Source organism: Pelmatolapia mariae, linkage group LG6, assembly GCF_036321145.2.
Source record: "Pelmatolapia mariae isolate MD_Pm_ZW linkage group LG6, Pm_UMD_F_2, whole genome shotgun sequence".
Taxonomy (NCBI): Eukaryota; Metazoa; Chordata; class Actinopteri; order Cichliformes; family Cichlidae; genus Pelmatolapia; species Pelmatolapia mariae.
The window spans coordinates 8160000-8232088 of NC_086232.1; the positions used below are offsets into that span (position 1 = coordinate 8160000).

General features: G+C 39.7%; 2 protein-coding genes and 1 long non-coding RNA gene across 3 annotated transcripts; all 3 read left to right on the forward strand.

Moving 5' to 3' along the window:
• Positions 1 to 9297: 9297 nt before the first annotated feature.
• On the forward strand, positions 9298 to 15055 carry LOC134628851 (B-cell receptor CD22-like). The gene is made up of 10 exons (XM_063475630.1): positions 9298 to 9529; positions 9666 to 9884; positions 10897 to 11157; positions 11363 to 11623; positions 12036 to 12290; positions 13452 to 13709; positions 13985 to 14066; positions 14167 to 14230; positions 14707 to 14876; positions 14962 to 15055. Exons 1-10 carry the CDS (start codon positions 9298 to 9300, stop codon positions 15053 to 15055), a joined length of 1896 nt encoding a protein of 631 aa, XP_063331700.1.
• Positions 15056 to 32281: 17226 nt separating this feature from the next.
• Positions 32282 to 34141, forward strand: LOC135933113 (uncharacterized). The gene is made up of 3 exons (XR_010573683.1): positions 32282 to 32376; positions 33449 to 33706; positions 33999 to 34141. It is a non-coding gene; the product is annotated as an uncharacterized LOC135933113 (long non-coding RNA).
• Positions 34142 to 41229: 7088 nt separating this feature from the next.
• On the forward strand, positions 41230 to 49733 carry LOC134628430 (B-cell receptor CD22-like). Its single transcript, XM_063475105.1, has 13 exons — positions 41230 to 41425; positions 41537 to 41616; positions 42551 to 42895; positions 42980 to 43192; positions 43314 to 43574; positions 44191 to 44448; positions 44563 to 44823; positions 44970 to 45230; positions 46560 to 46823; positions 47684 to 47944; positions 48103 to 48184; positions 48293 to 48356; positions 48691 to 49733. Exons 2-13 carry the CDS (start codon positions 41556 to 41558, stop codon positions 48787 to 48789), a joined length of 2430 nt encoding a protein of 809 aa, XP_063331175.1. The 5' UTR covers positions 41230 to 41425; positions 41537 to 41555; the 3' UTR covers positions 48790 to 49733.
• Positions 49734 to 72089: the final 22356 nt, after the last annotated feature.

Here is a 72089-nt window from a genome sequence, read left to right on the forward strand (position 1 = left end):
TAAAAATATTCCAAATGCCCTTACTATTATTCTTGTTTTCCTGAAAAAGTTTATTATCTTTCTTGGCTTTCCTCAATATTAATACCAACTTATTTTTATAAACTTTATATTTCATTTCCGCATTCTTAGTTCTCTGTGTTATATAATCTCTATATAAATTATTTTTCTTTTTACATGCATTTGCAAGACCCTTAGTTATCCAAGGTTTCATATTCTTATTCTTTTTCTTATACTTAAATGATACCAATGGACAATGTTTATCATACAAGGCCAAGTAAGTATTTAAAAATGCTCCATATGCAACGTTGACCTCATTAACATAAACCTCCTTCCAGTCCACTTCCATGAGATCTTCTCTAAACTTTTTATTTGCCTCGTTATTTCTTAACCTTCTATGACTCACGAAACCAACTTCTTCCTTTCTTTTCATATTTAAATCAAAAGTAAAAAAGACTGGTAGATGATCACTTATATCATTTATGATGAGGCCACTCATAATATTACTCTCCAAGCTATTAATGAAAATATGATCAATTAATGTTTCTGATTTATCCGTTATTCTACTCGGCTTCATAATTAAAGGATAAAATCCTTTACCATGTAATAATTCAAAAAAATCTGACGCAGCCTTATCATTTGCCTCTTTACAAAGATCAATATTGTAATCACCACACAAACATAAAGTCTTATTTCCCTTAGCCTTACTCAATAAGTCTTCTACTGCCTCTGTAAATAACTCAATTTGTGACCCCGGTTTCCTATATATACACGTTACAATTATATTCCTTCTTCTTTCTATGTCCAATTCCACTGTCACAGACTCCATTAAATCGTCTATAACCACAGACATACATTCAACTTTTTTACATTTCAAATCACAATTAACAAAAAGTGCCACCCCTCCTGCCTTTTTCTTAATTCTATTTACAAAGTATAAATCGTACCCTTCGATACAAAAATGACAACCCCTCTTCTCATCTAACCATGTTTCAGACAGAGCAATTATTTGAAACCTGCCTCTCAAACTATACAGAAAATCTTTAATTGAAGCAAAACTTCTATAAAGACTTCTGCAATTAATATGAATTAATGAAAATGTATTAACTATTTCAACCGTATCCCTGAATTGATCCTCTGTATAATATTCACATGTGACATTAATTGTATTAAGCACATTCCTTTCAGGGTCAATACCTACTTCAAAATCATATAATTTATGATCTGAGTCGTCGAGCATTATACATAATTATTCTAAAACCATCTATTAACCTCAAAAAAAGAAAGGAATCCTTAGCAATTGCAGATTCATTTATCGACATATTTTAAAGTCCGTTGATCTCTTTTTTCTTCCATGTCCAATTTACAATTTCCTTTTGTCCTTTTCCACCCGAAGTAGCATCTGTTCTTGTAAAGGATGAACTAATTGTTTTTAGGCTCATAGCCATGATTGGTCGTAACCGATAATGTTATCTCGAATAAATGTCCAATTCCTCAAGATCCTTAATTGTTATAACCTTGGCTTCTTCTGGCGTTCCATTCAGTTTAATCATCACTTTACAGTTCCTGGTCCAGGTTGCTTGAATCTTTTTCTCCTTCCGTAAAATACGAGCTTGTCTAGCAATATCTGCATTTCTTTTTGTAAGATGTTCATTCAAATATACTCCACTTCCTTTCAAAAGGCTAGACCGCCTCAGCAAATCAACTTTGTGTTTACGGTTTACAAATCTCACTACAATTGCTGGAGGAGCCTTAGTGTGCCTTCTAGGAAGGGTATAGCATGCAGATATATTATTACTATGCAGGGGAAGTTTTTTATTCGAAAAGAATTCCACAACCTGCCGTTCCAACGTCTGTAGCTCCTCCATCGGGGGCTCGTCTTCTCCTCTTTTTGCACCGGTCCCAGACTCGGCGACTCTCGCATAACTCCTGTGTTTAGTTTCCAGACCCGTAATAATCACTTCCTCAAGTCGAGCCTGCTGTTCTAGATCGTCCACCTTCCTTTCCAAAAACTGGATTGTCTTATCTTTCTCCTTAATCAGGTTTTTTAGTTCTTTGATTTGGTCCATCATCGACATTAATATTCCTTGTTGCTTATTTACTTTTTCAATTTCCGACGTCAGCGAGTTAAGTGAATGTTTAATCTCCTCCAGATCTTCTTCGACTTTCTTCATCTTTGCCATTTTGTCTCTTATAAATGTCAATCTTAGTTTATTTATTTGCCCAAACAAGGTCTATAACTGAAATTGTTTTGGAGTTTTAACACCAAACATCACAACACCACCGCGAGGACGCCAATCCGGCTGTGATCACGCCCGCCATCTTTCTCCTTCCCAACATCATAATTTTAAAGACAATTTTAAAATCTGACTGACACTTTTTTTTCTTGTGTCTCTTCTACCCGTCTGCCTGCAGATATCACAACAGATTAATTTGGAGTTGAGCAACATCCATCACCAACTTCCTGGATAATCATACCGATCATTGTTTCTGCTTGAGTCCGAAGTAACCAGAAACTTAAAACCCACATCTCTGTGATGTGCTGACCACCTCCACAATTTCCATACATTATAGATATTGCTGGTATATTATGCTGCATTTGTGTTTTGGAGTACACAAAAATGACAATAATAATAATATTTTATTTTGCATAGAATCAGAGAACATTGGTGAAGCAGCCAAAGCCACCTCATGGTTCATGGGGTACAAATTGTATTTCTGCAAAACTATCTTTACCTTATCCTGTCAACTCTAAATGCAGAATACAATGATATAGCCTGTCTGCAACTTACAGATTGTACACGTTCGTCATTAATCAGTGATGAACATTATATTATCATGAACAATAAGTGATTATGTTTCAATATATTTGAGGATCATTTTGTATGTATCACAAGCCATGTTTACATGGACACAAGTAAATCAATTAAAAATGTGACCGAAATAAAAATGCTTCATGCCAATTGGATGATTCTAACCCAGTCACGCTCGTTCACATCACAATTTCTTTCTGATCAAGACAGGTGGCTTATACTGTTTATTAATGTGATTGGTGTGCATGGAAACACCTTTCCTGATGTTTGGGGTAAAATTATCCTTACTCTGCATGTATGTGTTACTTCAGCCATATGGTGACGCACTGTATTACTGCCTTTACAGCAGCTAATGGTATACATTGTGTTAGTTAAACAAAACTGGTCTGTATCCAACACAAAAATCCACTGGTTCCTTGTCTTTGGTGGAGGATTTAATGTCACTGGGGGTGAAATTAATGTCCTGCAGTCTACTGTTCACTGGGAGACAGGGAAGACAGAGCAGAGAGAAGTATGTACTGCTGGGCTTGTAGCTTCATTAAAGACACCAGTAAAATTAATATGGGAAAAGAAAACTGATACAAAAGTCCTAAAAGAGAGAGGAGACAAACCAAAATCTGTGGCATGTAGAAAGGCGGTGATAAAGGATGTTTGTTTCCATCCAAAATCACGACTTTTTCTTTTACTATTTCTGGACGAATCTGCCTTTGATTTAGTCTGTTCAAATGCTTGATGCATTTAGAAAAATCTTTCTACGACATGCAAAAGCACACATGACATACCAGAGGATATATGGACTATTAATTTCACTAGTGTTATTTATCTGGTTACCTATCAATGATAAATCCTCCATTTCAGCAAAGCAAAGTTTTAAATATGTTTTGAAATATTACATGATAATAACTGTAACGCCTGCAAACTGTAACTTCATGGCAGGCTAAAATACCTCTAAACTGTACACCAAATCCACTCCTAGCATTATTTAAAAATGAAGGCTATAAAGGCAATTCTCTCTCTCATACACACACAGTTTGTGCACTGACACCTAACTCTGTAGATTAATACTATTATGCAGGTTTTAAGTCTGACTGAATAAAATTAGTCTTGTAATCATTTCTAACTTTTTTTTTCTTTTCTTTTTTTTTTTTTTTTTTACGTTTTCCGCTTTAATTACTATTATTATTATTAGTAGTAGAAGTAGTATACACTGACTGTGTGCAAGCTTACGTGTATGCAAGCCCCCCCCCCCCCCCCCCCCCCCCCCACACACACACACACATACACACATGCGGTCTCTCTCACACATACACTCGCACAACTACACTCACTTACACACTCCAGCCCTTTGCACTCCCTACATGAAATGTCCCTGTTCCTTAACATTTCGGCTACTTTTACCGGGCTGACAGTAGCTAATCCGATCTCTTCCTCAAGCTTTCCCTGTGCCACGTCTCTCTCCTCATCCTCCTCCCTGAATCGCTAATTCTGCCTCCTCCTCCGGCCCTGCAGTATAACTTGTGGGGGCAAACATATCGGTAAATTCTGCGCATTTTGCTGAGTCGACTTGAAGGCTTTTTTGCCTTTTTTCTCTGAGATTTTCTGCTTCCCACTTGCGCTCTTTTGGGTTGTTCATAGCTGCTCCTCTCCAACTCCGGTCAGCTCAAATGACAAAACTTGAGGGACAGGCGGGCCGAGGAAGGCTGAGAGATTTCATTGGATTAGCCCAATGTCCTTCAAATAAATAAATAAATAAATAAATCAACAAATCGCGTTTGATAAGCATGATTCATGATCTACTTTTAATATAATATACTAAAAATTATGACAGCCCTGGGTCGGCCAAAAGATGTGCGTCGGGCCACCGGCCATTGCCCGGTATACCTGTCAGCCCTGACAGTGACATATTGGTTGAACACTTTATTCTGCTCTGGGTTATGTTGTTTTTTTGTTTTGTTTTTTTGCTTTACTTGTACAATAACAAATACTTATTTAGTGAAGTCACCACACAGGCAAAATCAGTACACCTTCTTTCAGTTCTAAGGTTTTATATATCAGGACTTGTAACATTGTGGCATTATTTAGCAAAGATTAAAGCCCCCTTTCCATTAACCTACTCGTTATTACCTAAATGGTGCGAAAAACTAAAAATATCACATGATTCAGTACATTTTAGAACCTCATTTAGCCCCTGTTTGAATGAATCCTTTTCTGTCTTTGTTTTCTCTCTTTCCTCTGACTCTCAGCTTCTTACTTCAGTGGATTTTGACCTGTTCTGTCATGGCCCTCTGTCCTTCAGGTGCACGCCTGCCTTTGGTCTTTCTCTTCCTCCCTTACTTGCTATATATGTATTTATGTACTGTTATGGGTTCAACATATTGGGGATGGACACAAGAGGAAAACCAAAATAACAACACTGGTCCGGCCGGGTCAAGTCAAAACGATGATTTTAATGCACACGTGTGGGAGACAACGACTGCACGCAGACAGCAAAAAATTTCTCTCCGAAAACCACACAACAATAGTTTTTATGAACATCAGGGTATTAGAACGCCCCCCTCATGCGTAAAGTAGGTACAATACAATCAATGTTGACAACTTTTAACATATTGAAAGAACATCTTCTTCTTCCTGAGGCCAGATCCTTCCCGGTAATCTTCTAACTCTGCTTATCCCCTGGAACAAACCGTCTCTCCTGCAAGCACAATCAAACAGCTACAAGCTGTTTTCTAAATATTTTGAACTCTCACCTACACATGAGTTCAACTACTGTGTGTGTGTGCCTAGGCCTCAGCATTCACTCTGTCTATAAGGACAGAGGCCAACTCTTCATGTGTGCAATAACCTAACTGAAACCATACATGTACTACGTTGAATAAATGTTCTAATCAAATGTCGCTGTTCAAAACTTAATAAAAAAATATAAATGAATAAAGGATAATGATGAATAACATGGTATATGTGTTTTGTAAGCATGTTCTTTCTATAGCTCAAGATCCATAACACAATAGATTGTTCGGTCCTCGCGCCGAACAAAGTTTCCAACCCTCCACTAGTTGATCGAGCGCCCCTCATTGGCAAGCACAAAAATACAATGCATGTATATAAAAATAATTATCACGGCACCTGTAATAGAAAATGTTAATATGGGACTATGACGATACCTGTAATAGAAGTTGCAACATAAGGCCGACAGCCTAAAGAAATTCTCTACTGCAATAACAATTAGTGATGATAAGTAAATGAAGTAATGAGTAATTATTGCCAATACACACTACTTAAAGGTTAACAAAAGATATAACTAAATAAAAGATCATAAAACAACATGATATAAGTGTCTTGTAAGCATGTGCGGCCTTCTACGCTCTGCGTCGCTTCCCTCAATAGATCAGCCAGACATCCCGCTGACTGTAGCTTTTAACCCTTACTGACGTGAGCACAACTCCATAATAAGCACCAGGCGGCAATATGTATAAAATGGTCATGGTTACACCTGTAATGAACGAATATATGATTATACTGACACCTGTAAATAGAAGATTAACATGAGGTTATAACAATCACTGTAATACAAACGTTAATGTAATATCAATAGCTTCAATAAATGCTTTAATGCAATGCTTATTATATGATTCTGATGCAATGATAAAATAACAGTAAAATATCCCCTCTCAGTACGTATATGTAGAAAAAAATAAAAAAATAAAAATCCAACTTGTATTGTATTGTAAGTTGTCTTGTATTCATTCTGAAGGGAAATACGTTTTGTACAAAGTATCAGTATTGGATCAGTAACAGCCTGAATTTTACTTGGTATCAAGTCAGAAAGAAAATCAGTGCTATTTCACTCATCACCATCACCTGAGTGCATCCACCTGGACCAAACCAAATCATGAATAAGGAGGGGGGGGGCAGGATCAGAGGCCAATTGGATTTTATTCTTCATTGCCAAAAACAAAACAAAACTAATGCTAAGAAATATACACAATTATAAGTACTTTGTGAAGCAAATATAATGTTATTGTAACTAGTTAGAAATATTCGTAAAACAACAAAACAAAGTATTGACTGTTCTGTTTTCTAGGGCCCCTGTCAGTCATGGGCCCTTAGAATCGTCAGCACTTTTCTCCACCTTTTGGGGCCCCTGGTTTTGGCTGTAAAGTCAGTCAGAGAGCCTGCAGTGTTTTCTTCACACTGGCTGATAACAGCTCATTGAACTGTTTTCTTACAAAATTGCCAGGCTTGAGCAGCTGGGTGTGGGACTTTACTAAGAGCTGTGCTGGGGTCTCTGGCTGCTGTAAGAAGTGCAAAGAATGCATTGGTGCTATTTTTTTTGAACCTGTGTAGTCTTTAGTTTAACTGGCTGCATTGCAACATTTAGGTAACACTCTCATGACCGCACTGCCACTTCCACAAGAACTGCTTCTCGATTTCCATCCTTAACCCCTCTGTTGGAGCTGATCTGACCCACTCAGATCAATACTTTGATTCCATTCAATCGATAAGCGATAGCTCTGACTCCACCTAGTTTAAAAAAATATATTCAAAAGTTGCACAGAAAGGTAAGCAGGGGAGGAAGTGACGCACAGGAGTGGCACAGACCGTTTTCCAAATAAAGCACTCAGTGCTGAGTGCTACTACAGACAGTTTTGGTTTGAAGAAACAAAACTACAGCATAGATTTGACATCACAGGGTATTTCAGGGCTCAGGCTGACCTCCGCTGACTGAATGAGCATCTTTCTTTCATCCTCTTTCGATCACTTATGCAGGGTTTCTTTATATGTTGTTGTACAGTTAGGTTTCCCAATATGAATTAGCTTAACCTCCTAAGACCCAAACTCTTTCATGGCATGCATTTTTAATTTTTCTTTGCTATTTGGGCTGACTGGGGTGAATGTAAAAACAAAAGAAATGTAAAAACAAAGAATTACCAGATTTTTTAATTTTTTTTTTTACCTAATTTTTGTTTTTGAGAAAAATGAGATCCACATATGAGGACATTTGTTTCAAATTTTGATAGAACAGTGGCAGTATAATGTCCTCGTAAGTGGATATCAGGCCCTTGTAGAGAAAAGTATTTTGGTCTAGACGTCCCAAAATGTGATGTCCACATATGTGGACGCCAGGTCCTAGGAGGTTAAAAGTGAATTTGTTGAGATCTCGTGTTACATAAATAAAAGTTGTAAAACTAGTTCTTGTTCTCTCTATAAATGTTTTTGGTCATGTTGAGCTGAGGTTTGGAATTAGAACGCTTTAAGACTTAATAGAAAATATTAAGGGGCTACATGTGCACGGAAACCAGAGCGTCCCGGGTTTACTGGCATCATACTGATTATTAATGGGAAGAGGAAGGAAGTGTGATTAGTTTAACAGCTTGACTTCTGTCTTCTACTTACTGAACTGATCACTGAAAAACATTATCGTTAAAAGACGGCATCTTTCTCTATGGTAAGTCGAGGTTCATGTTTTTATATAGTTATTTGATAGATTTTTTACAGTAAAATATAAAAACTCAATTTTTTACTGATGTAATTTTCTTTGAAGTAGCAGAGAAAGATGAGAGGAGCAGCCATGAGTGTAACTGCAGCAGCAGTGAGTGGATTTGTTGGACTGCTTCTGACTGTGTCAGGTACTGAATACCTAACTTTTACAACAAAGGCTAAGCGAGTTACATTTACTTTAAAAGTTTACAAATATGATGTTTAAAATTATTGTGTTCATTAAAGAGTGATATTATTGTGCCAATAAACTGGTCTTCACAGATCTGGTAAAGATTTTCACATATTCAGCATCTCTCATTACCTTTATAAATACATAGACATGGGTAGGACTGTTTGATATAACGTTTTAAGTGGGTCTGATAGTAGTTTATCTGAAGGATTCAGTGATGAGTCTCTGTACGAAAAAAGGGAACCAAACCTCATAAATTAATTTTCATAACTTTCCATTCTGTATTTAGTTACTTGTAAATGAGCCCTTAGAGACCTACAAATACAGCAACATGAGCATGAAGCACTTCTGTTTTATGTAAAACTCATCATCAGACTCATTAGAGAGAAGAGAAGTAAAAGATGAACATCTGGGACTCACAAAAACAGCATTTAGGCTACAAAATCCTATTTATCTCCTAGTAAACATCCTCAGGCTTGCAGTCTCTTTGTTCACTATAGCTTAATACATGAACGCTTGAAGAAATCCCAACTCAAAGTGTGACAGTGTGATGAAAAAAAGAGAGAGCTCTACTTTCATAGTATCACATCTTTTTCTTTTTCATGTTTTCTTAGAATATAGAAACCTTATACAAATGTTTCCATTATTAATGTCACTGTGATTGTGTCTGTAGTGTCTGATGTGCTCTGTGTTACAGCAGTACTGGGTCAGACTGGTTGGTCAGTGACTTACACTTCCACTCACATCTGTGCCTTAAAAGGATCAACAGTGGACATAGGCTGCAGCTACAGTTACCCAAATGATAGGAACCTTGGAATCATGGTTCAGGAAAGATTTTGGTTTGTTCAAAATTATTATTATGGTCATGTGGATTTGAGAAGACACCCAGACTACACAGGTCGGGTTGAGCACCGCTTTCATGAGAACGACTGCACTCTGAGGATCACAGACCTGAGAGAGAGAGACTCAGCTGAGTACAAGTTCAGATTCATTACAAATCAGTCTGATGGAAGTTATACTGGCTCACCTGGAGTCACTTTGAGTGTCACAGGTAAAATTTTCATTGATAGTATTGTGTTTTAAAATCTTTTAGTCATGCTGACTATTTTCTGTGCTGCTCTGAATGGCTGTTTTCATTCACTTTGATGGTTTAGTTAAACTGAGGATGATTTGTTCTTTCCTCATAGATCCTAACCTGAAGGTGAAGCTGAGAAAATCATCAGCCCACACAGAGCTGCAGTGTCACAGCAGCTGTGACATAACTGGTCCCCCCTTGTATGTTTGGTACAAAAATGGACAGAAAATAGAGGAAGAAACATCTTCTCTGAGAGTCTCTGTTGGAGGTGATGACAGCAGCTATTCCTGTGCTGTTAAAGGGCATGAGGATTATCGCTCTGCTGCAGTGTGTGAGTTTACTCCACAGTGTCACCATGAAATGTCATGTAACATGTGAAATACAATTTTCAATTTTAGGAAAAAAAGCCAACTCACAATTTAAAGGTCCCTTTTCATCTCCTCCAGATGCTCCAAAGCCTCCCTCTGTGTCAGTGAGTCCCTCTGCTGCGATAGTTGAGGGCAGTTCAGTGACTCTGACCTGTAGCAGTGATGCTAACCCAGCAGCTAATTACAAGTGGTACAAGGCAGATGGTCAAAAACCTCTGAGTAAGAAATGGCTCTCCTTCAACCCCATCCAGCCCTCTGACTCTGGACAGTATTACTGTACAGCTGAGAATGACCTCGGGAAGAGGAACTCTGAATCCATCTTTATTGATGTGAAATGTGAGTAAATCTGCTTCAGTAATAGGTTTTCTTAAATGCATTCACTACCTTTCAAATGTCTTTAGTGCTTTTGTTTCTCCTGTATTTTCCATTCACTCACTCTGTGTCTAATAATCTGGCACTATTTAATCTGTCGAGGGATCTTATCAACAAATGTCTGTGTTGTTCTAACTTTTCCTGACAGACAACAAAACATTCACCAAGAACACAAAAAAGAAGCATTTTTTCTACTTACTGACATCATAGTGATGTTTCTGTGTTTTGAAATCTGTCATCAGTGATCTACACATAACACAGGAACAACAACTCTAACTACATCACTGGGTGTGGATAACAGAAAAAATAGAATTTAACTGCAATAGATTCTTAAAAACCCCACAAAAAATCAAGACTCCATATTCTAAAATGGTGCTGCACTCAGGTATGCACCCCAAGTCATAAAAAATATCTTTTCTTTTATAGAAACGGAAATATATAGAGAGACTGTTAAAAGGATATGGATTTTTGGCTGGAGAGTAGAATTTAAATTTGAAGGAGTCTTCACACAGTATTACATATCCCTACAACTCACATCGATAAACACACACACTGATATTTGGTTATCTTGTTAATTTTAATAAATCTTGATATCTCTTTTAGATGCTCCAAAGCCTCCCTCTGTCTCAGTGCGTCCCTCTGGTGAAATCAAGAAGGGCACTTCAGTGACTCTGACCTGTAGCAGTGAAGCTAACCCAGCAGCTACCTATGTCTGGTACAAGATAAATGGAGGAACACCTCTCAGTAAAGAACCACAGCTTGTCTTCAGATCCATCCAGCCCTCTGACTCTGGACAGTATTACTGTATACCTGCTAATACAATGGGAAGTAGGACATCTGAATATATTTCTATTAATGTGAAATGTGAGTGGGAATAATTTCATATATTTCACCCATCAATAACTTCTGTCTTTCATAGTGAGATGTTTTTTTCTCTCCTTTTAAATGTTTTTTAACATGAAGATGAATTTGATATTGAAATACTAGACTTTCAGATGTTACATCATGTCAATATTTTATCATTTTCCCAAAATACTAAACGATTGTATAAATATATTTTCTTTTCCAGATGCTCCAACATTTGTGTCAGTGATGGTGAGCCCTTCTAATGAAATCAGAGAGGGCAGTTCAGTGACTCTGACCTGTAGCAGTGATGCTAACCCAGCAGCTCAGTACTCCTGGTACAAGAAGAATGGTCAAAAACCTCCCAGTAATGAATGGCAGCTCTCCTTCAGCTCCATCCAGTCCTCTGACTCTGGAGAGTATTACTGTACAGCTCAGAACAAAGTGGGGAGGAAGAGATCTGAATATACCTCCATTGATGTCAAATGTGGGTAAACAAGTTTACCGTTTTACTCAATTACTTGCTTGTTTTCAATGCTATCCAATATAGATTTTTGGGCCCATCTCAAGATTTCCAGAATCTTTTGATGGTATCATGTACTGCAGTTTGATCATGTATTGAAAGTCTTCACAATTTTACATTGAGAAACATTTTTCTGAAGTTGTTCCACAATTTGCAGATAAGATTTTTTGTATTTGGTATTTGGGTTATGTAAATATTAAATCGATTGGCTCATGAAGTCATGATGTGGCTGAGAACACATCTCTGCTAGCACCATCCAGATCTCCTCACTGAGAAGCTCCTGTAGCATTATATTCATTGAGTTGTTTGATTTGATTAATAATTCTACCTTTGAAGGAACTAATAACATGCTGCCGTCTGCCTGTGTTTCCTCCAGATGATCCAAAGTCTCTCTCTGTGTCAGTGAGTCCTTCTGGTGAAATCACAGAGGGCACCTCACTGACTCTGACCTGTAGCAGTGAAGCTAACCCAGCAGCTGCATATGTCTGGTACAAGAGGAACAGCCAACCACTCAGCAAAAACCCACAGCTCATCTTCAGCTCCATCCAGTCCTCTGACTCTGGACAGTATTACTGTATAGCTGTGAACAAACTGGGGTCAAAACGTAAATCCATCACTATTAATGTGAAATGTGAGTGAAACTATGTATAATCTATAATAAGTGAAAATATCTATAATATCATCTTTCTTCTTGTCTGTCTATTTCGTGATTACAGTCTGCAGTGACATTTATCACAGGTCAGACAGAGGAGAGCACAGCAGTGATTGTGCTGGTGATTTAATAATAATAACTCTTAAGGGAAATTCTAGGCAGTGTGAGGTTTTGAAAAACATGTATATTGCTCAACTTCTCTTCATTACTGAGAAACTTTACATGTAAGACTCTAAAGATACTGCAAGGACTTTTTATGCCAAGCTTGAAAAGTGGTTAAAAATGTATGGATAGATGATCTGGCCCTGCGAGAGATTTAAAACCTGTTCAGGGTGTATTGACAAGTGTGAGAAAATGGATGATAGTGACAGTGACTTAGATGAGAAGAACCACAACCAAGCATTGGCAGAAAAACACAAAGTTCCAGAAAAATTCTCAATGAAATGAACCTTTTGAGACTGGACAGAGTGTCACACCTTCAGATCACCTTCATATTCTGCTGGTGTGAATGTTAAAAACAGCAAACATGCTCATTTTACTGAAAGAACGGACAGTTCTGGAGTTAACAATAATAAACTGTCATTTGATCAGCTTATATTGTGTCTGAGGATGTTGAACTCCAGAACTTTACACTTACAGACTTGTTTGATGTGGTCAAAAATTCAAACTCTCTGTGTTTTCTCCTCCAGATGCTCCAAAGCCTCCCTCTGTGTCACTGAGTCCCTCTGGTGAAATCAAGGAGAACATTTCAGTGACTCTGACCTGTAGCAGTGATGCTAACCCAGCAGCTAATTACACCTGGTACAAGGCAAACAATCAAACACCTGTCAGTACAGATTCACAGCTCTCCTTCAACTCGGTCCAGTCCGCCGACTCTGGAGAGTATTACTGTACAGCTGAGAACAGGCTGGGAGCATCAACACCTAAAAAACTTTCTGTTGATGTGAAATGTGAGTAAAACTGGTTGTTTCTTTCAGCTGATGACTCAGCGTTTGTTAACATTAACAGTCAGCTGCTACAGATCAATGAGCAGCTGCACTGGGTGATGTAAAGGATGTTTCATTTAGTAGCTCAGACTATGCTGTTAAACTGCATTATATAAAAGTTCAAATACACAGTTACAAATATTGTTTCCTCCAGATGCTCCAAAGCTTCCCTCTGTGTCAGTGAGTCCCTCTGCTGAGATAGTGGAGGGCAGTTCAGTGACTCTGACCTGTAGCAGTGATGCTAACCCAGCAGCTAATTACACCTGGTACAAGGAGGATGAAGACTCACCAAAAGCATCAGGACACAACTTCACCATCACTGACATCACACCTGAACACAGTGGGAGTTATTCCTGTAAGGCCCAGAACAACAGAGGGCATCATTACTCCACCTTACAGCTGACTGTATCAAGTAAGTGAAACCAGAAATGTTGATTAAACACTGAAAGTTATAACTCACCATCTGGACCTTGTTCTCTGTTTGTGTTTGTGAGTCATAAGCGACTCATGGAGCTTTCTGTTTTTAATTAGACTGGGGACTTTTGGTTTGCTTAAGTTTAAGTAATTAAGTGAGATTAAGTTTTATAAATCCATTTTATTTATTAATAAAATTGACTTACAGTGTTGATGTCTGAAATTGGGGTCACACCCTTAACTCTAAATGATTTGACCACTTTTCTTTGTTAGGAGCATGGAAACCAACAGTTATATCAGGAGTCTCTGCTATTCTCCTGGCTCTCCTACTCATCTCTGTCATCCTGTGGATCATGTGAGCAGATGCTAAGTGTCATTTATTGTGTAGTTGAGTTTGTAATATCAGTGCACTTAGCACTTTGATCTAAGCATTAAAAATGAATTATCCTGACCAGAAAAAAGAGATCCCCCAAGCAACAGCAGCCTGAGCCTGGAGAGAAATCGGACACAAGTGAACAGGTGAGAGGAGGTGAACTATTTTAGTACAAAAGAAAATATCACATTCTGGCATTAAAGTGACTGCTGCACTCTGTAGGTTCCAACTTTAAAACAATAAGCGACCGTGCAGTAGCTGTATACTACTCTGAGATCCACCCTAAAATCTGTTATTCATGAGCATAAGCTTTCTTTTACCTCCAAAAGCATCTCCATTAGTTGTGTTCAAGGTTCAAGGTTCTTTATTTGTCACATGCATAGTTATACAGGTATAACACACAGAGAAATGTAGCCTGACACGTTCCTCGACATGTGCAAAAATAGGGGGGGGGGGGGGGGGGGGGGTAGAGGAAGAACATTTTATATATATATAGTATATACATTAGGTGAATGTGCAGTAGTAGCAGCAAGCAGGTGAATTCTGTATTCTGTACATTTTGTAGTCAAAGTTAAAGACTGATCTTAATCTTTTATGAATTGTATATTTCTTATGTCTACAGCTGCAATCTGCAGATGGCGAAGTCGTCTATACTACAGTCCGCTTTGTCAAACACAAGGCTGAAGCGGTCTACGCCAACATCAGACCAGCTCAGGCCAAAAAATACAAGGAAGAAGACGAGAGGGTCGTCTACTCTGCTGTCACTTTCAGGAGTGCCAGTACTGCCCCGAGGTCAGTGGCTTCTCGTGTGTTTAGAGAAATAAAACAACAACTTAATTCAGTCTGTTTTGAGCTTTTTGTGATATCTGTTCAGCAGAATCCAGACCACAACTCCAGAAGATGCAGAGGATCCAGCTGCTCTGTACAGCACAGTCAACAGACTTCCCAGACATGGAAAACCATATCTCTAGCAGACTTTTTATCCACGGTAATGTTTTAAAATCTTTATGAAGTCCTAAGTTTGCATCCAGCACTCCTGAATACAGTTACATCAAAGACAATTTTAATTTGACTGACCTTTTTGAGTTCTCTGTCCTATGTCTTCACACAGACGTCATAACTAACCTGTATGAAATTGAGCAGCATTCTGTTTAAGGTCATTTTTGTCATTTTATGGGCACTTTTCAATTGCCACAAGAATCGCTACTCTTCCTGGGGTATTGGTCAGATATTAATGAAACATACACATGTTACAGTAACTTATTAATTATGATGACTCTTGATCCAGATGTACTAATGACATAATTGATACTATTTTCTTGTTTCTTTTGTTTCCCCGTGCTCTGGATTATTTTGGTTTTTACTGTAATTATTCAACTCCAAAAATGATTGTAATTTTTTTCTTTTACCCGCATATAAAATACTTTCTGTGATGTATTAATACATCACTAACTTCACAATTATTAGCAATAAGGAGCCACTTAATCAAATATATACTTATAAGTCCCTCTAAATGTATTTGTTTCCTAACATTATTTTTGTTTTGTTTTTGGCAGCAAAGAATAAAGCCTCTGACCCTGCCTCACACCTCCTTATTTCATGATTTGGTTTGTAAGATTCTAGGATATATTGTAATTCTCTGTACATGGGCCTCCAATTCTCTCTCCTCCAGCGTTTGCAATTAGTTCAAAAATGCCGCAACACACCTCTTAACTGGCACCAGAAGGCACGATCACATCACCCCAGTTGTAGCCAATCTACACTGGCTCCCTGTTAAATACCGTATCGTTTTTAAAATCCTTTTGTATACTTTTAAAATTTTAAATAACCTGGTGCCCAGTTACCTAACAGACCTTCTTGACGTGTATAACCCCAAGAGAGCGCTCAGATCCTCTAACCAACTGCTCTTAGTGCAACAAAGGCCCTGACGAAAGACCAGAGGGGACCGAGCTTTTGCAATTGCCGCACCCAAACTCTGGAACAATCTTCCTATCGATGTTCGCATGCCAGATTCCATTCAATCGATTAAATCACACTTAAAAACTCACCTTTTGAAGCAAATTAGTTTGGACTTCCACCTGGTCTGCAGTTGTGCTATGTAACTGTAACTATAACTGTTTTTAATTGTTTTTAACTGTTTTTGTTGCCTTCGTTGTAATCTGCTGTGCTACCTTGTGTGAAGCACTTTGTCCTTTTTAAATGTGCTATACAAATAAAATATTGATTGATATCTCTGTTAAAAGTGAAGTCTGGGTTTAAAAAATAGACAGTTGGAAATTAAACTCTGAAATCCATATAAAAGAAACTTCTTGAGTTTCCTAGTATTAGTTAGATTACTTCATTTCAGACTGAAAAATAATGTGTTTGTGTTGCTTTAGCCAACATGCATCAGCTATATCCAAAAGTCTACGGAAAAGCCTGCCTCTCTCCGCTTACCTTTGAGCTGCTGTGTACAGATTTGAGCCTTTGTCAAACACTCTGAGTTTATTAATGAATTCTTAGAAAAACAGAGTCAGGTTAGAATTCAATACTGCTTCACCTCACCTTAAAATGCTTCACTGCAGCAGTTTGATCATGAAGGCAATTTTTGAGCTGTCAAAAGAATATGTCTGGCTCTCATGCCGAAACACTAGAGAGCAGCAAAATTCAGTTTCTTGAAGTGGAATGGCAGAAAGGATCATATTTTGTTAGACTCCTCTCAGGAACCATGTTTGAAATTATGCTTCAGATTTTCCTTTTTTCATAAAGCTTACATCAGTATCAGGTGAACAATCCCATAGCTACCCAGCTATGGGTCGAGTGGGGTCTGCGTCAGGCAATGCTGCTTTGTTAGTCGAGTAGTTATTTTCAGCTACACCTATTTTCAGGTTTCATCACTTATTTAATTAAGTGGATTTTAATTATGGCTTTCCTGAAACACCCAAGGAATACGTGTGTTCTTCCAGACTAAAGAATTATTTACTTATTACCAAATGTGTAAACTACTATGGATCAACTCACTGAAATAAAAAATATAAAAACAATAAAATAAAAAAAAAAAAATCATAAAATCCTATTAAAAAGGTCAGGCTGTCATAGAAAATGGAATCTGGCCTGAAAACTTTCACATCTTCTTTTGAAATATAATAATAAGATGTCTATGGCGTTTCTGTATTATAAATATGTGAATAGTCTACAGGACAGACCCACATTTATCCCACATAGGGAGTGGAGGAGTTTTGTTTTTTGGGGGATCCCTTTAGTATAATGGGTTCTCTGTGGTGGAGCCCATAAATGTTGCCCACAGGATTACCTTTTGTGGGCCCAAAAAGACAAAATTTGTATGGATCCTACATGGGCCCCACTGTCAGTCTATGCAATATAAAGTACTTTGAAATAAAAGTTGTAAAACACTGAGAATTTCTCTTTCTCTCTAAAAGTGGCCTTGGTGAGCTGTGGTATGCTGAGGTTTGGCGTTAGAACACCACAAATTAGTCCCTCAAGACTTTATAGGAAATATTAAGAGTGCTGTATATGGATTGGAAAACCACAGCAGTCCCAGATGTACTGACTTCATGCCTAATAATAACTTGAAGAGGAAGGAAGTGTGCTTGGTCTAATAGCTTGAGTTCTGCCTTCTGCTTACTGAACTGATCATATGAGAACATTATCATTAGAAGACAACATCTTTCTCTATGGTAAGAAGCCTTTGTTTATATTCTTATTTTAGTGATTTTATTGCACAGTGAAATGCACTAACTCAATTCTTTACTGGTGCAATTTTCTTTGAAATCACACAGAGAGATGAGAGGAGCAGCCATGAGTGTAACTGCAGCAGCAATGAGTGGATTTGTTGTCCTGCTTCTCACTGCGCCAGGTACTGAATACCTAACCTCTACAATGAAGGGCCTTTTCAGATGAAACTAAAAGAGTTACATTAGTTTTAAAAATTTACAAAAGCAACACTTCCCATTACCTTGTATTCTTTATTGAGTTATATTATTGTTTTGGTAAGAAGATTTGGTAAAAAATGTTGACATATTCAGCAACTTTCAGTCTTTTAAGAAGGATAGACATAGATAGGACTGTTTGAAATGTGCAGCACAACATCTGGGTCTGGGTCTAGTTTATCCAAAGGAAACTGACTCTGCACGAGAAAAAGAAAAAAAAAGGAAAAGGAAAAAAAGGAACCAAACCTCACCACTGCATTTTCATAACTTTCTATTCTGTGTTGGTTACAAGCAAATCAGCCCTTAGAGACCAAAAAATACACTATAAAAAGTTTGTATAAACAACAGCAACAACAAAAACCCCAATAACTGGCACTTGGATACCAAAAATAGTAAAATAAATAAAGGAAATTTACCATCACATAAAAATCCATAGCTAAGTTTTCTGCATGAAAATACAGACAATGGTAAATTAAAATGCAGTTGTTTTGCAGGCAACTGCTGTTGTGATTTGGCTTTGTATAAATAAAATTGAAATTAAAATTGAATTCCATTCTAGCTTTGCATTTACATTAAATCTTGCAGATTCTTATAAAAAATCAAATATTAAATTAAAAAACGAATGCTTTTACCTAATAGCATGGTCAAACTCTGTCTGATAAAACGAATGAGACTTATAATTGCAGAAAAGTACTGTTTTTAGTGGGGTTTTATAATGTAATTTGATGTGAAAAGTCTTTTTTTAATTAATGTAATAAAATGGTGCAATACAATTGGTAATAGAGATTTGGTGACAAAGTGACATAAAGCCACTGTGGTATAATCCATAAAACCCCGTAACCTGCAGTGGCCTCCCTGTGTAAAGTTCATTTTCATCCCGTGTCTCTGCTCATAAAATGAAATACTGTTGAGGTTTGCCCTACACCCCTTGTTCAGAACTAAAATACAAAATCTGATTGATTGCTGATTTAACCCTTTCACTTTTTAATATATAAAAAAAAGTAATTTCAAAAATATTTTTATGCTGTTAGTGTTAGACACTTTATTTATTTAAGTACAAACAATAATTTAAGGAATCTAAAATTTATAAAGCTCTGCTTTTATAATAACATGCAAAGTTTTTTATTATTTATGTTGCTTTTCATGTTGACGAAAATGTAAACAAATGTTTACTTTATTAATGTCACTGTGATTGTGTCTGTAGTGTCTGATGTGCTCTGTGTTACAGCGGTACTGGGTCAGACTGGTTGGTCAGTGACTTACACTTCCACTCACATCTGCGCCTTAAAAGGATCAACAGTGGACATAGGCTGCAGATACAGTTACCCAAACAATAGGAATCGTGGAATTATGTTTCAGGAAAGATTTTGGTTTATTAGAAATGAGTATTATGGGCCTGTGGATTTGAGAACAGACTCAGACTACACAGGACGGGTTGAGCACCAGTTTCATGAGAAGGACTGCACTCTGAGGATCACAGACCTGAGAGAGAGCGACTCAGCAGAGTACAAGTTCAGATTCATGACAAACCAGTATGGTGGAAGTTATACTGGCTCACCCGGAGTCACTTTGAGTATCACAGGTAAAATTTTCATTGAAAATAAATATCGTCTTTGCCTTTCAGTCACTTGCTTTTAGCCATGTTGCTTACATTCAACCTGCTCTGAAGGTTTGTTTTTCAGTTTTCATTCACTTGGATGGTTTAGTTAAAATGAAGATGATTTGTTCTTTCCTTCCACATTCAGACCTGCAGGTGAAGAGAAGAAAATCATCAACCCACACAGAGCTGCAGTGTCACAGCAGCTGTGATGTAATTGATCCTCCATCATATGTTTGGTACAAAAATGGACAGAAAATAAAGGAAGAAACATCTTCTCTGAGAGTCTCTGTTGGAGACGATGGCAGCAGCTATTCCTGTGCTGTTAAAGGGCATGAGGGTTACCGCTCTGTTGCAGTGTGTGAGTTTACTCCACAGTGACACTATGAAATGTCATGTAATATGTGAAATAAAATCTTCAATATTAGGGGAAAAAAATCACAATTTAAAGGTTCCTTTTCATCTCCTCCAGATGCTCCAAAGCCTCCCTCTGTGTCAGTGAGTCCCTCTGCTGAGATAGTGGAGGGCAGTTCAGTGACTCTGACCTGTAGCAGTGATGCTAACCCAGCAGCTAATTACACCTGGTACAAGGCGGATGGTCAAACACCTCTCAGTAAGGAGTGGTGGCTCTCCTTCAACCCCATCCAGCCCTCTGACTCTGGACAGTACTATTGTACAGCTGAGAATGACCTGGGGAAGAGGACATCTGAATCTGTTTTTATCGACGTGAAATGTCAGTAAATCAACTTTAATAACATTAATTTCTCTTGAATAGTTTCACTTCCTTCCTTATGTCATTATTCGTTGCATATTTAACATTTCCCTAGTTAAAGTGCAGTGCTGTCTAAACTAACTGTAAAATATGTTAATAATTCTTCTGAAGCATTAGGTAACTGTATTTTATGCAAACGTCTATATTGTTTGAACTTTTTTTTGACAACAACAAAAAAGCACCAAGAACACAAAAAAGGAACAATTTTACTGTTTATGACATCACTGTGATGTTCCTGTGTTTTATAATCTGTCATCAGTGATCTACACCTCACATACAGGAATGACGACTACATAACTACATCATTTTACATAATTTTGTAAGGACTCAATAACCATGATGGGGTCTGCTCATATATCCCAACAACATACAGACAGCTACAATACTTATATTTAGTGTTGTTATTAACATTAATTGGTTTGATAATATCTCCTCCAGATGCTCCAAAGCCTCCCTCTGTGTCAGTGAGTCCTTCTGGTGAAATCAAGGAGGGCAGTTCAGTCACTCTGACCTGTAGCAGTGATGCTAACCCAGCAGCTACGTATGTCTGGTACAAGATAAATGGAAGAACACCTCTTAGTGAAGAACCACAGCTTGTCTTCAGATCCATCCAGCCCTCTGACTCTGGACAGTATTACTGTATAGCTGTTAATAAATTAGGGAGGAAGACATCTGAATATATTTCTATTGATGGGAAATGTGAGTGGAACTATTTTTATACATTTTTCTCAAATCCATCAATAACATCTCTCTATGATAGTGAGATTTTTCTCTTCTTTTTGAGATTGTATTTACTTATTTTTTTTCTCTCTTAAAAAAATCTTATACTGTACCTCTGATGAAAAATTTGATAATAAAACACTAGAGTTCCACTTGTTAAAATCTTTTAATTCCACATCATTTGCACAATGGTGTTTTGTCTCACAGATGCTCCAAAGTTTCTGTCAGTGATGGTGAGCCCTTCTAATGAATTCAGGGAGGGTGGTTCAGTGACTCTGACCTGTAGCAGTGATGCTAATCCAGCAGCTCAGTACTCCTGGTACAAGAAGAATGGACAAAAACCTCTCAGTAATGAACAGCTGCTCTCCTTCAGCTCCATCCAGCCCTCTGACTCTGGACAGTATTACTGTACAGCTCAGAACAAAGTGGGGAGGAAGAGATCTGAATATACCTCCATTGATGTCAAATGTGGGTAAACAAGTTTCCAAAAAATTATTCATGTATTTAAAAAAAATATTTGTCCTCAAACATCTGCTTTGTTCTTCTCTCTCTACTTCATAATTCATTTCAGCTGCTGTCGATCACTGAGCTGCTCCATTTCTTCTATGTTTATATGCAAATATATCCTTTAAAATTAAGACATAAAACGATTTCACATGTCAGCTGATCGTGATCATTGCCTTCCATTTAGTTGTGAGAATGATAAATACTTTTCTGTGTTGTTTGATCTCGTTAATAATTCTACCTTTGAAGGAACTAATAAACATGCTGTTGTCTGCCTGTGTTTCCTCCAGATGCTCCAAAGCCTCCCTCTGTGTCAGTGAGTCCGTCTGGTGAAATCAAGGAGGGCACTTCAGTGACTCTGACCTGTAGCAGTGATGCTAACCCAGCAGCTCAGTACTCCTGGTACAAGAAGAATGGTCAAAAACCTCTCAGTAATGAACGGCAGCTCTCCTTCAGCTCCATCCAGTCCTCTGACTCTGGAGAGTATTACTGTACAGCTCAGAACAAGCTGGGGTCAAAACTTAAATCCATCACTATTGATGTGAAATGTAAGTCAAACAACTTTCAAAAAAATGTCTGTCAATATTTCTACATGTTTGTCTATAATATCATCTTTCTTCTGGTCTGTCTGCTTCATGTTTACAGTCAGCTGCTGTTACATTGATCACAGGTCAGATAGAGCAGAGCGCGGCTGTGACTGGTGATTCAGCAGCTGCTAAAAATGAAGGGAAAGTCTAGGATCTATCAAGTTTAAAAACATATATGATCATCTGTTCTCCATCTGTAGATGATCTGTGCTGAATGCCAGAAAACTGCATCTGTCAAAGATGAAACATGGTGTCCCATGGATGCTGGAACAGTTTCATACCACAGTGCTCTCTCTGTGTTTTACTCACAACACATACTTGAAGATCTGAACTTTACTACATAAAACTGATTTCAGTGTTTTTAACTACAGTAGCTGGTCTAGAAGATCTCCAGTATAAAGCTGTCTTTATTATATTTAGTTTGTGCATTTTTGTTCTTCTCATTTGTTGTTTACATAAGCAAACCAAACCCTGATGTATGCCTAGAAATGCAAACTAAAAGAGAAATATGTCACAAAGCCACACATGCTGTTAAGCATATTGGTTTTTCCAATAAGAAGTAAAAATTATTGAAGCTTCTGTAAAACACATCTGTCTGTGGTTTCTAGACGATCTGCAAATCTTTCCTTTACTGACACAGTGATGGTGGAAAGTTTGAACTGGCCTTCATGTTCCCAGAAATGAACTGTAATTTGATCCAATCATTCAGTCACAATGTGTCTGAGGATGACGACATTCCTGCTAACACAATCCAGACCCTTCAGTCCTGTTATTGTACACTTACACAGTTAGTTGATTTGGTCAGAAATTCAAACTACAGTTACCTCCCTGTGTTTTCTCCTCCAGATGATCCAAAGCCTCCCTCTGTGTCAGTGAGTCCTCCTGGTGAAATCACAGAGGGCACCTCAGTGACTCTGACCTGTAGCAGTGATGCTAACCCACCAGCTACGTATGTCTGGTACAAGATGAACAATCAAACACCTGTCAGCACAGATTCACAGCTCTCCTTCAACTCCATCCAGCCTGCTGACTCTGGAGAGTATTACTGTACAGCTGAGAACAGGCTGGGAACATCAACACCCACAAACATTTCTGTTCATGTGAAATGTGAGTAAAAGAGCTTTTTTTAGCCTTTTATTTTTGTTTAGAACATTTTGCCATTTATTCAGATCATAAAGTTATAATGTGACTGAGAACATCTCTCTGATAACACCATCCAGATCTCCTCACTGAGAAGCTCCAGTAGCATTAGATTCATTGAGTTGTTTGATCTGTTTAATAATTCAACATCTGAAGGAACTAATAACATGCTGTTGTCTCCCTGTGTTTCCTCCAGACGACCCAAAGTCTCTCTCTGTGTCAGTGAGTCCTTCTGGTGAAATCACAGAGGGCACTTCAGTGACTCTGACCTGTAGCAGTGAAGCTAACCCAGCAGCTACGTATGTCTGGTACAAGAGGAACAGCCAACCACTCAGCCAAAACCCACAGCTCATCTTCAGCTCCATCCTGTCCTCTGACTCTGAAGAGTATTACTGTAGAGCTGTGAACAAACTGGGGTCAACACTTAAATCCATCACTATTGATGTGAAATGTAAGTCAAACAATTTTCACAAAAATTTTCAACATTCGTCACAGGTCACTTAGTTCAGAGCCCAACTTTGAGCCGGTGATTCAATAACTGTTGATAAATAAAGGGTAATCTAGGCTCCCTGAAGTTTATAATCATGTATATTTTTTATTGTGTGGGGACACATTCATTTACAGGCTTGTTACACTTAAACTTCTTATCTTTTAAATTGTTCAAGGACTCTGTAATTCTGAAAGAATCCTAATATTGAACCTTTCAGTTGAATACTGATAGATATTTGCTTGCAGCACATAGAGGTTGTGTACACTGTTACGTCGCCACGAAGAGGTCTAGGGGTGTGAGTGTGGGGACCGGGAACAAGTGGGTCCGGAGTGGAATGAAAAGGAAACCAGACAGAGGTGTTCAATATATAATATAGTTTTATTACAAATAATCTTAACCAAAAGAGCCGGCAACACCGTTTTATCAATAATGCAAAGAAACAAAGGAAGCAGTCGCGGCAACAAAGGAAAAAACTACCTAACAAATAAAGGAGACACTTCTGGGGCCCACAAGCCCGTCTACTCACTCAGCTTAACTCCTCACCACAGGCATGACAAACACACAAAGGACCCTTTCCAACACCTAGAGAAATGGTGTAGAGCCACAGGGGAAAAACCACCACACATATAGTTCATCTCCAGCATATATAACCTCAGAGAGGTGATTGCTGACTGGGCCCAGGTGGTAAACGAGGCCAATGAACAGCAGCTGTGTCCTGGGGAGAGAGAAGAGTGAGAGAGAGACAGAGGGGTGGAGCAAGAGAGGAGGAGGCAGAGAGAGAGCACCACCACACCCACACAAGGGCAGTTTCAGGAGGCCCTGCTAGGGCCGTGACATACACCAAGAAAAGCAAGGTAGAAGACAGAAAGTGATACTTGCACTCGACAGTTATTGCTGACTCAAGTTTCTAAACATGAAAGCATAAAATTGCTGGATCCTGCAATATCCAGCAATTAATGCGCGGGCAGAAACACTCTGATTGCTCAACAACATCCATGTGCGTATGTATTCTGATCTAAAGAAATATGCCAGAAATATGTCTGGCTCTGTTCTAAACATTTCGGGTGATTAACAAGGTCAGTGAAATGCTGCTGTGGGAGAGGGACCCAAAGCTTTGGCACTAATAGACTTTAATTTCCATGGTTGCAAGGTCAAGACAGAGCTTGAAAAACATTCCCCTTCAGGTACTAGGACCGGACTGAAGATGATTAAAAAAAACAGCCAATGTCCAAAGAACAACGTTGAAACACCTTCATAAAGCCTGGAGAGCACTTTAGAAACATGCAGTAGGTGAAAGTCTGTCCTCTCTTATGCAAAATTCAGATAAGTGATGGGCAGCTCAAGACCTATCAGAGTTTAAAGAAATATAAAGCATAAATCTAACAGTTGTAACCTAACAGAAAAATATAAGACTTGTTCATAGTATAAACAAAAGTCTGAACAAGTAACAACCCAGCAAACAAAACTGAAAAATGTTGTTGTAAAAGTGGCAGACATAACCTCCACATCTGGTTTTGGATCTTTGAGCAAGACTGCAATTTTTTTTGCAGGCTTACTCAAAGTTATTTAATTTAATTTTTAATTTGATCTCTTTATTTGATAAGATTGAAATGCATGAATGAAGAACTATTTGCTGGAAATAGTTTGGTTGATTGCAGTTTGACCATTAATGCATTTTACACTGCAAAAGTTAAAGACCCTACAAAAGCACTAAGAAAATCACAATAATCCAAGACTCTCTTTGAGCAAGCATTTAGGTACTTCTATAGGTGATTATCTAAGTCAAATGACACTCTGAAATTGAGTGTTCATAGTGGAAAATAGATATGCCCCAAGAGAAGAAAGGGAGAGTCCTAGCAGCTGGCAGCTAGCTGACCCAGCTGAGAGCAGGAAATGCGAAGAGGCTGTATCTGCAGAAGATTCTGGGTTGAAACTTCCTGATTAGTCAAAGCCTTTCTGTGAAGTCTGCATAGTTTTGTCAGAGTCCAAAAACCTGCTTGTTAGTTGAACTGTTGATAAAGATGCAGATGTTTGAGTCTATATTTGTGCTGTGATAGGCTCTGCCTGTATTGCCTGTATCCTGCTTCTTACCCAGTTACATCTGGCCAATAAAACTTCCATTATAAGGCAATCATTATTATTTTCAGAATTGGATATTTGTTCCAATAGTTTGTTGTTTATCATTAGTAAGGCAAACTCTGATAGTATATGTTATGGGAATATCATCATGTGTTCCTGGTAACACCATCCAGAACCCTTCACTCCTCTCATTGTACACTTACACAGTTAGTTGATTTGGTCAGAAATTCAAACTACAGTTACTTCCCTGTGTTTTCACCTCCAGATGCTCCAAAGCCTCCCTCTGTGTCAGTGAGTCCTCCTGGTGAAATCACAGAGGGCACTTCAGTGACTCTGACCTGTAGCAGTGAAGCTAACCCACCAGCTACGTATGTCTGGTACAAGATGAACAATCAAACACCTGTCAGTACAGATTCACAGCTCTCCTTCAACTCCATCCAGCCTGCTGACTCTGGAGAGTATTACTGTACAGCTGAGAACAGGCTGGGAACATCAACACCTACAAACATTTCTGTTGATGTGAAATGTGAGTAAAACAGGGCGTCATGGTTGTCAGTGTTTGAGATTTTCAAATCATTACATTCATTTTGATTCACATTGTCTATAGTGTCCTATTTATGATGCTGGGGTAAATAATGTTGTTTGCTAATCAACTAAATGATGTGGCTGAGATTTCATCATTATCTGATCAATAATTCAAACTCTGAAGGAAATTATACGATGATATTGAGTCCCTTTGCTTTCTTCTGCAGATGCTCCAAAGCCTCCCTCTGTGTCAGTGCGTCCCTCTGGTGAAATCAAGGAGGGCACTTCAGTGACTCTGACCTGTAGCAGTGAAGCTAACCCAGCAGCTACCTATGTCTGGTATAAGACACATGGAAGGACACCTCTCAGTAAAGAACCACAGCTTGTCTTCAGATCCATCCAGCCCTCTGACTCTGGACAGTATTACTGTATAGCTGCTAATACAGTGGGGACGACATCTGAATATATTTCTATTAATGTGAACTGTGAGTTGAAATAATTTCATATATTTCTTTCAGATCCATCAATAACTTCTGTCTATGACAGTGAGATGTAATCTCCCTTCAGAGGATTAAATTTTTTTTTGTTTTTTATATACTGCATCAGTTGTCATAAAACTTCGGCTCATTTCTGTAGTAATTCTACAACTTTATATCTTTGCTTAGAACAAAATAAATAGGTTCAACTACTGTACAAGACTTCAAGCTGTTACAGTGTTTAAATTCCCCATCTTTTTAACAAATTACTGATCATTTGCACAACTGTTTTTCTTACAGATGCTCCAAAGTTTCTGTCAGTGATGGTGAGCCCTTCTAATGAATTCAGGGAGGGCGGATCAGTGACTCTGACCTGTAGCAGTGATGCTAATCCAGCAGCTCAGTACTCCTGGTACAAGAAGAATGGTCAAAAACCTCTCAGTAATGAACGGCAGCTCTCCTTCAGCTCCATCCAGCCCTCTGACTCTGGAGAGTATTACTGTACAGCTCAGAACAAAGTGGGGAGGAAGAGATCTGAATCTACCTCCATTGATGTCAAATGTGGGTAAACAAGTTTATTTGTTTTAAGAAAAACTTTCTAAAATCCCTTCATGTATAATTAAAATTGATTAATCTCAAACATCTGCTTTGTTCATCTCTGTCTGCTTCATAATTCATTTCAGCTGCTGTCAATCACTGAACTGCTCCATTTATTGCATTTTTATATGCCACATATTCCCTTTGAAATCAATGCACAAAACTATTTCACATATCAGGTAATCATGATCATTGACTTCCATCAAGTAGTGAAATGATAAAAACTTTGTGATTTTTCAAAATGTACCTTTCAGTATATTAACCTTTTACACCTTTTACAGATGTAACTTCCTCAAAAAGGATAAATTCAATTTTCTTTATTAGTTTTTTTCTTGCATGCCAACTTATAAACATTTCTGTGCACATCCACATCTGCTGAATAATGTAACTAGTCCAATTTCATCAAATCTTAAAGTCATAGTCTAGATGGGAACATCTCTCTGGTAACACCATCCAAATCTCCTCACTGAGAAGCTCCTGTAGCATCAGGTTCATTGAGTTGTTTGATCTGTTTAATAATTCTACCTTTGAAGCAACTAATAACATGCTGTTGTCTGCCTGTGTTTCCTCCAGATGATCCAAAGTCTCTCTCTGTGTCAGTGAGTCCTTCTGGTGAAATCACAGAGGGCACTTCAGTGACTCTGACCTGTAGCAGTGAAGCTAACCCAGCAGCTACGTATGTCTGGTACAAGAGGAACAGCCAACCACTCAGCCAAAACCCACAGCTCATCTTCAGCTCCATCCTGTCCTCTGACTCTGGAGAGTATTACTGTAGAGCTGTGAACAAGCTGGGGTCAACACTTAAATCCATCACTATTAATGTGAAATGTAAGTCAAACAATTTTCATAACAGCATTTATTTTGTTCTCATAATTTCTTGTTTACAATTAGTGAAGTAAACTTTGATATAAGTTATGGAAATGCCATAAGTTTGCTGTCAGACTCGACAACAAAGACTTTGCAACTGACCAGACACACACATCCACACATGTGCAATAACAGTAATACTAAGTGCAATACTCTTTCTCTGACAAAGTTGTATTTTACTCAGTTATAGTATTTTTATTCTATTTTATTCTACTGTATATAGTGTTATATAGTATAGTGTATAGTATAGTGTATATATAGTATTATATTCTATTGTGTACAGTTGTGTATAGTACCTTATTCTTATTCTTATCCTATTCCAGTGTTTTTCTAATTTTTGCTATGTAACTTTGGACTGTCAACTTTCTGCTGTAACAAACAAATTTCCCACGTGTGGGAGAGAAAAGGTTATCTCATCTTATCTTATCTTATCTTATCTTATCTTATCTTGTCTTATCTTATCTCATCATGTGTCTGAGGACGTTAACATTCGTGCTAACACCATCCAGAACTTTCAGTTCTGTCTATGTACACTTACACAGTTAGTTGATTTGGTCAGAAATTCAAACTACAGTTACCTCCCTGTGTTTTCTCCTCCAGATGCTCCAAAGCCTCCCTCTGTGTCAGTGAGTCCTTCTGGTGAAATCACAGAGGGCACCTCAGTGACTCTGACCTGTAGCAGTGATGCTAACCCACCAGCTACGTATGTCTGGTACAAGCTGAACAATCAAACACCTGTCAGTACAAATTCACAGCTCTCCTTCAACTCCATCGGGCCTGCTGACTCTGGAGAGTATTACTGTAAAGCTGAGAACAGGCTGGGAACATCAACACCTACAAACATCTCAGTTGATGTGAAATGTGAGTAAAACAGGGCGTCACGAGTGTCAGTGTTTGAGATTTTCAAATCATTACATTCATTTTGATTCACATTTCAGATATTGTGGTAAATAGTGTCATTTATTCATATTATCAATTCAATGATTTGGCTTAGATTTTGTCTTTGATCTAATCAATAATTTGACCTTGGATGAAAACAATACCATGCTATTATTTCCCTTTGCTTTCTTCTGCAGATGCTCCAAAGCCTCCCTCTGTGTCAGTGCGTCCCTCTGGTGAAATCAAGGAGGGCACTTCAGTGACTCTGACCTGCAGCAGTGAAGCTAACCCAGCAGCTACCTATGTCTGGTATAAGACACATGGAAGGACACCTCTCAGTAAAGAACCACAGCTTGTCTTCAGATCCATCCAGCCCTCTGACTCTGGACAGTATTACTGTATAGCTGCTAATACAGTGGGGACGACATCTGAATATATTTCTATTAATGTGAACTGTGAGTTGAAATAATTTCATATATTTCTTTCAGATCCATCAATAACTTCTCTCTGTGATAGTGAGATGTAATCTCTCTTCAGATTATATTTTTAAATTTAAATTTAAAAATATAATCTCCTTTAAATTTTATATACTGCATCAGTTGTCATAAAACTTCGACTCATTCCTTTAGTAATTCTACAGCCTTACACTCCTTCTCTGCAGAAAAAAAATATGTTTAAATGTTACACTTTTGGCTGTTACATTATGTCAGTTTCACATCATTTCCACAATGATGTTTTGCCTCCCAGATACTCCAAAGTTTCTGTCAGTGATGGTGAGCCCTCCTAATGAATTCAGGGAGGGTGGTTCAGTGACTCTGACCTGTAGCAGTGATGCTAACCCAGCAGCTCAATACTACTGGTACAAGAAGAATGGTCAAAAACCTCTCAGTAATAAACGGCAGCTCTCCTTCAGCTCCATCCAGCCCTCCGACTCTGGAGAGTATTACTGTACAGCTCAGAACAAAGTGGGGAGGAAGAGATCTGAATATACCTCCATTGATGTCAAATGTGGGTAAACAGGTTTATTTTTTTAAGAAAAACATTTGAAAATTCCCTTCCTATATGATCAAAATCGATTAACCTCGAACATCTGCTTTGTTCATCTCTGTCTGCTTCATAATTTATTTCAGCTGCTGTCCAACTGCTCCATTTATTCCATTTTATATGCCACAAACTCCCTTTGAATTTAATGCATAGCACAATTTCACATATTAGGTAATCAATAAATGTACCTTATACACATTTTACAGATGTAACTTCTTCAAAAATGATAAATTCAATTTTCTTCATTAGTTTTTTCTTGCATGCCACCATATAAGCATTTCAGTGCAAATCTACATTCGCTGAATCATGTTTATGGTCATTAGAAGATCTACCAATTTTTCCTGTACTCCCAGCACCATCAATCTATAAATAGTCCAATTTGATCAGATCTTAACATCATAATGTAGATGAGAACATCTCTCTGATAACACCATCCAAATCTCCTCACTGAGAAGCTCCAGTAGCATTAGATTCCTTGAGTGTTTTGATCTGTTTAATAATTCAACATCTGAAGGAACTAATAACATGCTGTTGTCTGCCTGTGTTTCCTCCAGATGATCCAAAGCCTCCCTCTGTGTCAGTGAGTCCTTCTGGTGAAATCACAGAGGGCACTTCAGTGACTCTGACCTGTAGCAGTGAAGCTAACCCAGCAGCTACGTATGTCTGGTACAAGAGGAACAGCCAACCACTCAGCAAAAACCCACAGCTCATCTTCAGCTCCATCCTGTCCTCTGACTCTGGAGAGTATTACTGTAGAGCTCAGAACAAGCTGGGGTCAACACTTAAATCCATCACTATTGATGTGAAATGTAAGTCAAACAATTTTCACAAAAGCAGCTTTCAACATGTCTGTTAGTATTTCTACATAAGTTTGTCTATAATATCATCTTTCTTCGGGTCTGCCTGCTTCATGATTGCAGACAGCTGCTGTCCCTCACTGAGCAGAGCAAATGAAGATAAAACGTTATTTTTATTTTTTGTGTTACATTTTTAGCACAGAGTGCTGCTGTGCTGTTCTGGTCAGTCAATTAAAAATATGGAAGCTACTTTTCATCATCATCTTCTATTTATGGTTATAAACTTGTCACAGGTCACTTAGAGGAGAGCCCGACTTTGACTCTGTGCTGGTGATTCAGTGACTGTTGATAAGTAAAGCCTCACCTTGGCTCCATGAAGTTTAAAAACATAATATGACCTATCTTATCTTCCTCACTAAGAAAACAAATTGACATTTAGGATTCTGATAGTAAGATTTCCTCTAAGGTACATTTTTCAATCAAATTTGTAAAATATTTTTTTAACATGTTCATCCTTCGAGGCTGCAGTTTTCCAGAAAGTTTTCTGTGATTCCCCTTTCTCGAGAAAAAATAAGTGTCAGTACTTATGGTGAAATCAGGTTGATACAGTGGTCATCATTGTTGACTTATTATAAGGTTCTGGGCTGAAACTTTCTGGTCAGTCAAAGCCTTTCTGTGAAGTCTGTCCAAAAACCTTCTTGTTAGTTTAACTGGTGATTCAAATGTCAATGTTTGAGTCTGTATTTGTGCCGTGATAGACTTTGCCTGTATCCTGCGTGTCACCCAGTTATGTCTGGCCAATAAAACCTCCAGTATAAGGTAATCATTATTATTTTCAGTATCTGTATTTTTGATCTTTTAATTTCTTGTTTACCATTAGTATGGAAATATCATAATGTGTCTGAGGATGTCGACGTTCCTGCTAACACCATCCAGAACTCTTAACTCGTGTCATTGTACACTTACACAGTTAGTTGATTTGGTCAGAAATTCAAACTACGGTTACCTCCCTGTGTTTTCACCTCCAGATGCTCCAAAGCCTCGCTCTGTGTCAGTGAGTCCTTCTGGTGAAATCAAGGAGGGCACCTCAGTGACTCTGACCTGTAGCAGTGATGCTAACCCAGCAGCTACGTATGTCTGGTACAAGATGAACAATCAAACACCTGTCAGTACAGATTCACAGCTCTCCTTCAACTCCATCGGGCCTGCTGACTCTGGAGAGTATTACTGTACAGCTGAGAACAGGCTGGGAACATCAACACCTACAAACATTTCTGTTCATGTGAAATGTGAGTAAAACAGGGCGTTTAGAAAACCTTCAACTCATGAGTGTCAGTGTTTGAGATTTGCAAATCATTACATTCATTTTGATTCATGTTGTCCATAGAGTCCTATTTTAGATATTGTGGTAAGTTGTTAAATTTTTTCATCAAATCATAATGTGGCTAAGCTTTTGTCTTTAATCTGATCAATAATTCAACCATCACACTCTCCAGTTCCCTTTCTTGAAGATGGGAACCACCACCCCGGTCTGCCAGTCCAACCTCCATTCAACATTGTAGAGAGGTGTCAACCTGGACAGCCCCACATCATCCAGAGCCTTTAGGAACTCAGAGAAGACCTCATTTACCCCAGGGGCTCTGCCACCAAGGAGTTGTTTAACTGCCTCAGTTACCTCGCCCATAGAGATTGGCGAGTCATCCCCCTCATCCGCAGACTCTGCTTCCTCAACAAAAGACGTGCCAGTGGGATTAAGGAGGTCCTTGAAATATTCCTTCCACCACCTAACAATTTTCTCAGTTCAAGTTAGCAGCACTCCACCCGCACTATACACAATGCAGGTAGAGCTCTGTGCGTTGAAGATCTCGTGGACTGGGGCTTCTGCCAGGCGTTCCCAGTGGATTGGTCTGCCAGGAGCTCCACTCCTGGCACAAAATGCACCTGACCCCTACGCCGTCTCCTGCAGGTGGTGGGCTGCAGGAGGATTTGCCCATGTTCCTTTTTTGGGCTGTGCCCGGCCGGGCCCCGTGGACTAAGACCCGGCCACCAAACACTCGCCTTTGGGCAGCCTCCCCGGGCCTAGCTCCAGAGTGGGGCCCCGGTAACCCTATACTGGGCAGGGTGAACTGTTCCCTTGGTGTTCTACTTATAAGGGTCTTCTAAATTGCTCTTTGTCCAGTCCTTCACCCAGGACCAATTTGCCATGGGAGACCCTACCAGGGGGCAGAAGCCCCTGGACAACATAGCCCTTGGGTTCCCTGAGACACATAAACCCCTCCACCACCATTAGGTAGTGATATGCGGAGGGGATCTTTAAAAAAAAGATACAATGCTGTCATCTTTCTTTGTTTTCTCCTGCAGATGCTCCAAAGCCTCCCTCTGTGTCAGTGCGTCCCTCTGGTGAAATCAAGGAGGGCACTTCAGTGACTCTGACCTGTAGCAGTGAAGCTAACCCAGCAGCTACGTATGTCTGGTATAAGACACATGGAAGGACACCTCTCAGTAAAGAACCACAGCTTGTCTTCAGATCCATCCAGCCCTCTGACTCTGGACAGTATTACTGTATAGCTGCTAATACAGTGGGGACGACATCTGAATATATTTCTATTAATGTGAATTGTGAGTTGAAATAATTTCATATATATTTCTCTCAGATCCATCAATAACTTCTGTCTATGACAGTGAGATTTAATCTCTCTTCAGAGGATTTATTTTTATTTAATTTTTATATACTGCACCAACTTTCATAAAACTTCGGCTCATTTCTGTAGTAATTCTACAGCCTTATACCTTTGTTTAGAACAAAATAAATAGGTTCAACTCCTGTAAAAGACTTCAAGCTGTTACAGTGTTTAAATTCTTCATCATTTTAACAAATTACTGATCATTTACACAAGTGTTTTTCTCACAGATGCTCCAAAGTTTCTGTCAGTGATGGTGAGCCCTCCTAATGAATTCAGGGAGGGTGGTTCGGTGACTCTGACCTGTAGCAGTGATGCTAACCCAGCAGCTCAATACTCCTGGTACAAGAAGAATGGTCAAAAACCTCTCAGTAATGAACGGCTGCTCTCCTTCAGCTCCATCCAGCCCTCTGACTCTGGAGAGTATTACTGTACAGCTCAGAACAAAGTGGGGAGGAAGAGATCTGAATCTACCTCCATTGATGTCAAATGTGGGTAAACAGGTTTGTTTGTTTTTTAAGAACAACTTTTGAAAATTCCGTTCATGTCTAATCAAAATTGATTAACCTCGAACATCTGCTTTGTTCATCTCTGTCTGCTTCATAATTCGTTTCAGCTGTTGTTATCATCTTTATATTCTACATATTCCATCTAAAATTAAGACATAAAACAGTTTCACATGTCAGCTAATCATGATCATTGACTTCCATTTAGTTGTGATGATAAATGATAAATGCAAACGATAAATGTTTTCTCTCATGACACTGTGGAAACATCTCAGTGCACATCCACATTTGCTGTATCATGTTAATGGTTTGTGGACGATCTGACGTTCAGCCCCAGTTCTAAAAATGTTGGGAGTAAAATGTACATAAGAACATAATGCAGAATTTGCAAGTCTCACAAAGAAGCCATATTTTATTTACAATAGAACATATAAAGAAATCTAAATCTAACTAAAATGAGAAAAACACACAATTTTAAGAGAAAAACACTCCCTCATTTTAAATTTGATGGCAGCATGTCTCAATTCCTTGGATCACGGCCCTGATTATTATTGTGTAACGTTTCTTCTTCTTTTAACAATCATAATCATCTGGGAATTGAGGAGACAAGTTGCTGGACTTTTGGAAAGAGACTGTTGTCCCATTCTTTTCTGATGTAGGATTCTAGCTGCTTATTGGTCCTGATGTTATCTTTATTGTGTTGCTTTTGTTTAATGATGTCTTACATTTCAATTCAGCACCTGAACTCTTTCACTATCAACTAATCAATTCAGTATGTGGTTTAGCATTACCCTCCAATTGGAAGGCCTTTCAACACCCACTGGTAAAAGGCCTTACATCAGTAACTGTAGGAGAATGATGTCAAAGCTGTATATACCTGTATACGCCTGTATATATCTGTATACGCCTGTATATATCTGTATACGCCTGTATATATCTGTATACGCCTGTATATACCTGTATACGCCTGTATATACCTGTATACGCCTGTATATATCTGTATACGCCTGTATATATCTGTATATACCTGTATATACCTGTATACACCTGTATATACCTGTATACACCTGTATATACCTGTATACACCTGTATATACCTGTATACACCTGTATATACCTTTCAGCACTGATGGCATCTTTTGTGCAAACTGCCAATTCCATAGATACCAATGCTCTCCTACACCATTAGATATGAAGGCTTTTGAACTGAGTGATAGTAACAAGTAACATGGTCTATGTTTTCAAAAAGATTTTAAAACAGTTTTCCATTTTTCCTCAGTCCATTTTAAATGAGATTTGGTCCAAGAATCCTTGATACCTGATCCTTGAGATGCTGGTAGCATGTCTGGATCATTTTCACAAATGGCTTCTTCATTACGTTATTGAGCTTTAATCTGCACTCGAGAATGGTGCAGTGAACTGTGTTCCTGAGCCTGTGCAGTGATCTAAATGGCAGGATGTTACCTGTTTTTGATGCAGTACTGTCTGCGGGACCAAAGCTCACAGGAATCTAATATGGATTTTTGGCCTCGTCCCTTAAGCGGGAGATTTCTCAAAATTCTCAGAATCTTTTGATGATTTGATGTATTGTACATGATGATGTCTTCAAAGTCTTGACAATTTTATATGAAAAAATATTTTTCTGAAATGTTTTCACAGTTTTTAGACACAGGTTTTGCAGATTGGTAAACTTCTGCCTAGTTTCTTTTAGGAAATGGGGCTGTTTAAATAGTGTCATTTGTCTAGATCTGATCATAAAGTGATAACGTGGTTGAGAACATCTCTCCGCTAACGCCATCTACTCACTGAGAAGCCCCTGCATTAGATTCATTGAGTTTTTGATTTGGTCAATTATTTAGCCTTTGAAGGAAATAATATCATGTATGTATACCTGTCAGTGCGCCCCAGGGCAGCTGTGGCTGCAATGTAGCTTGCCATCACCAGTGTTTGAATGTGTGTGTGTGAATGGGTGAATGTAGTGTAAAGCGCTTTGGGATCCATAGGGACTAAGTAAAGAGCTATACAAATACAGGCCATTTATCATTTTACCATTTTATTTCCCTTTGTTTCCTCCTGCAGATGCTCCAAAGCCTCCCTCTGTGTCAGTGCGTCCTTCTGGTGAAATCATGGAGGGCACATCAGTGACTCTGACCTGTAGCAGTGAAGCTAACCCAGCAGCTACGTATGTCTGGTACAAGACAAATGGAAGGACACCTCTCAGTAAAGAACCAGAGCTTGCCTTCAGATCCATCGAGCTCTCTGACTCTGGACAGTATTACTGTATAGCTGGAAATACTTTGGGAAGGAAGACATCTGAATATACTTCTATCGATGTGAAATGTGAGTGGAAATAATTTCATTTTTCTCAGATTCAACAATGATTTCTCTCACTGATAGATTTTATCTCTCTTTAGAGACTTTATGTTCATTTGATTTTTGATCATATGCATCAATTTTCATAAAGGTTTTGCTCACGACTTTAGTAGTTCAACAACACTTATACCTCTAGTTGATACATTTTGTCAATTCCCCATGATTTGCAAAGACTTCTGACTAATTGTGTTTAAAATGTGAGTCTGCATTTGTCCTGTGACCGACTATTAGTAAGTAAGTAAGTAAAGTAAAGTTTATTTATTAAGCGCTTTTCACAGACAGGCAGTCACAAAGCGCTGTACACAAATATTAAAATAAACAATACAATCAATAGACATTATACACGATGTAAAAGATCAAATGTAAATAATGTAAAGAATATAAAAGCCTTAGATCAACAAAAGACTTGTTTGAACAGAAAAGTTTTTAACTGCTTTTTTAAAAAAATCCACAGAGTCAAGCAAATGTAATTGTAGTGGTAAACTATTCCACAGCCTTGGTGCCACAGACTGAAAGGCTCTGTCCCCTTTTGTCTTCAGTCGTGTACGGGGAACAACCAACAGACTCTGAGTCTGTGAGCGGAGACAACGAGCAGCAGTGTATTTTATAAGAAGCTTGTATAAATAATCTGGGGCCTGGCCATTTAGTGCTCTGTATGTTAAAACAAGAATTTTAAAGCGAATTCTAAACTCTATTGGGAGCCAATGTAAAGAATATAAGATGGGAGTAATGTGAACATGCTTGGTAGAACGAGTTAGTAGTCTGGCTGCTGCGTTTTGCATTGCCTGGAGGCGATTGAGGACTTCTTTGGGATTCTGGCATTCTTTGACATGTTATCATAGCTGGGGTAGCCTCAAGCCACCCAAAAATGCAGTAAAGCTTACTGTTTTTTCCAATAAGAAATAAATTATTGAACCAGACTAACAATATCCAGCCTGTCATTTACACTTACAAAGTTGTTTGATTTGGTCCAAAAACTACAATTACCTTCCTGTGTTTTCCCCCCAGATGCTCCAAAGTCTCCCTCAGTGTGAGTAAATCTGTCTGGTAAACCCAGGAGAACATTTCAGTGACTCTGACCTGTGGCAGTGATGCTAACCCGGTCTGCTGATTCTGGAGAGCATGACTGTGTAGCTGAGAACAAGTTGGGGGCGTCAACACCTAAACACATTTTTATTGATGTGAAACATGAGAGAATCAGGTTGAGAGAAAAATACTTCATGTTTACTTAATTACCATGTGAGGTGTCAAAATATTTACAAAAACTTATTATATACACTTGAATCTCACCACATTCTTATTAAATATCCAATTATCATTGTATCAGTTATTTTTATTTGTACTAACACATTATCTGCTTTTTCTGCTCAAGTGCACATTAACAATATATAGTTATATATTTCATTCTTATTTTATAGAAAGTTATTAGTTCATCTTGTCCATCCATCTGTCCACAATTGATAAGAATCAATACTTCTCCTGGACTATTGATCAGATATAACCTATTGATTTTTGCTTTTTCATTCCATTTCTCTGGATTATTGCAATTATCCAATAATTGGAAAACAAATTATTGTTTTGGGTGTTTTTGTATTTACATTTCCTTTAACCCATATGTTGTGTTTAAAGCTCTCTTTGTGCTCTGCTAATACATCACTGACATCATAATTCAAATTAATACAAAGAAACCAATTAATCAACATAAAACTGCATCATTTGAATCGAGTCACCCTTCTTTATGTTTTGTATTCTGAAGTGCAGATATTCATATAAGGAAGACCTTTACAGAGTTCCTTCTGTGATTACATTGAAGCAAAATGTTATTAGTTTAGAATTATCGAGTATCACCTTTTTTTCTTTGTCATGTAAAACCACAGTAAAGGGATTCATCTGTCATTTTGCTGGACTTTAGTGTAAATGTACATATAAAACCTAACCAGCTGCCTCTGACTGTCACTGTCATTTTTTACTGTCATTAAAAGAAAAAAAATAAACAAAAATTTAGAGGACTTATATCCGAGTAATACTTGATTATCCAATCATCTCTGTGTTATCATATTGTCAGTGTGTGACTGTGGGTAAAAGCATATAAGTGAGCAGACTACAGACTCATGTTTTTGATGGGAGGGACAAAAGGACTGAGGTCAATAAATAAAATGGGAAATGACTTGAGATAAACATAACTGAAATAAATGCTATAAATTAAACATTAAATAATAGCTTTATTCCAATGAGTTAATGGTAATGTTGTTATTGAAAATGTTCTCACCTGCAGATCTTCCAAATGCTGTGCAATCCAGCTGAAACACAACAAATATCTCATTCATGTGAGTCATTGTTGGAGTAGTTTGACTATTCAGTGCATGTGCCACTTTCTTGAAAAAATAACTTAATATCAGTGACAAAGTCAATGTTCCCCATGTCCCACCACAGCTTGGGACGATGGAAAGTATTTTAATAATGATCATTTGTGGGTTGGATGAGTCTGCCACACTGCAGTTCGCCAGATGTGCACAGACTTTAAAATACAGTCAATGCAGCTCAAGGCTAGTCATGAGTGTGTTTACTCAGATCGTGTTACGCCCTTTTGCATCAAATCTCCATCAGCTGTGTTCTCTTTGTTTGGTTATTTGCTGTTCAGTTTTGGTGACCTGTGTGTTTAATTTTCAGTTTACTTCCCATGTCTTCCTGCATTACCTTGTGTATTTATTGATATTGTTTCCCTTCACCCTTTGTCGAGTTGTCCCACTAGCTCTGCTGTTCCTAATGACTTCCCCCGTGCTTCCTCGTGCCTTATGGATTTCTTGTTGCCTGTTTCTGGATTACCTGTACTTGTTCTTTTCTTGAAATAAACACTGAGGGTTAAAGTATCTTCAACCTTCATCTACCACATCCTGCATTCACTCACCATACCGCACACAGCACCTGATAATCATTTTAAAACACATCCTATTATTTATAATACAGTTGATTTAAAATGATTTCATCTCCATAAAAATACAAGAACATACACATAAAAGTAAAGTATTAATAGATTAACAAAAACAAAATAAAGGATGAGGATTTGATGCTTTGAATTAGAAATATAATAGGAGATGCTTCTTTCCCCTGCACCATACGTTCAGAAGTTCAGAACATCCTGTCTCAGTGACACTATTGAAATCCATGTTAATTTTTGGATAAAATTCTAGGCTTGCTTGTTATCAGCTATTCTGAAAACATTAGGCTGATCCAAAACGTTTAAAACTAGAGTACTACAGTTACTAAGCCGCCTATATTAGCATCTCATCTTTGGCTTCCTGTATTTCTTTCTTTCTTGAATTCAAAATTGTGATTCTATAAATTCTATATCCTGAATGATCAGACCCCATATTTTTTTTAAAGACCTCATAGCACCACATTATTCCAATATTGTATGTAAACATGGGCTCCTCTAGCAAACCAGTTCAAATTTAATAGTTAAGTCAAGAGAAAGTCTGATAAGTAAGTCATAATTAGTTATACTTCATCCTTAATTGTACCAAATGTGTCTGGAGGGCCCAGTCAGACCAGCTGATTTTCAAAATAAAGGACCCGGTGCAGATTATACACTGTGACTCTGAAACAGTTCTGGTCTTCTTTAACTGAAAAAATAGTGCGGGGTTGCAATATCTCGGACATGAGAATACACCACAGACCTGGTGCATTTCAGGGGTCACGCTGTTGTTGATCGAATCTGACACAGTGACCATCCCTCATTCATCCTCACTTTCCCTTCTCATGCATTTCTGTGGCTCTTTGCTTGCCTTTGTGTTTACTGTTATTTTGTTGTTTCTCTGTCTTCTTCTTTCCTCTCTTTAGAGTGTTTGCACACCTCTAATAATTAAATAATTTACATCAAAATTAAAAAAAGTAAAATTTGAACAAATCCTAGGTGACTGCAAACTTTTAATAAAATAATAGCATCAGAATTTTTAAAAAGCCAGGTACCAGCAACTCCATCGAGGAACTGCTGCTGTGACCATAATTTTATCTTGCCATTTTCCCCAGTTAATAACAAAAACACCTTTGGTTAGTAGTGCCATTGTGGCCCTTTGTTCATCATTTTTATGAGCAGAATTTACAGGTGTAGACAAGTGGTGGAACCTCAGAATCTGATCTCTGCTTTGTGTAGATATGTGGTACTGTTGGCTTCATCAGGTGGTGGCCTCTGGCTGATAAGCTGGAGGAGGTGTCTGGGGAGAAGGAGGTCTGGGTTTCTCTGCTGAGGCTGCTGACCCCACATGTCGACCTCAGATAACTAGAGGAAAATGGATGGATTTATCAGCTTTAGCACCTACAGCTTTAGTGCTCCTCCACAGGTATCCTTCTTCTTCATAAACAGTATGATGTGAATCAAAAAATTAAAAATGGTACTGACGCTATGTTGGAAAAAGGTGGGGGAACAGAGGGACCGGAGGCGTGTCTCAATGATTAATTTGGACCTATGACACAAGTGGGTGGAGCACATGTGATTAAGCTAGCCATTAGTTGCATGAGCACACCCCCATACTTCTTGTGCTACTTTTGGTATTAAAACACCACAAAATTAGTCCCTCAGGCTTTAATATAAGATATTTAGAGGGCTCTATGTGGTTTTGAAAACAACAGCATTCAGTCCCAGATGTAATGGCTTCATCCTCATTCATGCTTCATGCCGAAAAAATCACATGAAAAAGAAGGAAGTGTGACAGTTTTACTTTTCGGTCTTGTGCTTCCCAACATGAACATGATTTTTAAAGAGAACATCTTTTTCTATGGTAAGTAGAAGTTACTATTTTATATATTTATTTTTATTGTTTTTTATTGTTTTTGCACACTGGAAAATACAATATTTAAACTCTTTGCTGATGCAATTTTCTGTCACACAGACAGAAGAGAGGAGCAGCCATGAGTGCAACTGCAGCAGCAAGGATTGAATTTGTATTTGTACTGCTTCTCACTGCATCAGGTACTGAATAACTAACTTTTACAATGAAGGAAACTAAAAGAGTGACATTAGTTTTAAAGTTATAATGTGATATTAAAAGTTATAGTGTGTTTATCATGACATTTCCACAGATTATTAAAATGTTCCCACCATCAGCATCTCAGGATGTTTTTATCTCGACATGTCTCTGTTGTGTATGACTGCATAAAAACTGCATTGCTGTTTGAAATAACTCTAAGTGGGTCTGATAGTAGTATATCTGAAGTATTTAGTTACTGCGTCTCTATACTAAAACAGAACAAAACAGGAACCAAACATCTTCACTTCAATTTCTTCAATTTCTATTCTCCTTTTCTTTTCTAGTAAAGCAGCTCTCAGAGATCTGCAAACGCAGCAGCACTTCTGTTCTGCATTTTATAAAGTTTACTATCAAACTTATCATCAGTCTCATTGCACAGTAAACTGTTTGAAACACAAGCATTTTAACACGCTAACAATAATTAAGATGCACATTAAATCTGAATTTAGGTTAAAATTACAGATGCCTTTCTTAGTCAACACTTTTTCTTTGTTAGAATAGAACAGAATAAAATGGAATAGCCCTTTATTGTCATGGTACATGCACAATGAAATTGTGGGGGGTCCACACCAACTGTGCATGAATAAAATATAAATAGTAAGACAGCAGGAATAAATAAAAAACAATTATAAATATATACAAAACAACAGAAAAGCACACAGTTGTGTGTACATTAATATGAAACTTAAATCATTAAAGTATTGAACATAAATAATAACATGGCAGTCAAAGTGCATAATAAAATATTAAATTTCATATAGAGAAAGCTTTGTCTCACTGACTTGCATTTCATTTAAAAGACACTTCATGCAAATGTTTCCATTATTAATGTCACTGTGATTGTGTCTGTAGTGTCTGATGTGCTCTGTGTTACAGCGGTACTGGGTCAGAATGGTTGGTCAGTGACTTACACTTCCACTCACATCTGCGCCTTGAAAAAATCAACAGTGGACATAGGCTGCAGATACAGTTACCCTTCTACAAGACACAATATAAATACTGCAGTTCAAAAAAAACTTTGGTTTATAAAAAACAAGGATGAACCGTTGGATCTGAAAACATACTTGCGCCGAGCGGAGTACCGCTTTCATGAGAACGACTGCACTCTGAGGATCACAGACCTGAGAGAGAGAGACTCAGCAGAGTACAAGTTCAGATTCGTAACAAATCAGCCTGATGGAAGTTATACTGGCTCACCTGGAGTCACTTTGACTGTCACAGGTAAGATTTTCATTGAAATTCTACTGTTTTGTTTGGTGGTTTAGTTTAAAATGAGGATTATTTGTTTCTTCCTCACAAATCCAGACCTGCAGGTGAAGGTGAGAAGATTGTTAAGCCACACAGAGCTGCAGTGTCACAGCAGCTGTGATGTAATTGATCCTCCATCATATGTTTGGTACAAAAATGGACAGAAAATAAAGGAAGAAACATCTTCTCTGAGAGTCTCTGTTGGAGGTGATGACAGCAGCTATTCCTGTGCTGTTAAAGGACATGAGGGTTACCGCTCTGTTGCAGTGTGTGAGTTTACTCCACAGTGTCACTATGAAAATCCTAAAATCACACAAAACATGTCAGGATTTAAAATAAAAGACCACCTTATGTTTAAAGCTCTCTTTTTGATCTTTCTCTTATCCTCCAGTTTCTCCAAAGCTTTACTATGTGTTAGTGAATCCTTCTGCTGAAGCAGAGGAGGGAACTTCAGTGTCTCTAAACTGTGGCTTTAATGCAAACCCAGCGGCTAATTACAGCTGGTACAAGGGAAACATCCAAACACGTATCAGTGAAGGAACGGTCCTCGACTTTTTGTCTATCCAGCCCTCTGACTCTGGAGAATATTACTGCACAGCTGAGAATGAGCTGGGGAGGAGTGCATCTCAGTCCATCTTTATTAACGTGAAATGTGAGTAAATCAACTTTAATAACAGTTTGCTTGAACCCATTTACTTTATTCCATCTCTCCTGAGTTGTTTCTCTATTATCAAATATTAAACATTCAATTCATTGAAAGTGGATTGCTGTTTAAACCAACTCTATAATCCATTAATATTTCATCTGAATGATTCAGTTACTGAATAGTTTCTGGACAAATGTCTCTACGCTTTCTAAAAGCAACAAAACATTTACCATAAGAATTTAAAAAAAAGGAACCAGCTCATTTTGCTTTTTGCTCACATCAGTTTTCTTGTTTCTGTTTCTGGTATGATCTGCCATTAGTGAGCTACACAAAACACATAGAGGCAGCAAAGTTTTCACTGCCAAACTGAGCATGCACAAAACAAAACACAGAGCTTTTAGTCATAGTTATGCAACATACTACATTCAATACAACACAAATGTATCTTTGTGTGTTATAAGATTTCCCTTTAATTGCCATCATATTTGAAATCTCCAGTGGGATATAAAGAATATATCTGCATCACAGAAATCATATTTGTTGACCTGAAAGTCTTTGCATGAGGAACAGATTTAGATTCAAACACTGTGAAGTTGATTCATCCTCATATCTTCTCCTTCAGATGCTCCAAAACCTGTTAATGTGTCAGTGACTCCCCCTGGTGAGATAGTGGAGGGCAATTTAGTAACTCTGACTTGTAGCAGTGATGCTAACCCAGCAGCTAAATACACCTGGTACAAGGGGAATAACAATAAACCTCTAAGTGTAGACACACAGCTTGTCTTCACCTCAATCCAGCGATCAGAATCTGGAGAGTATCATTGCAGAGCTAAAAACGGAGTGGGGGCGACATCTGACTCCATCTCTATTCATGTGAAATGTAAGTGAAACTAATTTATACATCAGATGGTCCAGAAATGTCTCTCACTGAGAGCATTACTTCCTCATTATTTCCGTGAAAAACTAACGAATTGAATCATTTTCTTTCTCTCAGATCCCCCAAAGTTTGTCTCAGTATCAGTGAGTCCTTCTAATGAAATCAGTGAGGGGAGCTCAGTAACTCTCACTTGTAGCAGTGATGCTAATCCAGCAGCTAACCACTTCTGGTACAAGGATGGTGATCAAACACCTCTCAGTAGTGAACGACAGCTCTCCATCACCTCCATCCAGTCCTTTGACTCTGGAGAGTATGTCTGTGCAGCTGAGAACCACCTGGGGAGGACGACATCTGAATCTATCTTTATTGTTGTGATATGTAAGTTCTTCCCTCACCTTTATGCTTAACCATCCAAATCTCCTCACTGAGCAGCTTGTAGAGCAGTCATGGAGTTGATTTAGTGAACAACTCAACCTTTGCAGGAACTATTAACCCTTTAACAACCTGTCTTTTTTCTCCCTCAGATGCTCCAAAGTCTCTCTGTGTGTCAGTCAGTCCCTCTGGTGAAATCCAGGAGGGCAATTCAGTGAATCTGATGTGTAGCAGTGATGCTAACCCAGCAGCTAATTACACCTGGTACAAGGAGAATAGCCAAACACCTCTCGTTGTAGAACCACAGCTCTCCTTTATCTCCATACAGCCGACTGATTCTGGAGAATATTACTGCCAGGCTGTAAACAAAGTGAATACTTCCACACCTAAATACATCTCTATCCATGTGACATGTAAGTCAGACAGTGTTTAAAAGCAAGATTCAGCTAGTTATTGTCAATATTTTATCTCATTATGAATTTGCCAATATTATCAGTTTGCAGCTCAAACTGCTTTATAATTACAGTCTGCTGCTGTAGGTCAGCAGCTGACCTAAATAAAGTAAGTTTATTAACATTTTAATATCATTGTCATCACTGACTTTAATTTATGAGCATACATTTGTCTGGGATGATTCTGTGTTGTGGTGAGGTAGCAGTTCAGTGACTAAGAGATAATCTATGTTCTGTTAAATCTGAGAAAAAAATATTCATCACAAGAAAGTTCTTCTTACCATTTAGAGCAGTAAGTATTAACAAATAAGAAAATGCAATATTTACCTGACATCAGGTGCTTCACAGGTTAACACTGTTGCTAGACACTGCAGGGAGGTTCTGGGTTCAAACTTTCTGCTCAGCTTGGACCTTCCTGCAGAGTTTACATGTTTTCCCAGAGTACAATGACACACTTGTTGCGTTAACAGGCAATTCTAAATTGAAGATATGGGTGCATGCGAGGGCTGTACAGCTGTACTACCTCTCTGATGATTATGTTCTCTTACCCAGTTTGAATTGGGACAGTGGTTGGATAAGCGCTTAAGAATGGCAGATAATAGATGACATTACCCAATTAACGGTTTGCTTGATAACTGTGTGCAAGTGTCATACAGAGATTTGTATTATTGTATTATATCAAGGCAGCCCCCATTCATTTTATTCATAGACAGAAGACACAACCTTAAATATTAAGCAACTTTAAGCTAAATTATCATATTAGCTCTCTGTTTACACATAAAACAGCTTAAAAACACTATGAAGCAAGACATTTGTCCTCACTGAGCAGTTAGTGTACCATTAGGCTCACAGAGTTGTTTGATTTGATCAATAATCAATAATAAACCTTTGCAGGAACTAATGACATGCAATAATCTATATTGTCTGTGAAGGTTCTCAGTCATCCAGGTCATCATAGTCAAAGGAGTTTGCAAAGAAAAGCGTCTGGACTTCTTTAAGTTGCTTGAAGACGTTTCACCTCTCATCCGAGAAGCTTCTTCAGTTCTAAGGTCAAATGGCCGAGAGTCCCAGATTTAAACCCAGTGGGAGTATCCCCCCAAAGAGGGACAAAGGACCCCCTGGTGATCCTCTAATCACATGAGCCAAGGTGTGATTAGAGGATCACATTTGACCTTAGAACTGAAGAAGCTTCTCGGATGAGAGGTGAAACGTCTTCAAGCAACTTTAAGAAGTCCAGACGCTTTTCTTTGCAAACTCCTTTGACAATAATCTATATTCTTTCTCTACCAGATGCGCCAAGGCCTCTCTCTATGTCAGTGAGTCCCTCTGGTGAGATAGTGGAGGGCAGTTCAGTGAATCTGACCTGCAGCAGTGATGCTAACCCGGCAACTAATTACACCTGGTATAAGACGAACAATCAAACCCCTCTCATTAAAGAACCACAGCTCATCTTCAGCTCCATCCAGCCCTCTGACTCTGGGGAATATTACTGTACGGCTGAGAACAAGCTGGGGGTCTCATCACCAACATACAACATCTCTATTAATGTGACATGTGAGTAAAACAGGGTTATGTCTGTGAAGGTTCTCAGTCATCCAGGTCATCGTAGTCTAAGGAGCTTGGAAAGAAAAGTGTCTGGACTTCTATAAGTTGCTTGAAGACGTTTCACGTCTCATCCGAGAAGCTTCTTCAATTCTAAGGTCAAAATGGTGGCGAGTCCCAGATTTATAAAACAGGGTAGAAAACTTTCACTTGATGCCTTAAATTATGTTAACATTTGCTTTACTTAGTCTTCCATCAGCTTTGTTGCTTACTCCACTACATGATCAAAAGGGAGTTTCTCTCTGTGTGAGCAACATATCACGGGTGTAAGCAATAAAATGAAGTCAAATTACTGAATTCATTTTAAAAGTGATCCTATTTAAATGTAATTTGAGTTATTTTATAATATGAAAAAGTCAGATGGATTTGGTGATTTACACACTAATAAATCAAGACAGGTAGACAAACTGGTAGCAAAATACAACCTTCCAGGGAAACAATTCTTAATGAAAGCTTTTGAGACCACTGAGTGCAAAGGACAGAGTGTAACACTTTCATGTAATCTTAATATTCCCCATGAGTAAAGTTCATAACAGCAGTTACTGAAGGGAGAGACAACTTTGTACAACTTACAAAAAAATTAGAAAGTCAAAGCAACACAGAAGTAATGATCTGAACAACATCAGCTTTCTTGTTTATTTAATAATCACAGTCAGCTCCCACAGACCAATGACAATCTCCATTGGATAATGAAATTGATGTTTCAGTGTGGAAATGCAGATTTATTGTCATGCATTGTGTGTGAAAAAGTGGGTTTAAACTGTACTGTTAAAAGTCCCCTGCATACAGGTCTGCTCTGTGTTCTCCTCCAGATGCTCCAAAGCTTCCCTCTGTGTCAGTGAGTCCCTCTGCTGAGATAGTGGAGGGCAGTTCAGTGACTCTGACCTGTAGCAGTGATGCTAACCCAGCAGCTAATTACACCTGGTACAAGGAGGATGAAGCCTCACCTAAAACATCAGGACAGAACTTCACTATCACTGACTTCAGACCTGAACACAGTGGGAGTTATTACTGTGTTGCACAGAACACCAGAGGGCATCATTACTCCACCTTACAGCTGACTGTTGTATCAAGTAAGTTAAATCTGATTTGTTGATTAAGCGGGTCTCATATCTGATCCTGTAGTTGTGTGTTCTATTCATTTGGCACAGTTTGGTTATGGTTTGTTTATTTCAGGCTTAGTAATTAGGATTAAAAACTGCCACCCTAATTCATTTCATCACATTTTTAGGAGCATGGAAATTAACAGCTGTCATAGTCCCTGCTATTCTTCTGGGTCTTATACTCTTATACTCAGTCATCCTGTGGATCATGTGAGTGGATCTTATGTGCCATTTATTGTATTGTCATTTCGCTAAGTTTGTAATTTCTTTGAGTTTAATACTTTCATTTAATCATTAAAAATGAATTCTCCCAACTAGAAAAAACAGATCCTCCAAGCAGCAGCAGCCTGAGCCTAGAGAGGAACCGGATTCCAGTGAACAGGTGACAGGAAATATTACTTGCTTTAAAGTAAATGCTGCTGCACTCTCTACAAAAAGTTTCCAGAAGCTTTCTGGAAAACGTCGTGTGGAATAGCTTGTATGTTCTAAGATATAAAATAAAACTTATGATAAGCTTATATAAGATCTGTAAACACATATCTGCTTCCAGAGTGTTTGGTTTCTAGTCTCCGCTTTTCATTCCTTCCACTTTCCCACACTGTCAAGCTCATTGCTGACAACACTGGTCTAGTCAAATTATCTCTCTGCTTGTTTCTTTGAGCCAATTAGCATCCACTCCATGTTTCTTTAAATCTCTCTGTCATTCTCCCTTGCAGACTCCTTCGTGCAACCCACCTCCTCCCCATCTCTGCCTCTCCCATGTTACCCAGAGCTCCAATCAAGCCTGCATTTTCATCACCACCACCAGCCTCTAGACTCTGGGGGGTCCTCCCTAATTCCTGTCACCGCTGGGAATCTGTTCAGCCTTGACCGGCCATCAGAGTCCAGTCACCAGATTGCTTGAAGGAATTCTGTTCATGAATAAATAGTGTTCAGTTCATCCTAACAATCTCTCCTCATTGACATTCCATTCCCTTTCTCACATTCTAATATAACTCCACAAAGTGTGTCAGTCTTGCAACTAATAGACCCCAGACAAGAATAAAAAGCCAAAACTAAACTGTCCTGCACAGTCGAGAAAAATATATCAGCTTACACACAATATTTTAACACAAATGTGATAATAATCAAACCACACAGAGAGCACATGTCTGGCTACGGATACCAACTATGTAATGGAGCAATAATCATCCACCTCCTGTAAATGAATGACATCAAGCGTTATGCCAAGAGTGAACGAGACATTGATTTCCTGATCCACACCACCAGCATAGATTACAAGACTCTGTAGACTCTCTGCCCTGTTCTTCTACTTCCTCAAGGCCACCGGTGTTGACTTGGGGATTGCTGACTTTTGCTTAACTGGGTGAAAGGAGACTGTCTCACGAGTTGGATACAGGATACACACATATGCACACACACACACACACACACACGCACACACGTACTCAGACACTGACATACAGTCACCCTCCCCCTCCCCCTTCAAAATGCCTCCAATGTGCTTATGTCTTTTTATGTTGTGATATGTGACGATTCATACGCTATGTGATGAGGTGGGGTTTTTTTCTGTTCTCAAACTGATCTCCCTTTAGGAGCTCAGTCTGGGGGGAGTTCTTTTTTCTGCTCTTCTTTCCTCATATTGTGTATTTCCATTGTTCTGCCTCTCTGACCTGTCTTCCCCATGATGTTTGTGTAATGTATTTATGATTGGAATGGTAAGATGGCGCTGGAATGCCAGCAGCCTTAACCAATTTCCTTCGGGATCAATAAAGTTTTAAGGAAATGAAAAAAAAGAGGAAGTTGCAAACCATGCATGAAGGGTTTCACCCTAAGTCCAGCATCCTGAGACTGCATGCTAAGCAGAAGGAAGGATTTTTACTGACACTGTTGAGTGTCAGTAAAAACAGTCCAGAATGAGGCAATGAACATCCATGAACATCCATCAGGAAGATGGCCCCAACCAACCGTGTTTTCAGTGAATCTTTCAGGTAGCAGAAACCCAAGGCAGAGGAGGAACCATCATGGAAGGGCAGGCCCCTGCACGGTATGTACCACTGGCAGATAGTGGAGGTGGCTGACATGCAGATGTCCTACCAGTGGCTGGACAAAGCTGGACTTAAAGACAGCACAGAGGCAACAATCATGGTAGCACAGGAACAAGCTCTGAGCCCAAGATCCATAGAGGCTGGGGTCTATCACACTAGGCAAGACCCCAGGTGCAGGCTGTGTAAAGATGCCCTTGAGACAATCCAGCTCCCTGCAGCCCTCTAGGGTGGTGGAGAATGACTGAGCAAAGATCATGTGGGACTTCCAGAGATAAATGGTGGTGGCTAACCAACTGGACATAGTGGTGGTCAAGCAGAAGAAGACAGCCATACTGATAGATGTAGCAATACCAAATACAGGAACATGAGGAAGAAGGAACACAAGAAGCTGGAGAAATACCAAGGGCTCAGAGAAGAGCTCAAGAAGATGTGGAGGGTGAAGGTAACGGTGATCCCAGTGGTCATCAGAGCACTAGGTGTGGTGACTCCCAAGCTAGGCGAGTGGCTCCAGCAGATCCCAGGAACAACATTAGAGATCTCTGTGCAGAAGAGCACAGTCCTAGCAACAGCTAAGATAATGCACAGTACCCTCAAGCTCCCAGGACTTTGGCCTTAAAGGACCTTAAACTGTTTTTATTAAAAACAATTTAATTTATTAAAAAAAACAAAAACAAACAATTATTTTTTTTTAAATCAGTAATTTATTTTGAATAAAAAAAATCCTCCCATGTAAAACCTGACTAGCTTTCTATTATTGTCAATATTAAAAAGGGAAAATAAAGACAGTTAGAGACTATATCTGCAGTGACTTCTGCAGTGCCACTTATAAGATTACTGAACCCTGTGTGGGTTGATATCTCAATCACATTTTAAACTTTTGCGTAAAAGCAAGCCAGTGAATAAAGTTTAACTTAAAAGCTGTTTTTATTTAGAGGTCACAGTCTACAACAAGGAATGTGTGGCTGATAAGTTTGTCAGTTAACTCAGACTTGACCACAGTAAGTTTTTGATGTTGTTTCTTTCTTCCTTCTCTTTGCAGCTAAAAAAAGCAAAAAAGCACTGCTGTCCTGAACCACACAGCAGACATTCTTGTCTGATATGCAAAAGAGAGAACTGTGTATGACTATTTTGAAAAGGAAGGAAGTTAGAGAAGCTGCTTTTATAAGCTGCTGTATGGTTGTTCAAAAGCAAATTATGCTTTTCATGAGCACAGCAGCCTCTGTTCCTGTTTTTATGTGACTGCTTTATTTTCATGCACTTTACTCATCTGCTGGAGTGTTACTGTCATAACAGACAGAGAGGCAAGAGGAGCAGCAATGGCTTCAGCAGCAGCAGTCGCCCATCTTCTTTCTGCCCTTTTTTTCTCTGTTCAAGGTACTGTTTACATTTTTATATATATATTAGTTTTATTGTTGTTTTCCATGTCAGACGATTATGTAGAAAGATGGTATATGTGACTCCATCCTTATGTCCAAGCTTTGTCTGACAGTGTTAAGATGCTGCTGGGTCATATTAAAATACATTAACAACAGCTTTAAAACTAGTCACCAATGGTCTGCTGATGGTACCTTTCAGTTTCCATCTTTCTGTATATATTTTAATGAACAATTGTCATAAAATAGAAACTGCCTATTTGCTAGGCTTATTTTTAACATCCAATTTCAAATCCCTGAAAAATACTGAAAGCAAAAATTCGATTTTTTTTTTTAATTTAATGCTTCTTTTCTGTACAATATGCAATTCAGTTTGTAGGTGTTATAATGATAATTTTCCTTATACTGGCTTCCCTCTCGTTGATACTTTTTCTCACTCATCATTATATATAAAATTGGGATGTTCTTCCTGAAAGAAAAGAAGAGAGTAGTAGAGACTACATGATGCTTTTCATACTCTAAAAATGCTCAAGTACCTCTACTTCTTTGTTTTAGTCCTTACAGTATGTGAGGATACACGTTTTATGAACCTGAAAGATCTGGGTTTAGTTATTCTGCTGCACAGAATTGGAATTATTATATCTGTGAAGCTATAGGCACCTAATAATTTTTCATTTAATTTGGGCCCCATTGCAAAGCAAATGCCGAAAGCACATTCAGGTTGTCCTTTGCTGAATAGGTAAAATGTTACATGACACTTAGCAAACACTATTAGTTTTTTATGGACTTTTGCAGGCTGTTATCTGTAGCCTTATGTAAAGTAAAAACAAAGTACACAGAACTGATTATAATAAAAACTGTCTGATAATAAGCTTTTGGCTTTCTCTTATTACATTGTGGCAGTGTCATGCTTTGTTGGTCTTGAACTCTTGAGTTTTTTGTTCACTATTATGTTTTTGTCAAGTGATGTTATGGGTCAGTATATTCAAGTTGTGTTCTTTTTGTGTTCCTCTTAAAATTTTGTTTCATATTTATTCTTGGTCTGGTTTATTATTTCCTTTCCAGTGGTCTTTTTGTATTTAACATATTACTTGAACTCCTCCATTTTACATCATCCGTGAGTCCCACCGCCATTCAGGTATAATTCAGGTATAATTCGGCATAACACTTATTTTTAATATACTTCTTTGTTTACACACAAAAAACCCAATTTGTGAATAGAGCCTGCTCTGCTCTGCGTGTGTCTTATTTAGCATGTCACAAATACACATCAGCGGCAGTACAAATTAAAATTTACAGTTTTACTTCTGTTCTACTGATGTTGGACCAGATCTGGAAGATGCTGTGAAACTATAAAACTTGCAGTGCCTTTTATGAAAGGAGAGAAATTCACTTCTGACTGACAGCAATGCATAAATGAACAACTGCTGGACTCTGAAGCTAAGTGACTAAACTATCATACGATGTGACAATGTGATCAAACCGGACATTGAAACCTAAGATTAGCTGGCATGATGTAAAGTAACTTGCTACCAGCTGTTTTTGTTTTACTACCTCTTGGGCATGCAAATTGCCCTTCTCAGCCATCCAGAGAAGGGAGGTTTGTATACTGACACTCAGTAACTGAGACAATATCAGCTGTAGGCACCAATTTGAGCACATGAATGCCTACACCGCCTCTTCTCCTCCGCCTTTGGCATACAACATATGTGGCTGTTCTCTAGCCACATATGTAAATCGGCATTGGTCAGAAGGGAAACATTTTTCCTGGTCACTGTAATCAAATATGGTGGAGGAACACGGCGTGTTTCCACAAACCACAAATTTATGAGAATCCATCAGTTTGTTGGAAAATATAATTACACACACGCATCATAGCGCAGATCTCAGGTCCTCCTATCTTCCCTTTGTGTTACGTTAATCCTTTTCCCCTGTTCTTTTGTGTCACACTTCCTGTTTTTTTGTAACGGTTGATCTTTTGATTGAGTTTAATGTCATGAGACATGGCCATTTCTTGTTTTGTCTGTTGTCTCCAGCTGCGTGTACTGTCTGTTATTGTCTCATTTTCCCCTTTCTGATTGTTGAAAGAACACTTCTAGCTGTGTGTCCTCCAAATCTGTACGTGCCCGTTCTGTGTTTCTCTGAGCATTTGAATTTCTCCGGCTCAGTTGTCTATGGTTCAGTTCCCTGGCTGTTCCTGGAATTTTGGATTAATCCAAAATTCTTAATTTCTTAATTCACAGACTACTACAGTGAGGCACATAAGTATTTGAACACCCTGTGATTTTGCAAGTTCTCCCACTTAGAAATCATGGAGGGGTCTGAAATTCACATTGTAGGTGCATTCCTACTTTGAGAGACAGCATTTAAAAAACAATTCAGGAAATCACATTGTATGATTTTTACAGCATTTATTTGTATTGCACTGTTGCACATAAGTATTTGAACACCTTGCAGTCAGCAAGGATTCTGGCTCTCAAAGACCTGTTACTTTGCCTTTAAAAAGCCGAAAGCTGTTGTTAAAAGCCGCATCTGTGTGAGCTCTTTAAAGACACCTGTCCACCCTACAGTCAGTCAGACTCCAACTACTACCATGGGCAAGACCAAAGAGCTGTCAAAAGACATCAGAGACAAAATTGTGGACTTCCACAAGGCTGGAAAGAGCTACAGGGCAGTTGCCAAGCAGCTCGGTGAAAATAGATCAACTGTTGGAGCAATTGTTAGAAAATGGAAGAGGCTAAAGACGACTGCCAACCTCCCTCGGACTGGGGCTCCGTGCAAGATTTCACCTCGTGGGGTATCACTGATGATAAGAAAGGTGAGGAATCAGCACAGAACTGAATGGGAGGAGTTGGTCAATGACATGAAGAGAGCTGGGACCACAGTTTTAAAGGTCACTGCCGATAGAATACTACGCCATCATAGTCTCAAATCATGCATCGCACGGAAGGTTCCCCTGCTCAGTCATCACATGTCCAGGCCCGTCTGATGTATGTGATTTCCTGAATTGTTTTTTAAATACTGTCTCTCACAGTGGGAATGCACCTACGATGTGAATTTCAGACTCCTCCATGATTTCTAATTGGGAGAACTTGCAAAATCACAGAGTGTTCAAATACTTATGTTCCTCACTGTACATAACTACATATCTCTTTCTATGGCATTGTTTTTCTATAAACAGCAATCTGTGTTCATCTGTAAACCTATTTTTTGATAGGTTAACAAATTCAGAGTTGTTAGACAAGCTGGTTGCTGGTAAAGTGCCCAAGTTAGGTAGATTGAAAATCCTCCACCAATACAGCTATAATTCAAAGAGTAAACTTCATTAATGTTGTTGCACAGAATAACAACACATACTGGATTAAAGGCAAATTCGTGGCTTGAGTTTCCAGTGCCTCAAACATTACCTGGCAAGTCTATATGATGAAGATTTTCTGCAACATATTAAATCCTGTTTTCTGGTGTTATTTTTCTGATTTGTATTACAGTGGTGCAGAATAAGGCTGACTGGGGAGTGACTTACGCTGTTACTAAGATATGTGCCTCCAATGGATCAACAGTGGAAATGAAATGCACCTACACATATCCTGCAGGGTATACCGTTACAGAAGAATTCTGGTGTTTGCTAAACGATAAGGACCTCAAAGACAACTTAGATTACAAAGATCGGATTCAGTACAACTGTACTGAGAAAAGATGCACTATGAAAATGGCAGACTTGAAATGGACAGACTCCCGTGAATACAGGTTCCGTTTCATAACAGACAAATCTGATGGAAGATATACTGGTGTACCTGGAATCACTTTGTCTGTCACTGGTAAAATTATCTAAAGATCTTTTTTACCTTTTTCTTTTTCTGCAAAAGGCAGCATATTTATGTTTACAATGTGTAGACCACAAGGACCAGGCATGAACCAGATGTTTAGTTTGACTTATTTTATTTTCAGTTTGCTCGCACATTCCAGTGCTGGCTTCTGCCTTTATTGAAGTAGGGAAGGCATGATTAGATGATGCTTACCAGCTGCAATAATCAGCGTCCCCTGACACCATAACCTGAACCCGCTGCTCCACCCCTCCCCTGCAGCAGAGCCACCAACCACACCCTGCCACTGCAGTCTAGCATGATCCAAACAGGGAGCAGCCGAGGACGTAATAGCGAAGAGAGTTGACCACCCACCAGATGGCCAGGAACTTCTCTATGGTGCTGTACCTGGCCTTCCACTCTGACAGTTTCCGGATGTACATCACTGGGCGGTCACCCCCCTCCCCCTTAACAGCTGTGGCAAAACAGCTCCATGTCCAAGTCATCAGTCTGCAGAATAAAAAGAACAGGAAAATCTAGGTGTGTGAAGTAGGAGTTCCCCACAGAGAGCCTTCTTAACCTGCACAAACATCACCTGGCACTGCACCGTCCACTGGACCAGATCTGGTGCAACATTCCAGGTGAGGTCAGTCAAGGAGCTGGTAAGCTCTGGCGGGAGTCACCAGCTAGCCCCAGGAACTGCCTCACCTCCTTTTTGGCCTTGGGACGCAGGCAGAATGCAATTGCTGCGGTTTTGTCCATCTATGGATGCACCTGCCCACCTCCCAAGTGGCACGTCAGATACCATACCTCCCTTCGTACAACCACACACTTCTTTGGGAAAGCTGTGGGTCCAGGCACTCCAGGACCACAGCCGCCCACTGCACATGCTCCACCCAGGTGTCACTGCGGATAATAACCGTATCCAAATAGGTGACAGCACATGCAGCTTGCGGCCGCAGCACCCAGTTTTTGAGGCGTCGCAAGGTGGCTGGGGCTCCGACCAAGATGAATTAAAGTGCAACAAATTGGTGCAAACTGTACGGAGTGGAAAAGGCATGGGATAATCATCAAACCATGACACCTCATTCACTTTGCATTAGTCAACACAGAACCATATAGACCAATCTTTCTTTAAAAAAGAAAGAAAGGTATAAACCACAAGCTGTGCGACTCTTCTGTTACTCCCATTTTCAGCATTTCAGCCATTTCTTTTTGAACAGGTTGCCTTTTATGCTTAGGTAACCTGTAGGGCTGTAAATGCACCATCACGCCTGGCTGGGTTTCAAAATGGTGCTCTATAAGATTCGTACAGCTGGCAGGGGGGAGAACACATCTGCCAACAGCTGTTGCAATGCAGCAACATCCTCTCTCTGGCCTGTCTGTGATGGTTATCACAATGCGAGAATGGTGGAATTTGGCACCTCCGGCCCCAACTCATCTCTTTCTCATGACAACCTCCCCAACGTGTGCAGCTTTGCTCTTAGGTCCAGAAAATATAGAATCTCATCTTTCGCCAGGCTCGGACATTCTCTCCAGTTTTCTTTAATCGGGTCCAGCACCCCCTGCAAAATTCTGCCAAACAGTAGCTCAAGTGGAGAAAATCCAGTGAAGGCCTGAGGCACCTCCCACACAGCAAACAACATAGGGTCTAACTAGCGATGAAATTGCAAATCATGGTGTTATTCAGCTGCTCCACCAGCCCATCAATATGAGGATGATAGACGCTAATCCCGAAAGTTTTAATTCGTAGTAATTCATACAGTTCTTTTAGTGTGCAAGACATGAATGATGTGCCCAGGGACCTGCATTAAAGGTAATGGGCACAAAGTCGCTTTTGGAATGGTCGGCTTGGTGACCTGCTTACAGACAGGGTACCCACCACTGGCACACATCTCCCCCGAATGCCCGGGTAATAAATTCGGGACATTATTTGCTCCAGAGTTTTGTCAAAACACATGTGACCAGCCATCGGGTTATATTGAGCCGCCTGGAAAATCATTTCCTGGTGGCTTTTATGGACCAGTAACTGTGTGTGGTTGTCCTGCGTGCGAGTGTCGCCACTCACTCAATACAATCTGCCAATATAATCAATACAAAATACAGGAATGTCAGCTTCACGGCGCACCGCCTGATAATCAATTTTTATTACTTGATCGAAGGCTGAGTGTAGACTTTAATCCTGAGACTAATCTAGCAGCCACCTACTCTAGGGCCACCTAGTGTGGACATTCCTAGCTAGTCCAGGATGGGTACGCCGTTGTCGTAGCGGGGTGGCTCAGACCTGCCACCTAGGCCTAGTCATTTACAACGAGTGAATCTTTTATTTTTATTTCTTTATGAACACCAGTGTTATTTTGGGACTTTTTTCACTTGTCCAGCTCTGCAGGTAGAGGTGACCAAAATAAGAGTAAATGAGTCCTGTACCAAGGCGGAGCTGAAGTGTAAGACCAGCTGCACTGGGAATGTTTCTTATGTCTGGCTCAAGAATGGAAAGAACATCACAGAAGAAAATCCTCACATAACCAGCCTTCGGTATAATGACAGCATCTGCTGTGCTTTGAAAGGACAGGAAGATTACTGCTCTGCTTCACTGTGTAAGTGCAGTGTCACTGACAAACTCTAACACAAAGGGTGGATTTTTTTAAGAGGAAGTTCCTCCAGTTCGATTTTTTTTTTCAATTTTATCTAAGCATTCGGCTTTTTGTGTATATACTTATTTCTATCTATTAAACAAATGATTACTGTTCCTCCAGATCCTCCAAAGCTTCCCTCTGTGACAGTAAGTCCATCTGGTGAGATAGTGGAGAACATTTCAGTGATTCTGATTTGTAGCAGTGATGCTAACCCAGCTGCTAATTACACCTGGTACAAGGAAGGTGGACAAACACCCCTGTCCACTACAAAACAGCTCAGCCTCCCGTCCATCCGGCCATCTGACTCTGGAGTTTATAACTGCACAGCAGAAAATGAGCTGGGAATCAGGAAATCCAAACACCTTATAAATGTAAAATGTGAGTGAAACTGCTGATATTTGGAGCCTTCTTCTTGTAAATTACCAAAGAACAGTGCATACTCTACACATGACTCTAACCTAAAACCTAAAACAAGTTAAAATCCATAATGAGCAAATAAACTCACTCTGTCAGTGGATTTAAGTTTCAGCCAAATCAAATTGTTGATAATTTGCCAAGACGCCCCCCCCCCCCCCCCCCCCCCTTATTTTCTTTTTTAAGTTATCTAAAGTCCTTTGTTGTCATATTGCTTGTCAGGGCAACATATCTGTAAGGACAAGCCTGCCTGGGAGTAGGTTTATTCAGCGACTAAACTGGTGGAGCCAGTTGTGGTGAATGCCTTGACTCCAACTAAATAAAAAGAGCATTACAGGTCATCACAATCATCTAGCATAGCCCGTCTCACTATATTTATAGAGGCACTGCTTCATTAAGGACGGCATAATTTACATATGTCACTTTTTAGAACCACAGTTTTGAAGACAGATGTGTATGGACTCTTCCCTGTATAAACACCTCCCCTGAACAATTATGAACTAGACAAAGAGATTACAGCCTAAAGAATGACTGAATTTAAAATGTTATTATCCTGACCAGCTTCTCTTAATCTTATTCAGATATGATTTTATATTATTCCTCCATTTGCTTTTTTCTAATAGCCTTTGTAAGAAATCTGTTTCCCGATGAAAGAAAAAATGGATTTCTATGATCATAGTTAACTAACCAATTTTTGTGGTTGAAATGAATCAAACCAACCACAGCTTAAGCAGGATCAGCCAGTCCCGGCTCACCTAGTTAATAAATGTTATGTGACACTAACACAGTTGTCTCTTTATGGCTAATTTCTGATGCTCTTCTTGTACAGGAAATAAGCATAAGTTTAAAGATTGTATATGGTGCTTTACATAGAACAATCAAGTTCTACATCGCGTATGACCTAATTTACAATTAACATATGTTGGTATATTTCCTCTAGATGCTCCAAAATTTCCCTCTGTGTCAGTGAGTCCCTCTGCTGAGATAGTGGAGGGCAGTTCAGTGACTCTGACCTGTAGCAGTGATGCTAATCCAGCAGCTAATTATACCTGGTACAAGGAGGAGCTATTCCTGGCTTGGCCACCAGAGGGCGTTCATCATTTCACCTCGATCAGCTCTGAGAACAGAGGAAACTACTCCTGCAAGTCAGAGAATCAGTATGGACAGATCAACTCTTCACGTGTCTTTATAAATGTCCAGTGTAAGTAGAAAAGTGCAATTTAACCCTGTGATATCTAAATCATCATTAGTGATAATAAACTGTGCCCTAGCCCTACCTCTAACCCTAGATAATCTGAATATGTAATTTCTGAGAGATCATGAAGTGTCTTGAAATGTTATCACTCAGATGCTCCAAAGTTTCTTTTTGTGTTAATTCACTGTAGACACATAGTGAAGTTCATGAAATTAGACGATGGTTTTAGTTTAATAATATTCATAAATACTCTTTATTGCTTGATCTGCATATAGGTAGGAAAAAATTGTGTTACAAAACAACTATTTAACTAACACACTAGGCCCTCATTTTACGCAAGTCTGCGAATCTATGCAGGAATAAATTTAGCAGGAGAGTATTTAATGTGCTGGAATCAATTTTAAGTAAACAGTAAAGTACAGGATTTCCACATTTTCAATTTACCCTCAAATGAAAGTGGCACACTCAGTCTCAGTTTATTTAGTTATTGGGCAAAACAACATCAGTGGATTTGTAGAAATAATATGTTGTCCTATGACAAAGTAATAGAACATTATTCTGTAACATGATTCATGGCTTAAGGGTCATCATTTGCTTTTATGAGTTGCACACATTAAGCAAAGATTTGCCTTGCTATATTTGTTAGTGTAATAAAAGGCTTTATAAACTGTCCTCCAGATGCTCCAAAATTTCCCTCTGTGTCAGTGAGTCCCTCTGGTGAGATAGTGGAGGGCAGTTCAGTGAATCTTACCTGTAGCAGTGACGCTAATCCAGCAGCTAATTATACCTGGTACAAGGAGGAGCTATTCCTGGCTTGGCCACCAGAGGGCGTTCATCATTTCACCTCGATCAGCTCTGAGAACAGAGGAAACTACTCCTGCAAGTCAGAGAATCAGTATGGACAGATCAACTCTTCACGTGTCTTTATAAATGTTCAGTGTAAGTATTCTTCATTATCCAAAGGCTTCTCTATACTTTGCATGCTAATATAAATGAAGAATCTGTATAATTTCCCAGATGCTCCAAAGCTTCCCTCTGTGTCAGTGAGTCCCTCTGGAGAGATAGTGGAGGGCAGTTCAGTGACTCTGACCTGTCGCAGTGATGCTAACCCAGCAGCTAATTACACCTGGTACAAGGAGAAAGAAGACTCACCAAAGGCACGTGGACAAAACTTCACCATTGGCAAGTTTAGTCCTGAACACAGTGGGGCTTACCAATGTAAAGTCCAGAACAACAGAGGACGTCAGAGCTTGACCTTTCTCTTGGCTGTTGTACGGTTAAGTGGGAATGGCACTGGTACGCTCTTTTTCTTACTGAAAATCAATTTGTTGCCAATCAGATGCTTTACAGATGGTATTGCATGGTGGATCATAATCTGAGTACACTTGTCTGCATTCATAATTCCAATAACTCTGACAAAATACAGAACAACACTGGCTGAAAAGCCACCCCAAACTACCACAGAGCCTCCATCGTATTTTAAAGACAGCTTTAAGGCCCTTTCACACGGCTGCACGCCCGTTGCTGCGGTCTGAAACCCTCTTATTTCTATTGCTTGTTACGTGCAAATACGGTTTCCCATTATAGCATACCAGTTGAACTTTCACAGCTGCGTGCTGTGACGTACCTTCGTGTGACCAATAGAAATAAATCCTACTGCGCTAGGTTCAACCACACGACCACACAATGAAGGAAAACATTCTGTCCATACCGAGTTCAGTGAACTTTTTTGACACAAGTTTCAGAATGAGAATCAGAATACTTTATTGATCTCTAGGGGAAATTATGTGGGTTACAGTGCTCCAGCACAAACAGTAACAAAAAAGACAATACAAGAAATAAGAAACAGCACTATATATACATATATATACATACGCTTAAGTCACTTACTAATAAATATCTGAATAAGAAAGAAGAGCATGTGCAAAAAGGGTGTAGCTAACACGCTGTGTATACAGGACATTCGCCTCTCTGACACCACCTTAAGACAGTCCAGCTCCATCCCCACAACATTGCTGGCCTTGTGGATCAGTATATTGAGTCTGTTAGCATCAGCAACCCTCTGCCATCTGCTCCCCCAGCATGCAACAGCATAGAGGATAGCACTGGCCACAACAGACTCGTCGAACATCCTGAGCATTGTCCGACAGATGTTGAAGGACCTCAGCCGCCTCAAAAAATAGAGACGACACCGACCTTTCCTGTAAAGTGCAGTAGTGTTTTTAGCCCAGTCCAGTGTATTGTCTATGTGTACTCCGAGGTATTTATAGTTATCCACAATGTCAACATTGAGCCCCTGGATTGAAACGGGGTCAAGATTTTCCGGCAGGAGACTAAAAGTAAAACAGACACACTGAGACAGATACATAGACTTGACACAGGGACCAGTGAGAAATAGGAATAAAGACAGGAAAAACTGAACTTGTTAAATGGAACACAGGGAGGCATGATAACAGTAACGTAAAGACCTAAGACCATAAAATGCAAATACTGTGGATAACGGAATGACAATAAAGAACCAAAACCTGGAACATGAACTTCACCATATAATAATAAAAGCCTGAATGACAATACAAACTAAATACAGAACTATAATATAAAGATAACAAACTAGAAAATTCCTAAACATTCCCAAAACTCAAAACCCTGGGTCACAGACGCAGGACCATGACAGAATTGATCATTGCTGTTGCAGTCTGAACCCAGTTTGAATCCCCACACTGAAGCTGAAAGAGGAGAGGGCATAAAAAGTAGGTGGACAAAGGTGTAGGATTTCCAGCTAAGTTCTGAACACATCTATATTTATTCCATCTATTATAAGGTAGCTACTTTAGAAGGAAACAGTTCTTCCATTGAGTGTTGCAGGTAAATATTTGTGGAGTGCAAAATGGTTCAAAAGCACACCTATTCATGAGTAATACAAGGTGAAACTTGGCTTTACACTTAATCTGAATGACAGTAATACTTTGTTATTCTATGGTGCCAGAAGTTGGAAACATAATATAGAGCAGTATATGTAACAGTGAGAGTTTTCATTTTATCCCCCTTACTCAGAAATGTGGAAAATCATTGCTGGAACAGCGATTGCCATTCTTCTTGTTGTCATACTCATCTGGATTTTATTATCGATATGGTGAGCAACATATCATTTAAAATATTTTACTTAAAGCTTTTCAGTTAGTTTAAGCAAACTAAAACTTTGTTTCTTCCTCCAACTAGGAAAAAGCAGATCCCCAGAAAGCTCCCTGAGCCTACAGAGAGCCCGGGCACAAGTGCACAGGTCAGGAAGATCAATACATGTACAGAAGGTGGTTCCACATTTCGCAGACTAAAGCTGAAAGGCTACCCTAGTCAGTTACAGACAGAAAGTATCAAAATTTGCTTGGCTGATGTCTGTTTTAGTAGCTAAGTCGGGGGGGTGGGGGGGTGGGGGGGGGTGGAATGGTGAAATACTAAGTGACTTAGAAAACTGACTGATGATTCATGAGAACTGTATCAGGGTTAGGCTCACAGTTGTACCAAGAATCATAAATGTGTCATGTCTACAGAAGCAACCAGTAGAGCAGAAGTGCAGCCTTCAGTATGCCAGCATTCAGTTTTCTAAGAAGCAGACAGATCCTCTCTATTCCAACATCAACCCAGCTCAGGCCCAGAAGCACAAGAAAGAAGAAGAAGAGGAAAACAAAATCCATTATGCTACTGTCAAGTTTGCCAGTGCCAGTAGAGCACCAAGGTAAGCAACACATAGACATTATCATTGCTGTAGGATAGTTTTGTTGTTGAGAGGAACTTGCCAGGACAGTCATGCATCACCACTTCTCCTTCTTTTGTTTTCATAGATTTGAACATTTGATATCACACGATATACACATCAGATTTCCTAGCCCTGTAAAGCATGAACAATGAAATATTTGCCATAACAGTCAAATCTTTTCTAAAAAACTGGAGCGTTCATTGAATCTTCTGGCAATTAAAAAAAGAAATTAAATGTCATTTTGCAGATGAGTTTTAATTTGTGCAACGTTTTTGTGTAACATATTACCCATAATTTGCTCATCTTAAACAATCAAAAACATACAAGAGGATCAGTGTTTAAAAATGTACTGTATGATGTAGTGCAGTGGTTCCCTTTTTTTTTTTGCTAGGCCCCCCTGTGTTTTACAAGAAAAATGTGTATCATATATCAAATATGATGCGCTCGGTGTTACAGGGAGAGTATTTCACTTCCACTTCTGCAAACGATCTGTTTGTCTGTGTATTCATCTGTATTTTTGTTTCCATGCTTAATGTAAATCCTGTTCATGCAGTCTAAAAGATGACTTACTTCACACTGTTGAGTAGATAATCAGTTGGTTGTCAGCCCAGTCATGTTGGGGTTTTTTTTCCCTCCCTAGTTATTTGCCTATGAACACATTCAAACCATAAGACTGATTTGCCTGTGTAATTCCCTTGCATTAATGAGACTTAGCCATTGAGGTTGAGTCTGAAAGTCAATGCCATGTTAAAGTATCAAGTTTTAAATCAGAAATAAACATGGCCTTGGGGGTGGGCAGGTTATACAGCGTCCAGAGGACGGTCTGTGTCTTCAAACCCACCTCTGGCACTGGTGCCCTACCCTCAATTCTAAATGCATATAGACACTGAGGGTTTTCGGGATGAGCCATGCTGCTCTCTGGCAGGAAGCTCCATGCCCTCCCATGTTTTAAATGCACTTTAGAACAGCATGCAGCAACACTACATATGAGCGGGCGGAGGGAGGTTTCTCTGTTGAATGTCGGGGCTGGGAGGTGTTGCCCGTCCGATTGGGGTTCAGGATGCGGGGTGTCCCTGCTACTGCAGATACGGGGGCGGTCTGCTTGCCTCCACCCCAGGAAAAAGGGTTACATCTCATGGGTCTAGGTGCGGTTTGGCTCTCTGGGGGAGAGGGTACCTGGACCTGGGGTATAGAGTATGTTTGGGGAGTGTGATTGTGTGTACAGTGTCTATTTGTGTCTGTCTCCATGTCCGGTGAGTGCTTGTTTATGTGTATATGAGGGTGGGAATGCACGTTTGTGTCTGTGTGCGCCTGTTCATCTGTGTCTATATGTCAGGTCGGGTCTTAGATTCCACCTCTCTGGGAACATCTCAGGCCCTCCAAGGTATGGAGGCCTATCTCCCCTACCTGCCGGCGGCTGATGCCCTCAGACGTCGGTGCGTTGGTGGTTCTTGGCGTCTGGGGCTGGGCGTTCATGTATGTACCGGCTCACTCCTGGTGGCCGCTTGGCGGGGCCTGGCAACTGTGGCCCAGTTGGGCCCCTTCGGGGGGGTAGGGAGCCCTCAGGCCTCTGTCCTCTGGGTCTGGGGCTCAATCATCTCTGGCACAGCTGGCTGCCACCAGTGCCCGCGGGCACGTCACTGCAGCCCCGTCTGGCCTCTGCTCCGTGGCTGCTGGGTGACCCTGCGTCTGAGGCTCTCCTCAGCTCTTCCCAGGAGGATGGCACCGTTTCCCCTCTGATGGTCCTCCTTGGGTTCTCGTACTCTGGGGCCTGGATCTCCCCCATACCTGCTTCATGCCCTGGGGGATGGGGCTATGGCTCCCCACACTCCCTAGTAGATCATTACATGGAGAAACCTTTTGAATACAAGCGTGCTGATCCACACAGGCGTGCACACAAGTTTGCACACAGGTGTTCACTGTTCATAGACACAAACTACACCTTTCTTGCCTGCTACTTCAAAGCACATTGTGTGCTGCACAATAACATTTAATATTTAGTATCTACTGTTATTTACTGTTAGCTAGTTTATTGTAATGGTGTTGTGTTTATAATGTTGCTCTCTTTTTTGTTTGTTTTCTCTTCTGTATTTTCTTCTCTCGACAGGTGATCCAGATGATTTTTTTCTTCTCCCCTTTCTCACTATCTCTTCTCCCCTCTGTTTTTCTTTCTCTCATTCTTTCTTTCTCCCTGTCCTATCCCCAAGTCATGCCTGTCCCATCTGTAACAACTGAAAATAAAATAAATACATAACAATAATAATAAAGGTCAATCAAATGGACCAATATGGCAAGGCCATAATGAGCCACTTGGTAAAGTAAATCCGCTAGGCATCTTTCTTGGCCTTCAGACAACAATTCTGATGGCTAAAGATCCAAACGGGACAAGAAAGAAAGAAAGATGTCAACAGCCTGATAAAAACCTATTTTGGTTTCTACACATCATGACTGTGTGGTGATAGAGGTGAATGGATCTAGAGTTTTGAACCTTTAGAATGACAGGTGGGTGCATTTTTGTCACCTTAAACTATTTAAGATTCCAATGCTAAACAAGGAAACTTGGTAACCAGTTACCTTGTTTAGCATGAATGTACCTTACAATCAGGTTAACTGACCAGCCAAATGTTATAAACAAATAAATAAATACATGCATACATACACACAAAAAGACTAACAATGTGAATGCATAACTTAAACAGTTATTGACACTATTTTTAGCATTTGATTTATTTTAATTTATATATCCTTTCCTTTCAGTAACAGAAACCAAATAACTGAGGAGGATCCAGCTACACTGTACAGCAGCGTCAACAAAGCACTCCAAAAATATATGAACAAGAATTAGAAACCCTAATACATAAACCAACCCACTCTGTTTTTGTTATGATACACAGTACAAGACAGTGCATCAAGGATGCCAAACTTTGCTTCACTTATTTGGAAGTGAAGAAAAATTCTGCAGATACACTGTATCACCATAAGTATTCACTCACCCATCCAAATCATTGAATTCTGGTGTTCCAATCACATCCATGTCCACAGGTGTGTAGAATCAAGCAGCTAGGCTTGCAGACTGCTTCTACAAACACCTGCGCAACAAGTCCACTCATGAAATTTCCTAGTAAATATTCCACAGTCAACTGTTAGTGGTATTATAAAAAAGTGGAAGTCACTGGGAATGACGGCAACTCAGCCACAAAGTGAGAGCAGAGGTAAAAGTGATAGTAAAGGGGGCCAGTGGATGCTGAATTGCATAGTGCTCAGAGGTCACCAGGTTTTTCTGCAGAGTCAATCGCTACAGACCTTCAACTTCATGTGGCCTTAAGATTAGCTCTAAAACAGTGCACAGAGAATCTCATGGAATGGGTTTCCATGGACGAGCAGCTGCATTCAAACCTTATATCACCAAGTGCAATGCAAAGTGTTGGATGCAGTGCTGTAAAGCACACCACCACTGGACTCTAGAGCAGTGAAGATTTGTTCTCTGGAGTGACAAATCATGCTTTATTGAAGAACTTGACTAGCTGAACAGTCAAGTCCTGCACTGTCCTCACCCCAGTAGAACAGCGGTCCCCAACCTTTTTTACACCACAGACCAGTTTAATGTCAGACAATATTATCACGGACCGGCCTTTAAGGTGTCGCAGACAAATACAACAAAATAAAATGATACGACCAAGACAAAAACTGTGGTGTTTTGTAAATATAATAATAAACACAAATTCACTGTGTAGTTGTGTAACTTTATTAGTAGCATCCTCCTGAAATGCACCAACAAGAGTAGCATCCTCCTCTCTGCCCCTTAATGCTCTCTGGTCGCTATGGTAATATGTGAACATTTCTTTCAAAATAAGACACACAACTACAACACGGGAAAAGACCCAGGGAAACTGAATTAACGATAAAACCCTGAAAACCATAAATTTCACATCCGAGCCTAAGCTCTTGCAGCCCGGTCCCAGCCCGGGGGTTGGGGACCGCTGCAGTAGAACAACAACTTTTCGATGAATTAGAGAGGAGACTGTGAGGCAGGCCTTCTCACCAGCATCAGTGTCTGATTTCACAAATGCACTTTGGAAGAAAATTCCCAGAAACACACTCCTAAACTTTGTGGAACACCTTACCAGAAGAGTTGGAATATGAAGTTCATATGCAGACAAGCGAAAAATTGTGTAACATATTAACGTATGTTTCAGCCCTGCTGAAAAAAAGGAAGCGTTTCCTTTAAGTCATGGGCATCAAGCATTTGTTTGTATCAGGCCTGTATTATATTGATGCCAGGTCTCTCTTGGAAATGAGATTTTTAATCTCAATGAGATTTTACCTGGATAAATAAAGGACTAATAATTATACCCCAATAATGCTCTAATTTTGCCTCAAAACAAAATTAATTCTATCACAATTATTTGTTTTGGGAATTTTTATTATGTGAATAAATACATTGGCAAACATACTATTTCAGCACCAATTGCTTCCTTTTAAGAACATGGATGTTCTGGCTAAGATGTAATGCTGCCACTAGATTCTATTATGTCATGTTGTGTTTTACTGATACAAAATGTATCCACAGTTGTTGGTCTGATTAGTAACAGCTTTTTGCAATGCAAACATTTACTTTGCTATGACAGTTTTTTTTTCTTTGTGTGGTAACATTGAGAGGCATAGAAAGGAAACAGAGGACAGAATGTGGATAAAAACAAAATAAAAAAGGGTAAAAAACAAAACCTACTGAACAAACAACAACTGGTGTGACCATTTTGGTTGTAGGTGTCATCATGCAAGTATATATATCTTATCGTGTAATTGAAGGTCACATGTGCTTGTGTGTTTGGATGTGGTTTTGTAATTTGTGTATATATGTCAGTGCATAAAAAACTGATAATACAGACGTGGGAGAGAAGCAAAAAAGATCATGCTGTCTATTTTGTGAGGAAATTGACAAATAAATGAAGATACTAATTGTGATACTATTAAGAAGGGAAGAAAGTCCAAAAATGCAGTGAAAATAATAAAAAGAGGAGGGTTCATACATGTCAGACATCAGACACCCAGTTACAGGCATGTTTTTCTATCCTGGTGCATTTTTTTCCCTTTTCATGTTTGGGTTTAAATCAAAAGTTAACTCAACAGTATTCAGCACGTGCAATGCTTTTAAAGTGGACAGATTTAATTTAAGATTCAAAGATTCAAAGTGTTTATTGTCATGTCATGCTGCAATTACACCTGCCAGTCTTTTAGGCATAGCTCGACTGGCGGGCCAATGGTGATTTTTCGTTTTTATGGGCCGATGATTTTTTAATTATTTTATTTTTTTATAACAGTATAAACAATGAAAGGTGGTGGATTGGCCAGATGCTGGCAGATGTGTAAAAATAACTCAGTTGTTTGGTGGTGGCTATGGCGGAGCTGCCACAAGAGGCCAGGTGGATGAGGGAAAGGTGAGGCAGGAGGAGCAGAGACCCGAGGCGGCCACCGGTCCGAGTGTCAGGTGAACTGAACTTCAGGTAAGAAGTTATGACCTGCAGTCTATCTGGGTCAGATATAAACCAAGCTTAGGTTTAGTTTATTTTCGTTGTGCTGACTTTTTACCGTCAGTTACAATAACTTGTACTGCATACTAGCTAGCATGACAGAGTTTCTACAGCTGGGTGGGTGCTATGATGTTACTGATAGTGAACTTTATTTTGTTCATAAGGTTAGTTAGTAGAGTTGCCAACCGTCCCCTAAAAAACGGAATTGTCCCGTATTCAGAGAAAATATTACGCGTTTCGTATTGAGGTGAAAAGGAACACAGTTTGTCCCGTACTTCAGCTAGAATGGAAAAAGACACAAAGCTGGAGTTTTTCTCTGTCTTTACGCTAGAGACTGAAATCCTTGCCCATTCTTCTTTGCAAAACAGCTCCAGCTCAGTCAGATTAGATGGACAGCGTTTGTGAAAAGCAGTTTTCAGATCTTGCCACAGATTTTAAATATATAATTAAAGGAAAAACTACTAATGAAGGATGTTCCACATTATTAAGCAGACCACCATTTTCAAGCAACATGGGAAAGAAAAAGGATCTCTCTGCTGCTAAAAAGTGTGAAATAGTTGAATGCCTTGGACAAGGAATGAACACCTTAGATGTTTCACGAAAATTTAAGCTTGATCACCATACTATTAAGAGATTTGTGGCTGAATCAGAGCACACACAGGTTCGCTCAGGTAAAGGTACAATGAGGAAGGTTTCTGCCTGACAAATACATGAGATTAAGAGAGCAGCTGCTAAAAGGCCATTACAAAGCAGCAAACGGATATTTGAAGCTGCTGGTGCCTCTGGAGCCCTGCGAACATCTAGGTGTAGAATCCTCAAGAGACTTGCATTTATGCATAAACCCTCGATTCGGCCACCCCTAACCAATGCTGACAAGCAGAAATGCCTGCAGTCGGCCCAGAAATACATGAAGACTAATTTTCAAACAGTCTTGTTTACTGATGAGTGCCATGCAACCCTGGATAGTCCAGTAGGTTGACAGTCCAGTTCCATGGATGTAAGAATTGTGAAACTGCTATCAAATAAGGGGTCCTATTTCAATATGTATTTAATATTTAACTTGACCTGTTAAGATGTTTTTTATGAAATAGCTTTTGATTTCGATAAATATGATCTAATGCTGCAAACTGAGCAAATGACCATTTTCAGTTCAATAAAATGTTTGAAACTCTGTTGTGCATAATAATTTGGAACAGTGCATTAAAAGTTTTTTTTAAAAAAAAACATTTTCTTTTTTTTTTCTTTTTTTTTTTTTTTTAACCTGTCCCGTTTGGTTCTTTTGCCATCAGAATTATTGTCTAAAGGCGAAGAAAGATGCCCAACGGATTTACTTTACCAAATGGACCATCCCAGCCTTGCCGTAATGGTCCATTTGATTCAACTTTTTATTGTTTATTTTATTTTCACTTGCTGAATACGGGACAGACTTGACTGGAGGAGAGAATGTGGAGAAAGAAAGAGGGAAAGAAAAGAACCTGGGAAGAGGGACGGGGAAAAAGGGCAAAAAACAAAAACCAACAGAATAAGCAGACAAAAAATACATATATCGATCACCTGGATCACCTGTTGAGAAAGAAAAAAGAAAGCAAGCAGAAGAAAACGAGAGTAATAAACAAGATCACAATGATATATGAGAATATGACAGTAAATACTAAATATTAAACATTATTGTGCAGCTCGTGAGATCGACAGCGCACAGTGTGCTTTGAGGTAGGAGCCAAAAAGGGTGTAATTTGTGTGTGTGATCACCCGTGTGTATACCTGTGAGCATGAACGCGCTTGTTTTTAAAAGGTTCCTTCATGTAATGATCTGCTAGAGGGTGTGGGGGGCCACTGCCCCGACCTCCAGGGCATGAAGCAGGTATGGAGGAGATCAAGACTCCAGACATCCAGAGGCCCCCAGAACACAAGAGACCAAGGAAGACCAACAGAGGGGCAGCCGCGCCACTATCCCAGAAAGAGCTGAGGAGAGTCCCAGATGAGGGGTCACTCAGCAGCCGCGGAGCAGAAGCCAGGGGGGGTTGCAGTGACGTGCCCGTGAGCTCCGCCGGCAGCCAGCTGTGCCTGAGTGGCCGAGCCCCGGGCCGTGAGGCCGAGGGCACCCCATCCCCAAAGTGGCCCGAGCGAGCCCCAGGCTCCAGGCCCCAATAAGCAGCCGCCAAGGAGTGAGCCGGTGGGTACCTGGGCGCCCACCCCCGGAGACAGAGAACCACCTACGCACCGATGTCTGAGGGCGTCCGCCACCGGCAGGGGAAGTGGTGGGGGGAGATGGGCCTCCAAACCTTGGAGGGCCTGAGATGTCCTCAGAGAGGTGGCGTCTGATACCCAACCTGACATATAGACACAGACAAACAGGCACACACAGATACAAACATCTATTCCCACCCTCATGCTCTCATATACAATTGCTCAACACTCACCCAACGTGGAGACAGACATAGAGAGACGCTGTACACACAATCACACTCCCCAAGCGTACTCTAAGCCCCGAGTCTAGGTACCCTTGCCCCTGGAGGGGGAAACTGCACCCAGACTCAGGTGGTGTAACCCTTTTCCCTGCGGTGGGGAGAAGCAGACCGCCCCGACTCCGCAGCAGCAGGGAGGCCCCATACACCAGACCCCAGTCGGACGGCCAACTCCTCCTCCTAGCCCCCCTGCTCCAGCAGGCCGCAGAGAACGGGGGTGTAGGAAGACTCCAAACCTCCCTCCACCTGCTCATATGTACTGTTGATGTATGTGTGTTCTAAGGTGCATTTAAAACCCAGGAGGGCATGGAGCCACCTGCCAGAGCAGCAGGTAAGCATATAGCCCCTCCTGCTAGCCCTCAATGTCTACATGTATTTAAAATTGAGAGGTGGGCAACGACGCCAGGGGTGAGGTGTACACCCTGATGGTAGTTTGGAATCCGTGTAGCGTGCCCACCTCCAAGATCCTATATGTATGTGTAATGAGAGTGTGAGTAATGTGAATGTCTAAGTTGTGGGATAAAATTGAGGCAGAGGCAGCCAGAAGGGGACAGAGGGGGGGGATGTCTCCTCTGCACCCTGGTGACACACCCCTACCCCAAGGTCCTGCATGTGTGGGTGATTGTGGTGGAGCGGGAAGAGGGAGGCCGCTGGAGATGGGGAGGGAAGGAAGGGAGGGGCAAGTGACCCCTCCCTGGGGCCAGCTCCCCCGCTGACCCCAGTAGGCACCCCCATGCTGTGCAACCCGCCAGGGAAAGGGGGCCCAGGCCCGTCCGGACCGGGGCCCAGTGCAGCAGCGCCCCCCGGCCCCACAGAGCCCGGGACAATTCACCCGACCCCACCACAGAGAAAACTGCACCCACCCCATCATCCACTCATCTTCCAGACTACACAAG

Bases quoted from the DNA above. Each gene is read 5' to 3' on its own strand.
- LOC134628851 (XM_063475630.1), top strand. From the start codon at position 9,298: ATGGTTCAGGAAAGATTTTGGTTTGTTCAAAATTATTATTATGGTCAT. The intron at 9,885-10,896 runs GTGAGTTTACTC...TATCTCTTTTAG, and splicing joins TTATCGCTCTGCTGCAGTGT to ATGCTCCAAAGCCTCCCTCT. The intron at 12,291-13,451 runs GTGAGTGAAACT...TGTTTCCTCCAG, and splicing joins CATCACTATTAATGTGAAAT to ATGCTCCAAAGCTTCCCTCT.
- LOC134628430 (XM_063475105.1), top strand. From the start codon at position 41,556: ATGAGTGCAACTGCAGCAGCAAGGATTGAATTTGTATTTGTACTGCTT. The intron at 41,617-42,550 runs GTACTGAATAAC...TCTGTGTTACAG, and splicing joins ACTGCTTCTCACTGCATCAG to CGGTACTGGGTCAGAATGGT. The intron at 43,575-44,190 runs GTGAGTAAATCA...CTTCTCCTTCAG, and splicing joins CATCTTTATTAACGTGAAAT to ATGCTCCAAAACCTGTTAAT.